Source organism: Andrographis paniculata, unplaced genomic scaffold (assembly GCF_009805555.1).
Source record: "Andrographis paniculata isolate CXL003 unplaced genomic scaffold, ASM980555v1 Contig71END, whole genome shotgun sequence".
NCBI classification, from domain to species: domain Eukaryota; kingdom Viridiplantae; phylum Streptophyta; class Magnoliopsida; order Lamiales; family Acanthaceae; genus Andrographis; species Andrographis paniculata.
The window spans coordinates 5709104-5760973 of NW_026137608.1; the positions used below are offsets into that span (position 1 = coordinate 5709104).

Genomic DNA, 51870 nt, shown 5'->3' on the forward strand with positions numbered 1-51870 from the left:
AATTTGCAAATCAATTGCTTGATGCTTTTAATGATGCTGCCAGAGTTATGAAATCATATATTGCAGCAGCAAATACACCAGCTAAAATAAATATTCCAGAAGGGAAGATGCCGCGTGCTAATGAGTATATTGCCTGCGTAAAACGTGGCAGACAGTTGGATTCCAAGGATAAGAATCCACGAAACAAGAAAATTGTAAATACTTGTGAGGAGATCAACAATGATCATATACCTGAAAATGTCAGTACAACCCCTGAAGATATTGATAATAAAAATTCTGATGAAAGTGAGGATGAAGTTATTGAAACTTCTGTTAACTATACCACAAATGAAAAATATTGGAATAGAAAGAAAAAAATATTGATAATGCATTTGCATATTCTGTAGCACTTGATATAATGAAAGATGACGAGGATTATGAACCAAAATCAGTTGATAAATGTCTGCAAAGAGATGATTGAGCAAAATGGAAAGACACAATTAAGTCTGAATTGGACTCATTGAATAAACGACAAATATTCGGCCCTATAGTCCAAACACCTGTAAATGTAAAACCTGTTGGCTACAAGTGGGTGTTTGTGAGAAAAAAGATGAAAATAATGATATCACAAGATATAAAGCAAGGTTGTAGTCCAGGGTTTTTCCTAGATACCGGGCATTGATTTTGAAAAAACATATTCGCCGGTTATGGATGGAATAACATTCAGGTATTTGGTGAGCCTGAAAATACATAATAATCTTGATACGTGATTAATGAATGTGGTTACTGCCTATCTTTATGACTCCTTAGACAATGACGTCTATATGAAAATACCAAAAGGAATTAACATACCAGAATCATTCAAATCAAAGCCAAAAGAATCATATTCCATCAAATTGCAAAATTTTTTGTATGGACTCAAACAATCAAGCCAAATGTGGTACAATCATCTCAGTGAAAGCTTAACCAAAGAAGGTTACATTAATGACCCAATTTGTCCATATGTTTTCATAAAGAAAAACGGGCCTAAATTTGTAATCATCGCTGTATATGTCGATGATCTCAATTTGATTGGAATTTCTGATGAAATTTAGAAAGTTGTTGAATATCTGAAAAATGAGTTTGAGATCAAAAATTTTGGAAAAATTAAATTTTGTCTTGGTCTGCAAATTGAGCACTTGGAAAGTGAAATCTTCATCCACCAATCAAATTATACCAAAAGGGTACTGAAACAATTCCTGATGGATAAATCACATCCGCTAAGTACCCCAATGATCGTCAGAGCACTCGATCTAGCAAAGGATCATTTTAGACCAAAAGAGGAAAACAAGGAAACACTTGGCCCTGAAGTGCCATATATGAGTGCTATAGGTGCATTGATGTATCTTGCTAACAACACCCGACCTGATATATCATTTGCTGTAAATTTATTGGTAACATTCAGCTCATCGCCTACTCGACGACATTGAAATGAGATTAAGCATATTTTTCGCTATCTCCAAGGAACAATTGATCTCGGGTATTTTACTCGAAAGATTCTCAACATAAATTAATTGGTTTTGCCGATACAGAATATTTATGACCCTCATAAAGCGAAGTCTCAAACTGGCTATATATTCACTTGTGATCTCTTGGAGATTGATGAAACAAACTTTAACTGCCACTTCTTCAAATTATGCTGAAATATTGGCAATACATGAAGCTAGTCGAGAATGCGTTTGGTTAAGGTCAATGACTCAACATATTCTGAAAAATTATGGGTTAATACCTAACGATAAAATTCTCCCAACTACATTGTATGAAGACAATACTACTTGTATAGCCCAATTGAAAGGGGTTACATTAAAAGAGATAGAACGAAACACATTTCACCAAAATTATTTTTCACTCATGATTTACAACAAAATGGTGAAATCAATGTGCAACAAATTCAATAAGATAATAAATTAATGGATATATTAACCAAGACATTACCAACTGCTACATTTGAAAAATTGGTAAAGAAAATTGGAATGTGTCGGTTCAGGGATCTCAAATAATGCTCAGATCATGGGGAGCAAATAAATACAAGAATGGTGTACTCTCTTTCCTTCACTAGAATTTTTTTCTCCACCAGGTTGTTTTCTCTATAGTAAGGTTTAATGAGGCACATTCTCTGTGTAATAGCATCCAAGGGGGAGTGTTATATACATATATGCTTTATACGTAATTATGTGAATGCAACTAAATTAAACACGTACTGTAATTTTATTTGATTTATGTATGGTTAATTTTCAACCATGAAATTGAGTGGTGGAAATGTCTATATATACATTATGCATTGCAATGAAAGAAGAATAAGAAATCTTACCCACTTCTCCGTCTCTCGCCTATCTATTCTCTCCACATTCATACACATATATATATATATATCTATTTAAGCATTAACTTATCATCATCATAAATACATAATATACCTATATACAAGTCCATATATACTACATATTATATTACATTATATTATATCATATATAATATATAAAATAGTGGTTAGCGGTAGAAATAATTAATATTTATATTAGCTAATACTATAATAATATTACAACAAATTCTAATTTAAGCTTCTGAATGCATGATTTGTTCTCTCAAAATTCATTGATTGTCCAATCTTTTATTGTTAAATTTGTTGATTTTAAGGTCTGTGTGTGCTCAAACTAGCGAGGAGCGTGTCGCATTCTATAAGCTTTTCGAAACGATCATTCAACACAAAACAACAACACATTCAATATAATGTTTCCTGTCAAAATAAACGAAAAATTAATTTTATTATAATATATTTTAAAAAAATAAAAATTAAAGAGTGAGGGAAATTTCGAATAAAAGAGTTGCAATAATGGTGGCGAAATGTTCGAAGGGAACTTACAGACATACGCTAGCATTGCCATTGGTAAACTCGATCCTCGGCTGCCAAATAGCTTTAATTCCAAGCTGGGGATTGTCTTCTCGGAAGAACATAGGTTTTTTTATCTAGAACAAACAATGTAAGAATGAATTGATGTTCAAAACAACTCAAAGCATGTAGTAAGTAAGAAGTAAGGATATTACCGAAAGTAACAGATGGTTTACCACGATAATTAAATTGCCAGGCTCACCCTCAAAATTAACATCCAGACGAACAATACTATTCCAGGAAAATTTTATTTTACGCCGATGACGGTCATGGTAAAATTTCCACACAATTGTTCTTTTACCGGAAAGAAACTTTGTCTATTGAAAATTCTATTTTACGACGGTGACAATCATGGTAAAATTTCCACGCAATTATTCTTCTACCGGAAATAAACTTTGTCGTAAGATCGCTTCTATTTACAGAGTCATATTGAAAATTCTATTTTACGCCGGTGACGATCATGATAAAATTTCCACACAATTGTTCTTTTACCAGAAAGAAACTTTATCGTAAGATCGCCTCTATTTACAGAGTCATATTGAAAATTCTATTTTACGCCGGTGACAGTTATGGTAAAATTTTCACACAATTGTTCTTTTACCGGAAAGAAATTTTGTCGTAAGATCGCCTCTATTTATAGAGTCATACTGATATAAACAACGCCTTGGATTATAATACGTTCCTCTTTTCTAACAATTATCAAAACGAATAGTTACCAATCGATATCAAATTTTAAGCGTTTGCTTAAACAAAGACTTTTTATTTTTCTAAAATCAGCAAAGTTTATATGAAATTAAAAGAACATATATATTCAATAAGAAACTACCTTCCACTTGCCGATTCTCAACAGGCTAGGACTGAAATAAAGGGAGCTCGAACTCTTGCTAGAACTTGAAGCAATATAAGCGTCGGCAACAACAACAATAGCAGTAGAGGATGCCGTGGCAGCATCAGAAATATTGTCGGCTTCATTAAATAAATTTAATAGCTGAGGAGAATTATCCAAACAAGGACCGAGAAGAGGATTATATTTGAATGGAGCAGGCCGTGGGGATACCAAATTTGTAATGTTTCTTAAGCTCGACTGCTTAATTAATTACGATCAATCAAAACTACAATATTATTAATCATCTATATATATTACTTGCGAATCATTAGAAATTAAAATTGAAGTTCAAAATCATATAAGAATCATTATTAGATCGATCCACAATTATATCATCAAGATTTGTTTTCTTTGAAAAATTAAAGTAAAATTGATCGATCATCTTCAATAATGGAATTAATTGATTAATCAGACAAATTACCTCACCGGTGTCTTCCAATCAAGGGTTTTTAGGAAGTGTTATGTCATAATCTTTTTCCGGCGGAGAACCATCATCGTCGGAAGATTCCATCGGTTGCAAAACCATCAAACAATGAACCATTAATTAAGAAAAATAAAAAAATATCAAACAATAGAAGATCATTTATTAAAGAAAATGAAAAATTCCAAACGAAATTGAAATTAAAAAACATCCGATCAAAAATGCCGGTGGTGTGTGTTTGTTTGTAGGAGTGGAGCAAGACAAGCACTGCGACGATGTTTGATTTTTCTTCTATGTTTTTTTTTTTTTCCACAGAAGAGACGAAAGCGACAAGGCGGGGGCGTCTGAGACGGTGACGGCGGCGGTGCTACAAGACGAAGAAGGAAACAAAAGAAGAAAAAACGGAAAAGAGGAAGGAGTTTAGAAAGATGGAAAAGAATTTGTGTTGAGGAGATATGTTACAAAAGTACCTTTCCTTGTTTTGGCATATGTTACTAACTTTTCAGGGTATCGGAACTCGAGGACGACCCAAATATGGAATGCAGCAGACTGCTGCTGAAGACCTTTTGTATAGTATGTTTGTGCCCCTTTTGCACAGGTTTTGTCTGGATATGGATTGTCAAACATAGGAGAATGTTCAGGACAAGACAAAACAATGTTGCAAGTTTGTGGTGGCGCATTTAATACCCCAACATTGGTTAATCAAACACTGCATTGAGGCAGTGTGTTTGTTTGTATAAAAATACTGTGAAACAGTCTTGTGTTGAGAGTGAAAAATGGAGTCAAATCTAGTAAGAGAAAGAATGTATTTTCTCTCAATCTTTTCGTTTTCACTGCTTCTTGATCTGAAGAAGAATCTGAACTCTCATGGACATTTGAAGTTCATATAAAAATGAGGAAATGGATTTCCAATAGGAGAAAAAGATCAACCTGTACCCGCTTACTCTAAGTTAGACTGGTAGTATGCTAGGATTAAAACTGCGGTTTAATCTCTAGTTTCTTGTACATTGCGATGTAAAGAAGACTGTAGGAGATGATAGCTTTGGGTCCATGTTTGTTCAGTCACCCTTGTATACCTACTGATAGGTTTAGTGGACATCCCCTGTATTAGAATCCCCAAGATGTAGGTAGTTACACCGCACTGGGTTAACAAATCTTGTGTGCTGTTTGTTTTATGTTTAATTTTAGCCAGCCATAGGCAAATATCTGTGACACACACACAAGAGTTATAACCACGGAATAATACCACGTGTTTCCGAAGTGCAAACCCCTAGTGGTTTTCTATTTCCCCTGCCATTAGACTCGGAGGAGTTGACCTCTTATGTGTACATGTTCCAGTTCAGGTATTTCTTCTTACCCAACATGATATTATATATATATATTATTAGTGTGTATTTTTTTCAATTCGTTTTAAATTTATTTTATTAATTTTGACAAAAATTAAAGGGTAAACTATTTTTTTAGTTCCCTAAATGGACCCCTTATCATTTTAGTCCCGTAAGTGGAGCATGTCGCAACCTAGTTCCATAAATGAAAATTTTTCTCTGTTTTAGTCCTCTGGCGCCGGAGACGCCCGCGTGGCTCACCGGAATCCATGTGTCTGCCAGGTGTCTCGACAGGTCAGCGGCACCTGGCGGACACCTGGATTTTATTTTTTTTTTAATTTTTTTTCAATTGGACCAAATAAAAAAAATTAAAAAAGCAAATAAAATTAAAAATAAATTTAAAAAAAATGAAAATAAAATAAAGTAAAATCCACTTGTCCGCCAAGTGTCGACCCGACGGACACGTGGCCTCCGACGAGCAACGTGGGCGTCTCCGGCGTCGGAGGACTAAAACAACGAAAATTTCACTTATGGGACTAGTTTGCGACATACTCCACTTACGAGACTAAAATGATAAGGGGATCAACTTACGGGATTAAAAAAACAGTTTACCAAAATTTAAAATATTACTCCACCTTCCGGTTACCGTGTCCTTTTACTGTACATATAAGAAATTCGGAGAAATATAATTAGTGAAAATAATTATTATATAACTAATTCAAATTAAAATTAAAATAACTAATTAAAATAACTAATTAATTTAATTAAAATTAAAATTAAAATAAATTATAAATAAAAATTTTAAAATAAGATTGAAATTTTATTATTCTTTTTTTTTAAAAAAATGACATAATTAGTGGGACATATCGAAATAAAAAGATGAACATCGTAAATGAGACGGGAAAAATAATATTTAAATATTATTTTTTATTTAATATTTACTTAGAACAAATATTACTATTATTATTACACATTATTTATATTTTTTCTCTAAGTTTTATTAGAAATTTCAAAAATATCTTTAACTATTTTATATTTTTTCAATAAAATATTTTTATTTCTAAAAGCTAAACAAAATAGACTAAAATTGACATACTGAAAAAATGTTATAAGCTATAAAAGTATTATTAATATTAAATGGTAATACAATTAAAAATATATATATTTTGATTTTAGACGGATCAAAATTAAAAAAAAAAATTATGAATGGAAGGAAAAATAATTTATTAATACTTCGTTTGTGTATTAATTTATTTTTTTTTAAAAATATATACTGCTATATATTTTCATTTAAAACAAAAATTAAGCTCTTAAGCTATGTTCTTTAGTAAATTTTTTATAAAAAGATTTAATTCAAAATATTTTTAAAGCATATTTTGATATGCCTATAATAAAAAAAGTATTCTCGTTTTTATTTTAATAGAAAAATACTTTCTTGCTTTTTTTTTTTTTGGTTATTTAAAAGTTTCTTGTTTATTTTTTTAGTAAAAAATATTATCATTTTTCTATGGAGGAAGTAAATAATTGATATTAAAAAATTACACAAACAAATGAATACCTTATTATATACAAAATATTATTTTTTATACAAAAAATACAATTCCTCATCTAATATAAAAAAAAAATTTATCCATCCAAAAATGTAAAACAAACACACTCAAAATAATAGGTAATTATATTTATCAAAATCAAATTATAGTTAGTTGTGTTGATTTGGAGTTTGAATTTAAATAATAATTTTTTTTATTTCAATAATTATAAAATGCAAACACAGACTATATTTTTGTTTAAATAATTTATTTTAGAGATTTTAAAAAAATAGCAAAAAAATTCCAAAAATACAAATATAAACAAACTTATGATAATATACAAATTAAGTATGTATGCATTGAGTACAAAATTAAATCATCAAATAAAAATATATTGATAATCAAATTAGAAGTCTACATCTTTAGATTCAAATGTCTTTCGATTCTTTTGAAATCTCCAAACCAGAAAATACAGGTTTCGAGTCGAAAACTAATGTAGGATGCCGGCTCAATTGAGCAAGACGAGCGTCACACCGTATAAGCTTTTCAAAATGACTATTCAACACACCGGGGGAACATTCTATATAATGTTTCCTGTTTAAACAAAATAAAAATAAAAAATAAAATAAAATATAATATAATATGATTTTTAGTATAATATATTTCTTTTTTAAAAAAAAATTAAATTTGATGATTATTTGGAAAGAGGGAGAAGGAAATTAGACAGATATTAGAGTTGCAACGATGGTGGAAAAAATTTTGGTGGAAACATTTTCGAGGGACTTACAAATCGACGCTAGCTTGCCCATCGGTAATGTCGGAGCTCGGCTCCCAAACAGTGTGTTTTCGGGGCTGTGGATTATTTTCTCGGAAGAAGTTAGGTACTTTATCGAGCTGAAAAAGATAATGTATAATAAAATTATGTTTCAAACAACTTCAAAGCATATAGTATGTAAGAAATAAGGATATTTCCGAAGGTACAAAATAGTTTACCATGATCGTGAAACGGCCGGGCTTATTCTTAGGAAAATCACCTTTTAGACCAGTAATATTATCCCATAAAATTTCTATTTTACGCTTGAGACCATCTTCGAGAAATTCCCACACAAGTTTACGCTTGGCGAAATATAATTTAACCACCAAATCGCATTGGTATCTTGACTCATACTGTCATAAACAACGATTGTCATGTCAGTATTAAAACACATTTAGAATCAAAAGGAGATATAATTAAGTCGATTCTATCATAAAAATTTGTCATCTCAATTTCCATAGCAAAACCTCATTCTATTTATAACTTTTTTAAAAAGAATTAGCAAAGCTATATATATACCAATAAATAAGAAACTACGTAGATACCTTCCACGTGCCGATTCTCAACAACTTAGCAGAGAAAGTCGAGGCCTTGAGCTTGTCGTTAGCCGTTGAAGTAGTAGCAGAAGCAATTTTAGCCTTTGGCGCAAAAGCAGAAGCATTGTCGTCTTCGTCGAGCTTCAACTGGATTAAGTTTAGCAGCTGAGGAGTAATATCGAGGTTCAATTCCAATGGAAGTTCCCCTTTCGGATCGAACTGATCGCGTCGTGGGAGTACCAAACCATCGCTATTTTGAGACCTCGACTGCTGCAATTCAGCAAGATGACAAGAGCGAAATCTCGAATTAATTGAGCAATCACCAAACAAATAAGTTGACGATCAGCTGTGATTTTAGAAAAAATTTCACATTTATCAATTTAAAAATAAAATAAATTAAAAGATTCTATTTATTAAAAAAATAATAAAATAATATTCAGAGAAAATTATATATTTTAATTTATAATTTTTTAAAATTTTAATTAGACTAATTAGTTGCGTTAATTTCAATATATAATTATTTTCACCAATACAATTTTTAATTATTTACTAATCATACTATTCCTAAATTCCTGTGATTAGGATAAAGTGGATATAACATGAGTAATTTAAATTATCTGGATATAAGTGAAATTTTAAATAATTATTTATTTTTTAGGTAATAATGCGATTTCAAATTTTAAGCCAGCACTCCAAACTATTATCAAATTATGCTATTCATAAAAAAAAAAAATTTCTCCGAAAAACATCAAATCAAACATATATTATTTTATTTTTTATATTACAGTAAAAATTAATTTTAAACTTCAATTCAAAACTTTACTATTCAAATCCCAAATGAATATCCAAACCCCAAACAAACACGCCCTATATGAATCTTAACTGGAGAAAATAAATTTCCACACCGCATTTCACCCCTGATATCTAATTAATTCATGTCCTATCCCCGACGTTGATCTTCATGCATATATATATATATATATATATATACTCAGACAACGATAAAGATCGAAAATCTAGATAAACAACACGTCTAAGATTTGGTCTCCTTAAAAATTAATTAAAAGTAAAATTAAATCGATGATCGAATGTAGGTAGCACTTCAATTCAATAATGCAATGAATTCATCAAATTCAAGCAATCGATGAACAAACACAACAACTAAACTCAGATTCAACATCAATTATTTCTTATAACCCTAAACACATTAAAATACTCAAAAACAATTTAGGGTTTTTGTTTTGTTTGATTAAAATTGCCCGAACCTGAGGCTGAGGCTGAGGCTGAGGCTGAGTTGAATGTGCGTTGTCCAATCGAGGCTGTTTCCGGAGTGTCGCATACTCTTCCTCCATAAAATCATCGAACAAATCGTCGTTGAAAGATGCCATTAATTACCTGCTGCACAACCGTCAAACATTAATTAATTAATTAATTAAGAAAAATAAAATAAAATAAAAGAAGAAGTGTTATTAAGAACGAACAGTGGCAGAGAAGACGACGCTGGAAGACGAAGAAGAGAAAGAAGAAAGGAAGATGAGGGAAGGAGAAAACAAAATAACAGAAAAGGAGAAGAAAGAAGGTGAAGAATGAATGGCTGATCGAGGGGGGAAAAATATATATATATATATATATATAATTATAATTATAATTATGATTAAAATTATTAATATAACAAAATTACATGATTATAGGATATATTGTTGAAAATTTGAATTTTGAATGATAAAATTTTGAATTTAAATAATTATTTGATATTATGATATTTTGAATTTTAAATTATTTTTTTTTCACTACCAGAAAAATCAACATAAGCCTGGAAAATTAGCTTCGGAATTTAAAAAAAATTCGAAACTATTTTCTAAAAGTCTCAGAATTTGTCTCGGATAGCTATCCGAAGACTAAAACTCGTTGCCATTTAAATAGCTTCGGAATTTCCGAGACCCAATCCAAAGCTATATTAAAAATCAACGGCTTCGACGGCGAAGGCGTTGGCAGAATTTCCGAGACCATTTAATAAAATAAAATATATTTTTAATCTAAACCTCCCAAGTGGTGCAGAGTTTTGTTCTTCCAAAATTTGCTAATTGTTCAGTCTTTTATTGCTAATTATTTTTCAGTCTTATACTCTATTGTTGCTTTCAAATGAAGATAGAATATTCCCCAACAAACATAATTTTAAATTCAAGTGTCTTTAGATTCTTTTGAAATATTCGAATCACAAAATTGTGGTTTTGTGGCGAGTCAACGATTAGTCGTCATGGAAAATAAAAAGTTAATTTTTAGTATAATATATTTTAAAAAATTAAATAAATAAATAATATTTTTTAAGGAATGTAAGAATAAAATTATATTTGCAACAATTCGAAGCATGCAGTAAAAAGTGATAATTTTTTTTTTAAGGACTTCACCATCAGATCATTTATGTCTCTTGCCGTATGCTGTTATAAACAACGATGTGGGATTGAACATGTATGTTTAGAAGTGAAAAAAGATTTAATTAAACAGCTCGGCTCACTTGATCGAATACGCTCTTTTTTTCTAACAATTCTCAAAACAAATTCTAGTTAGTGTTAATTATGGGCTTATACATATAAAATATAAAATAGATTTTTATGATTTATATATTTGATGGCTGTTTAAAATGTAGTACTCTTTCCGTTCTATATACAGTGAAAATATTTGATTTTCAGCACCATAATTTATGTGGAAAGTCTTAAATAAAATAAATTAAAAATTATGTGATAAGATAAAAGAAAAGTATTTATATATATTAAACTGTGTGATAAAGTATAATTAATTATTTTTTATTTTGGAACTATTGCATACTATAAGGAACAAACTAAAATTTAAAATATTACAGAATTTGTATAACATATGAAATATCGTGCTTATAAGTACATAGAATTTATATCGAAAATTGTCCAATACTTTTAAGTATCAGTGCAAATTAGTAATCTACTGAAATAATTACACATATTTTATGCATGTTAGTATTTTATCTAAATAACTACACATGTTTTATCCATGCCAATATATATATATATACACACACATATATATATGTTATGCAAGCTCTTGTTTTATTTATTTGCTGATCGTTTTTCAGTATGAAATTCTATTTTCCCTTTCAAATGGAAAAAAAATATTTCTCAAAAGGCAGAATCCTTACGTTCGTTCATGTTCCTTTAGCTTCTTCAGAAATATCCTAATCAGACGATTCCGGTTCTGCGGATGGCTAATCGCGAACTAATTCAGGTTGCAGGCTCAAATGAGCGAGACGGGCATCGCACTTTATAAGCTTTTTGAAATGCTCCTTCAACACACCATGGGAGAATTCTAAGTAATGTTTCCTGTTCAAAGAAAATTAAAAAAAAATTAATTTTTAGTATAATATATATATATATTTTAAAAAAATATCTTGAAGGGACTTACACACGTAAGCTTTCCTGTTCATCGGTGGTAGAGTTGGAGTTCGGCTGCCACTTAGGTTGTTTATCGACCTGGCATAGATAATGTAGAATAAAACTATGTTTAGAACAACTCGAAGCATGTAGTAAGTAGGATGTAAAGATATTTCCGAAAGTAAAAGATAATTTACCACGACTATTAAACTGTCGGGTCCATTCTCAGGAAAATCGCCTTTCAAACCGATAATATCATCCCACAAAACTTCACGTCTATACTTGAGACCATCTTTGAGAAGTTCCCAAAGAATTTTACGCCCCGTGAAATCAAACTTCACCTCCAGATCGTGTTCGTTTCTTGGCACATACTGTTATAAACAACGACGGTCAGCAATACATTGGATGAATTTTGATTAAAACACATTTAGAATACATTCTTTTTTCTATAAAATCTCAAAATGAATTTTCCGTCACAATTTTCACAAGACAAGAATAGTTACCGATCTATGTCAAATTTCGAGCGTTTGGGAAAACAAAACCATAGCAAGACCTCATTCGATCTCCTTTTCTTTTTCTTTTTTCTAAAATTGGCAAAGATATATACAAATAGCAAAAGAACATACTATTAAATAAGAAACTACATTATATACCTTCCAGACGCTGATTTTCAACAGCGTAGCAGGGAAAGTCGAGGCCTCGAGCTTGTTGTTAGCAGTTGAAGTAGAAGCAGAAACAGAAGCAGTGCTAGTGTTGTCAACAGTAGCAGCAGTAGAGGATGGTGCAGCAGAAGCATTGCCTTGTTCTACGAGAAACTTAACTAAGTCCTAAATGAAACAGCAAACCACAGAAACTTAATATGAAATTGCAATGAATTGATCAAGAAAACAGAGTCGAATCTTGAATTAATTGAACAATCACAAACCAAAGAATCTAGCTGATGATGAAAGGGAATCATTGATCGTTATCTAAATCTCATTAGTTAATTGATTAAGTATACATATCTAGGAGAAAAGAACACACAAGATTTGTTTTCTTTGAAAAGTAAATTAAAATTCATCATCGAATTGAACTTCAATGCAATTAATTCCTTCCTTCCTTGTGCGTCGAATCAAATTCAAGCAATCGATGAACGAACGCAACAACTCAAACAATTGATTAAAACCATCGATCGATCGATCTTGTAGAGAGAGGTTTTTGTTAATCGAATAATTACCTCAAGGGATTGTGCGTCGTTCAATCGAGATCGTTTCAGAAGTCGCCCAAACTCTTCCTCGGAAGAATCGCCAGCGTCGGAAGATGCCATCAGCTGCAGAACCGTCAAACAACTAACCATTCGGTAATTAATTAAGAAAAATAAAATAAAATAGAAGAGGTGTTATTAAGATTAACGAACCAGCGACGAACACGAACACGGGCAGAAGAAGGTGGAGGAGGCGGCACGGCGACGGCGACGGCGCTGGAAGACGAAGAAAGAAATGAAGGAAGAAAAGGCGGGAAGGAGGAAAGAGAAGACAAGGAATGAAGACGGAGAAGATTAGAAGAAATGGGTGATCTAACTGGTGTGGGTATATATTATTAGACCTGAATATTTTAAAATTGCGTAAAAATAATAATTATTTATAATTAAAAAATACAAAAAATAATAAAAGTTTTTGTGAAAATAATTTTTTTTTATAAAAAAAAATATATAAATTTAAACGATGGAAAAATGATATATAAATACCATTATTTATTAATATTAAATTTAAATAAATAATGATTGATATAGATTATAAAACGAAAATAACTCAATATTTTCAATATACTAGTTTTCATCACGTGAAAAATTTTCATATTACTTTATATACTAGAGTTTAAAAAAATATAATTAGTGAATAATTAATAAATATATGAGTAAAAATAATTATTATATAATATAAAAAATTATAAAATATTAAATAATTTAATTAAAATTAAATTTTTTTATAAATAATAAAATTTAAAATATAATTAAAATTTATAATAATTTTTTAAAAAAAGAACATAAGATGAACAAAAATATAAATAATAAAAATTTTATGCCAGACAAATAAGGTAATATTTATTTAGTTATTTTTTACTGATAAAATCTGTTCTAATATTTTGGTTATATTTATTAAAAAATATGCTCACTATATCTTATAAAACTTCTATTTTTTAACTATGCATTCAAATGATATTTTACTTTCTGTATCAAAACAAAAATGCATAAAATTTTTATTTTAATAGAATTTTGATATAATCTTTTTATGAAAAAATAAAATATTTTTTATTAAAAATAATAAATATTATGTTTGTATGTCCAATTTTTTAAAAATTATTAAAGAAAGCAAATCTTTTGTGCGTGTTGTTTATATATGTAGATTTTGGATCTTTATATTGATGTAAATCTGCATGAAGGTGAATGTAGGAGGAGGATATTTGTACATAATTAACTGTTAATACTTATATTTGTATAAAATAATCATATGTTATATGCATGCAAAATATTTATGCTAGACAACATATAATACTTTTTTTTTATTATTAATTCGAATTGAATTCTAATATAAGCCTCTCATGTTATGCACTGTTTTGTTCAAAAATTTGTTGATTATTGTTCAGTCTTTTATTGCTGATTGTTTTTCAGTACTATATCCTATTGTTGGTTTCAAATGAAAAGAAAAAATTTCTCACCAGACAAAATCTTTAGATTTAGGCTCCTTTAGAATCTTCCGGAATATCCGAATCAGCAGATTCTCGATGGCGAGTCGAGAACTATTCAAGTTGCTGACTCAAAAGAGCGAGGCGCCTGTCGCACTGCTTAAGCTTTTCGAAATGCTCGTTCAACACACCAGAAGAGCATTCTACATAATGTTTCCTGTTCAAATAAAACAAAAAAAATTAATCTTTAGTATAATATATATATATTTGAAGAAATTTTTTTCTTTTTTTTTGAGAAGACTTACAAAGGTAAGCGTTCCTCCTGCCGAGCAGTAAAGTCGAAGCTCGGCTGACAGTTAGGTTGTTTATCAAGCTAGAAAAATGATGTAGATTAAAATTATGTTAAAATAGCTCGAAGCATATAGTAAGTAAGAAGTAAAATATTTTTCTGAAGTAAAAGATAATTTACCATGATTGTTAAACTTTCGGACCCATTCTCCGGAAAATCGCCTTTCAAACTAGTAATATCATCCCACGAAAATTCTACCTTATGCTTGAGATCATCTTTGAGAAATTCCCAATGAATTTTACGCTCGGAGAAATCAAACTTCACCTCCAGATCGATTTCATTTCTCGGCACATACTGTCATAGACAAAGACTCTCAAAACAAATTCGCCATCACAATTTCCACAAGACAAGAATAGTTACTAATCAATATTAAGTTTCAAGCATTTGCGAATGCAAAACCATGGCAAGACCTCATTCGATTTACTTTTCTTTTCTAAAATTAGCAAAGCTATATACATATATATATATATATATACAAACAGCAAAATAACATATTAAATAAGAAACTAGGTACCTCCCAGGTGCCAATTTTCAACAGAGTAGCAGGGAAAGTCGAGGCCTCAAACTTCTCATTAGCAGTTGAAGTAGAAGCTGAAGCAGTATTAGTAGCAGAAGAGGATGCCCCTGCAGCAGAAGCATTGGCGGCATCTTCATCGATCTTCGCCTGGATTTGGTTTTGTAGCTCAGGAGTAATATCAAGCTTCAATCCCAAAGGAGGTTTGTCATGGGGATTGAACTGATCATGTGTTGAGAATACCAAACCAGCATAATTGGTAGAGTTCGCCTGCTTAATTAAGATCAAAACGAAACAACATTCATCATATACATATACATTACTTACAAATGAGTGAGAAAAAGGTTGGAGTAGAAATTAAAAATAAAGTGCAGAACCAAATAGAAATTAAATATAATCTGCAATAGCTAGCTCATTTGATCGAAGCTTTTAATTCTTAAATGAAACAGTAAACCACAGAAACTTACTTAAAATGTTGCTATGGAATTAATGGTGCATAGTTATTCGATCAAATTACATGTAAGGAATATACTTAATCTTCGATCAAACCACAGATATGGTAAAGCATATAAATCACATGGTTAATTATTCGATCAAACCAGAGAAACAAACTTAATTGATCAGAAAAACAAAGTCAAATCTCCAATTAATCGAGCAATCAGGAAACGAAGAAGCTAGCTGCTATATGAAAGGGAATCATTGATGCATGGTTATTCACTTATTCGATCCACGTTTATATCGATTGAGATCTAAAATCTCATTAATTAATTATACGAATCCTGGAGAAAAGAGAGAAAAGAAGACGGAAGGTCTGTTTTCTTCAAAAGTAAAGTAAAATTAATGGTCGAATGTAGCGTAACTTCAATAAATTATTTCATCAAATTCAAGCAATCGATGAACGAACGCAACAAGTCAAAACCTCAGGCTCAACAATGAAATTAATTCATCAAATTCAAGCAATCGATGAACGAACGCAACAAGCCAAACTCAGTCTCAACAATGCCTGCCACATAATCTTAAAACCTAAAAAACAAATTCACAAACAATTAAAAACATCTTGTAGAAGATATTTGTTAATTTCATCAGACGTGTTACCTCACTGGAATGTTCGTCGTCGGAAGATGCCATCAGCTGCAGAACCGTCAAACAATTAACCATTAATTAATTAATTAAGAAAAATTAAATAAAATAGAAGAAGAGCTGTTATTAAGATTAACAAACCAGCGACGAACACGGGAAGAAGAAGGCGGAGGAGGCGGTACGGCGACGGCGGCGGCGCTGGAAGACGAAGAAAGAAAAGGCGGGAAAAAGGAAAGAGAAAATAAGGAATGAAGAATGCGTGACTTGTGAGGGGATATTTTATATATATATATATATAAATAAAATTATTATTATTTATTAATATTAAAGATGTTCTAAAATTTTGATTGTTCTGCCTTTAATCACACAAATCTTTCGATAAATTAATAATTGATTCACTTTTTAGTTTGACCCACTCAAATTCTTTAACCCAATCCATTGATTCAAATCCAAATCCAAACCCAAACCCAAACCCAAACCCAAACCCTAACCATAAGCCAGATGCTTAGTTAGAAAAGAAATAATTTTAAAATACCCAGAATCTTGATATACACGTATAATTTGAATTTAACAAAATAACAACCCACTTGATTAATAATCTTTTTCCTTAACTGAATTTAGTTATATAAACACGCAATTTGCGTATGTATATATCTCTATCCATCAATCCCCATGGCTTAACAAAAACCCTAAACCCTAAGCCCTTAATTACATAGATAGTTATAAGTTACAACCTAACGTACCAATTCATCGATTCTTTCCCGGCTCTCTAAATTCTCTATTCTATTGAATTTCAGATCGATCCTAATTATGATGTATTTGCCTGACGATCTAATCTTTGAGATACTGTCATGGCTTCCGCCGGAGACTCTTATCCGCCTGAGGATCGTCTGCAAGCTGTGGTACTCGACAATCGGCGATTCCAAATTCATAAGTAAGCATCAATCCAATTTCCGGCGCAGCAAAAACAACATCGGCCGCATTGTAATCCCCGGCAGGGAATCAATCAGGTTTGGTTTCATTAATATACACGAGGCTTTGGCGTCACCTGATGAACACAATTTAAGTGCAATCTTTGGAAATTGGGATGCTTTTGAAGGAGAAGAAGAAGTTTTACGTTGGGATATTCACGGTTTTTGCAATGGCGTCTTTTGCTGTAGTAAATCCGGAGTATCCGATCATAATCGTCGTCTGTTTGTATGCAATCCTTGCATCCGGCGTTGGATCTCGTTTCCAGACACTTATAATTCACCAGATTATTATGTGCATTACGGCGTCGGCTATGATTCAGAAATAAATGATCACAAGATTGTGAAGATTATCGGACATGGTAGATCTGCTCAAGTTTTTTCGTTAAAGTTGAATTCATGGAGAGAAATAGAACCTCCGGCTCGAACTGCGATGATCTATGGTGAGTCGATTTATATGTCCGGATTTATCCACTGGCTTTGTGAGCCATATTCATCGAGGAGATATGTAATATTGCTTTTCGACGTTGTAAAGGAAGTTTTTGGTGAGATGGAATTGGCAATAGAGAGTGACCTGTGTAGCTCTAATGTTGGCGCTCGGATTGCCGATGCCGATGGTTTGCTTAGCGTCATGACTTTGAAGACTATACCGGACTTGGTCTGTGAGGTGTGGACGATGAATGAATACGGAGGAGTTTGGATTCATCGGCTGAGACAACAGCCCCCTTGTCATAAAATGCTTGTGTCTATAGTGATAACTATTGGATGCAAGATATTTATGTGCCTCAGCAATTTTATTCCTCTTGTATTTATCGACGGCGAACTACGGTATTTGAAAAGGAATGATCTCATAGGTACATTGATTGTGCTCGACCTTGAGACGCCAGATCATATCTATACTTGGGGTCGTCGACTACCTAATTCTGGTGCTCTTGCATATCCCATTGAACCTACTCTCCAACTTCTCGACTGTGTTGCCACTGATGGATAGAGATTCATTGATCGATAATTATATATATATATATATGCATGTCTATTAGATCGACTATTTATCAATTAAGTTTCTCCGGTGCTCAGATTAGATTATATTTCATATGATTTACTTATGCTATGCTTTTGATTTCATTTTTTTCTTTGGATAATGTGGAAATTCGCAATTGCTATTCGAAAGTAAACTTTCGGCCGAACTTAATACAGTAATATTATGTAAACTAGATCCGACAAAGCAAGTCACACTAGGTGAACCATGTGTGGCAGGTGGATTTTGATTTGATAAAATATCGTCCATTACATCAGTCTGTCCATTACATCAGTCTACGAGGGTGTGTGTGTTTGTTTTTGATTTGATATCTGTATCGCGATGAGTTCACTTTTCGAATGTGATGTTTTGACCTAATTCTGCCAAGGGTTACACAAATTTCGTATTGGGATAATACAAAGTTTGATCTCGAATTCTGATAGAAAATATCCAGACAAATGAAAGCTGATAATAAAATGTGTGCGGTGGCTATATAATTTCTTGCGAGGATAAAATCTCTATAGATTTTGTTTATTTTCATATTTATGTATCTCGGCAATGAGATAAGTAACCTTTCATTTAAATTGAAAAAACACAATTGTTCAATTTAAATTTTAATTTTAAAATAAATGAATATGTTTTTCAATTTAAAATAAATTGATGTATTGATTTAATTCAAATAAAAGTTTGGATTCATAATATAAATATTATTAGACACATAAATTCATAAATAAACACAACTTTTGAAATTAAAAATCTAGAGATAATTCCAGAATAGTCCGTAGTGTCATGCATATGACTTTGTAATGTTAGGTAGATAGTATAGTTACTAAAAAAAGAAATGAATATTTTGTTATGAGACGGACTAAAATGGAAAATGGATACTTTATTGTGGGACGGAGGGAGTAATATATTCTGTTCCATAAATTGACTAAGACCGTATCAATAATATGTTCCAAAATTTGTGTTACTTGTCAAAATCATGTCAAAACTAGCTTCTTCGAGTGCACATTCCACGCATTCATTTAATCACAACATTAATTAATTTCGAATAAATCTAATTATGCTACAATTATTAACAGTTTTGTGTTTTTGTTTGAAAGAAATTTTTTTTACAAGTGAAAATATAGATAAATGCGAAGGAAGTATAAAAATAATAAGTATGTACTATATTAATTTTTTTTAGAGAAATGTGTTAAATGATAAACAAAGTTGATACCGCTTTTAGCTTTTTGATCCGTCAAAAGCTATTTTAACGGAAAAGCTATTTAAGGGAATGTTTGGATATTAGGTTTCACTTGATTCGATTAGCTATTAGCGAGTTTAACTAGTTAAATATATTAGCTACTTTTACTAAAGTATTTGGTAAAATAGTTGTTTTGTTTTAATTGTTTATACGTTAATGATATATAATTAAGGATATTTTATACTCTCTCCGTCGCATGTACGATATCTACTTTACTGTACATACGGGAATTTATGAGGAATATAATTTAATTAGTAAATAATTAAAAATATATTAATGAAAATAATTATCGTATAATAAAATTTATTATAGATTAATAAAATTAATTATTCTAATTAAATTTAAAAAATTAATTAAAATTTTTAAAATAAGATAAAAGTGCATAATTGTTTTCCAAAAAATAAAAACTACCTATGAAAAATGAAAAGGTTGACATAGTAAGTGAACAGTAGTATTTTATTTTTAAAATATTTAATTGTGTTTATTTTTGTGTAAGAGTTTTAAAATATCTGTTATTAGGTATTGAAAATGTTATTAAAATATGTACTTTTTATTTTTTTTAAAATATTTTGTACAAAATTGAATGATGTTAAAACATCGCCAAACACACATTAAGGGTGTTTAAGTATTGAATTTATTTTATTTAATAACATTTTAACTACTATAAAATGAATATAATTAATTAATTATGTCGTTTTTTATTTTTAGTGCAATCGATGCATGATATACAAGTTTACTTACTTACAAATTGTTTAAACACAACCCCAAAAAAGAATATTTGATACCGAATATTGCAGATTCGAGTGGATTCGGTATCAAAATTCCTAAAATATGTTTTTTTTTTTTTTTTGCCTTATAATTGATTTATATATAAAAACAGTTATTTATTCGATTGTATTCTACAGTTCGATCGGGTACGTTCGTCGATGTCAAGTTTCAAAGGTTTTCGAAAACAAATTAAAGAAGCCATAGAAATAAGTTGTTCGATTTTTTAAATTACTGTTCTATTCAATATATAAGCTAAGAAACTACCTTTCAGCTGCCGATTCTCAACAGCATGGAAAGTCGAGTGACATAATTGTGGATATCACATGAAGCAGTATTAGGCTGCGCAACCGTTCCTATTGTTGGGGATTCTCGTTTGCGGATAAAATTAATAGTTGTTTTTTCTTAACGATTTGAGCTTTTAGGTGATACGGTCTAGGTTTCGAGTTTGAATCCCATTATAATTAGGAAATATTACTTTTTATTTTATCGATATAATTTTTCATATGTCATGTATATAATATATATATATATACACTAAACAAACAAACCCGAATTTCATGTTCAATTTTAGTTCTGCGCATGGCATGCACATGTCTAATTACCTATTTATTTATTTTAATTCGAAACTAGATACAAATTCTTCAAGTCTTATCGTATGTGTAGTATATGTGCAGTTGTTTAGTAACCTCTTTAACCAATTTTCATTTTTATCTTAAAAGAAAATTAATTTTCTTGTGTAGATAGTGTAATCATATGACTGAAATATATATATATATATATATATATGATTTGACCTAGTTGTTTACAAAATTATATATACGACACAAGACTTAGGTAATAACCATTTAAGACGTTTTGCTTGAATAATATTTGAAATGTATATTATCGATCTTATGTTTTAATTTGAAAATAATATTTTTTTGTTAATTCTAAGTGAATTCTTATTTAAGCCTCCCGTGTTGTTCTCCCAAAATTTGTGTTATTGTTCAGTCCTTTATTAATTGTTCATCAGTCATGTTCCATTCAAATGAAAATGTAATATTCTCCGGGAGTTTGCATCTTTAGATTCAGATGCCTTTGGATTCTTCGGGAATCTCCGAATTTCGAAGGTTTTGACTCCGAGGATAGCGGGTTCGGAGCTAAGGCAGGCGATGGGCTCAACTGAGGAAGACTTGGTTCGAACTCCATAAGCGTAGGGTAATGGTTGCCCAATACGCCGGGAGAGCAATGGAGGTCATGTGTCCTGGTTAAAGGAAACGAAAATTCAAGTTTCAGTGTAATATATTTTGCAAAAAAAAGTTGGTTTTTGGGGAGGGGTGAGGGGAACTTCTAGGAATATAGTTGCAATAATGGCGCAGAAATCTTCCAAGGAGACGAGACTTACAAGCATTTGCTAGCTTCTCCCCCAGTAAAGTCAGCACATGATCGCCACGTAGCTCTCTTTCTGGGTTGGGGATTTTCTTCTACGAAGAAATTAGGTTTATTACGGAGCTGAAACAACAATGTAGAATGAAATGAGTAGTGTATAAATAATAAAAAGTAAGGGTATTTCTCCAGGTAAAACTTGTTTACCACGACTGTCAAAGTGTTTTTCCAATGATCGCAGCCGATACCCGTAATATTCTCCAAACCAAATTCTATTTTATGTAAACTGATGTTGTCGATATAACATTCCCAGGCGATCAATCGCCTGGACTTGATGAATTTTCCGGTAAGTTTTCCCGTGCCTGCGGATGTGTACTGTCATAAAAAACAAGATCCACATCAGTCAGCAATACATATGGGATCGGATGGATGGATGGATGGATGGATTAAAAATGTTTCTTTTATTTTTTCTTTCTTTAACAGTTTTGAAAATGAATATGCCGTTACAATTTCCAAAAGACAAGAATAGTTACCGATCAATCAATAAGCATTTGTGAAAACAAAGCCATGGCTAGCCAGAACCCGTTCGATTTACTTTTTGTTTCTAAAATCAGCAAAGTTATAATTTACAAACAGCAAAAGAATATATTCGATAAGAAATAATTTAATTAGTACCTCCCAATTTCCTATCACCAGCTTGGTAGCCGGAAAAACCGGGGACCTCTTGGTAGGACTTGAAGTATTTGCAGTGGTACCAACAGAGGATATCGCATTGTCGATTTCATTGGGTACTTCAAATGTAGCAGGCAGCGGGGGCAAACAAGACACAAAGAAACTACAATATTATTCATCATCTATATATTACTTGCAAACGGTAGAAATGAAATTTGATGTTCAAAATCAGCTCTGCTGCTGATGAAAGGGCTTAAAATCATCGATCGATCCACGTTTATATCATCTTCGAGAAAAAGAACAGGCAGGATTTGTTTTCGTTAAAAATCAAATTGATGATCGAAGCTTAATTCCTAAATGAAACAGGAAACCACAGAAACTTAAAATTAATGTCGTCAAGGAATTAATTAATGGTGCATGGTTTTCCGATCAAACTACATGTTATAAGTAATATACTTAATCTCCGATCAAACCACATAAACGGCAAAGCATAGAAATCACATGGTATAATTAATTATTTTCTATTTTGGAAATGTTGCAGGGTGTTTGGGACATAAAAAAAAAAAATATATTGCACGGTATTTGAGACAGAAGGAATAGTATGTTCTTTTGTTGTTTGTATATATATATATAAATAAAATGAGGTCTCTTGCTATGGAAATTGTGACGGTGAATTTGTTTTGAGATGAACTTAATTAAATCGTTGTTCTCTTCTAAATGTGTTTTAATACATCCATTCGATTCGATTTGTGTTGATGATTGTTGTTGTTTATGTCAGTACGAGCCAAGATACCAATCCGATCTCGTGGTGAAGTTTTATTTCATCAAGCGTAAAATTTTGTGGGAATTTCTCGAAGATGGTCTCAAGTATAAAATAGAATTTCAGTGGGATAGTATTACCGCTTTGAAAGGCGATTTTCCTAAGGATAAATCCGGAAGTTTAACGATCGTGGTAAACCATTTTGTATATTTGAAAATATCTTTACTTTTTACTTACTATATGCTTCTAGTTGTTTCGAACATAATTTTATTTTACATTATCTGTTCCAGCTTGATAAAGTACCTAAATTCTTCCGAGAAAACAATCCACGGCCCCTAAAAAAAACTTTTTGGCAGCCGAGCACCGATGTTACTGACGGGCAGGCTAGTGTCGATTTGTAAGTCCCTCGGAAAATTTTTCCACCATTGTTGCAACTTGAAATTTCCTCTCCCCTCCCAAAAAAAATTAAATCTTGTTTTTTTAAAAAATATATATATATATATATTATACTAAAAACTAATTTTATTTTTTTCTTTTGATCAGGAAACAGAATTGAATGTTCTTGTGGTGTTTTGAACGAGCATTACTATAAGCTTATACAGTGCGACGGGCGCCTTGCTTGTTTGAGCCGACAACCTGCATTAGTTCGATCGGCTCGCCACACTCGAAACCATAATTTTCTAATTCGGAGATTTCCAGAGAATCCAAAGGTATTTGAATCTAAAGATGTTGAATGCTAGAGAATATTTTCTTTCCATTAAAGTTACAATAGAATATAAGATTGAAGAATAAAAAGAGAAATTAGCATTCAATTTTTTATATTAAAAATTCTTTATTTAGCTTCTAATTTTATTGTTTATTATATTTTAAAAAAATCTATATATCCTAATTATAAACATTTTTTATTTAAAAATTCAGTTGTGTACCATCATATTCAATTTTGTATTTTTTATATGCTTGTTTACATTGGAAAATTCTCAGGGCTGCAACTATCACCAACATAGCAGGGTGTGTTTTTTTAATAAAAAAAAATATATATATATATATGTACGTTTAAAAATATTAATATATCATATATATATATATTTATTATTTTTATATTTTTTATATCTCATATTAAAAAATATTTTTTAAAATTATCTCACAAAATAAATTCATCCTAAATATCTTAAATATATGAAATAATAATAAATTCAAGAACATATTGCTGTTGGACATTGAGATAAGAGTTTTGAATTTATTCTTTTTTTTAAGCTTTGAAAATAATAAAAATAAAAATTATTATTATTATTATTATTACTGTTTGATGTGACTTATATGTACATATATATATGGGGTGTGATGTCTTATATGAAAATCAAATAATTTTTTAATATAATATTTAAAATAAAATAAAAAAATAGATGTCTAATATAATGTTCCCTCGTTCACAAATTAATATTCTATTTTTTTTTTATTTGAAACTTTCAACCACAATTATTTTATTTCTTTTTTTAAACACAAATTTTACATTTTTACCATTAATTCATTTATTACTTTTAATCTCTATCGTACACTTAAAAAGACAAATTTGTTCATTCATAACAAAAAGACAATCACCTATAAAATCGTGCAAATATAATTTAGGACAATAAAAATTAGACGAAGAGATATTCTTTTATTAAATAATTTTTAATATAATAAATTTATACATATATATATATATATGTATTTAAATAAAATTTTAAAATAGTGACCATTGTAGTTGAGCTTGAATTCAATTGTAGAGTTTCACCATGTCAGGCCTAGAGGATTTATTGAGCACAAGCTTTATATGAACATTCTTGCAAATAAATGTACATAATTTTATAGATTGTTGGAACAAACTTGGAATTAATAATTGTACCTCTCTTTATTTTCACTTTATTTTTACTAAGTTTCATGATTTTGTTTTTTAAATACATTATTTTCTTTTTTCGTTTACAAGATTAGTAATATTCATAAAATTTATTCTCTCTTCCAAAATATATATCAAATAAAACATTTGATGTTTATTTCTTTTTATGTTATACTAAAAATCAAATTTATAATCAAAATATTATATTAATATATATTTATACCGTATCAAATAACTATTCAAATTTAAAATTTTATTTTAAATTCAAACTCAAAACTCAAAAGTCCAAATAAAAACACTAATGTGGAAAATATATGGTTGATCCCTATATCTATATAATTTCTATTTTTTATACTTCCTGGTCTCATATTTATATATCTATTTGTTTTTTTTTTGCACGAAATTTTAGAAATATTAGTATTATATTGGGATAAAGTAGAAATAAAGATAAAAAACTAAATTAACCATATTAGTATTGTATGATATAAAAGCAATGACATTTGTGTAATATATTGTAAATTGGAAGAGTATTTGTAATGTTAGGGAGATAGTACAATTACTAAAAAAAAAAAAAAAAATGGATACTTTGTTATGGAAAGAACTAAAATAGAAAAATAGATAGATTGTTAAGGGACGGAGAGAGGATTATAATAGTACTAAAATTAGTTATAGATTCAAAATATTACTCCATCCGTCCCAAATCAGTTTTGTAATAAATTAAGAAATAATAGTATTTATTAGTTAGTGGAAGTGTCCAAGAGTTTTTACATTTTTGTTCTTTGACTTTACATATGTAATTGTATGTTTTTAATTTAAATAAAAATTAAAATTATTTTGGTATTAATATATAATTATTATTTTTTTTAAATAAGAAATACATACTTCGAAATAAAACAGTAAAAAAAATATTTTGAATTGAAACGAATAAAGTAAAATAAATAATTATTTAATATAAAATTTTACCTTTTTAAAAATTGAAATTAATAAAACAGCCGAAAATAAAATTTTCCTATAACCTATCTTTGAACCCTTAAACTCTCCCATGAGTCGGATAGCGACTCGAAAGTACCGTTTAGATCGCGCGCTTCGTATGTACTACTATCACTCAATTTCAATCCGACCCAATTCACTAAATCTTTTAAGGATAAAGTGAAATATTTTTATATAAATATAAATATCAAAATTTTATTTTATTTTATTTTTTAAATATTTATAACTTGGTTTTGGCTAAGGTTGTAATATAAATTATCTTGGTAATATTGTTAATTCATTTTTGTCGATTAAAATTGGAAGAGACAAAGTGTTAGCTCTCTATCTAAAAAAGACAGACGTGGCCTAAACATAAGCGCCCAAAATCTATCATCATTTTATCCTGAATTTTCAGCACCACCAAATCTTATCGACACCATTTCTATTTATTTTATTTTTATTATATTTTTTAATATTTATTTTTGGATAGTCGCTGCTGCGGATTTTCAGTTATTAAAAAAATATTAAATTAAATAAAAAACTAACTTTTCAAAAATAAAAAACAAAAATAATATACAAAATTTCTGACAAATTCTCATCTTCTCTGCCCTCAAAATTCCTAAATTGAAATAATAATTATAAATAATTATTTAATTCAATATATATATTTATTTTTATTTTTATTATTTCTCCAATATCTGTAATAACAAAAAATAAACTAAATTTCCAAAAACAATAAAAACAAAAATAATAGTATACAAAATTTCTGACAAATTCTCACCTTCTCTGCCCAAAATCCCCAAATTGAAATAACAATTATAAATAATTATTTAATTCAATATATATATATATTTATTTTATTTTTTTATTTGTCCAATCTCTGTAATAAAAATATATTTTGTCTAGTTTATTCCGTGTATCGAATAGCGGATTTCAATGTCATCAAAAATAAAAATAAAAAAATATACAAAATTTCTGACAAATTCTCATCTTCTCTGACCTAAAATCCCAAATTGAAATAATAATTATAAATAATTATTTAATTCAATATATATAGAAATGAGCGGCCACAATTCCTTACCCCCAAAGAATTCTTTTCTCACCCTGCAGTCTATACATACAGATAATATTGTATGTATATGAGGAGTGAGAAACATCTAGAGTGAGTGAGAGAGAGAGATGAATAAGGGTTTGTGTGTTACATAAAACCTTATGAGCTTATCCTATCCTTCTGCAGTTTTCTGCTCCCCCTCTCTCTCTCTACTCTCTCCTTTCTTTCATTCTCTCTCTCTATACAATTATATATATATATGTAAGTTTTTCTTCATTTCTGGTTTTCTTCATTTCCATCACCAGAAAAACACACATATTGAAATATACATATACATATATATATATTGTGTATGTGTGTGTTCAGATACAGCAGCTATGTGAATATATATTTATATATATACACATTATTATAATTTTACAAATTTATTGTGATATTTATTAATTAATTTTATTTACCAATAATGGCTCCCAAAAATGGAAAGAACAAAACACACAAAGCCAAAGGTGAGAAGAAGAAGAAAGAAGAGAAAGGTAAAATTTAATCATATATATATATATTATATATTCATTTAAATTAATAAATTAATTTTTAATATATTTCATTTCATATAGGAGTATAATATGATAATTTTTGCTAAATCAATACTCAGCATTAATATACGTAAAATTCAAATACTAGTGTATATTATTTGCATTGTTTCATTAATTAAGATTATAGTATATATTATAAAATATATTTACTAAATCAATTTTTTATTTTTTTATTTTTTTATTTTTTTTACAGTGTTACCTACTGTAGTGGAAATAACTGTAGAAACGCCTGAGGACTCACAGGTGACACTCAAGGTATGTACATTATGCATATATATATATATATATATTATTTTTTTTATAATTAATGAAAATTAATAATGATTTTTATAAAATAATAATAATTCTGAAAATGATAATATTAAGTGTTAAGTGCAAGTATTTTTATAATGCAGGGAATATCAACGGACAGGATCTTAGATGTTAGGAAGCTTTTGGCCGTTCATGTTGACACGTGTCACTTGACCAACTACTCTTTCTCCCACGAGGTAAACTTGCCTTTATTAGTAAACTTGCTATGAATATATATATATATATACATAATAATATTTAAAATTACACAATTTAAACTATTTAAATATTATTATATACTGTCATTAATATAATGTCACACGATAATACACGTAAGACACAAGAATTTTAAAAATATATAAATAATTAAGAATATATTAATAAAATTATTAAAATATAATATAAATAATTATAAATTAAAATAGAAGATAATTAATTAATCTAATAAAAATTTAAAAAATTATAAACTATAAAATATAAGATATAGAAATAAAATATTTAACATTATATGTGAAAGGCAAAAATATATTATTTTTTAATCAAATACTATTATATTAAAATATTATTTGAATTCAAATTCAAATTAAATAAATTATACTTGTCCACTTTTATTAGGAATATAAGGATTGAATAGTAAAATTTTTAGTTTGAATCTTAAAAAAAAAAAAAATCCTTTATTTTTAATTTTTATACATTTTACATATTCGATAAATATATAATTTTTATATAAAATATTATATTCATTATTTTATTTAATTAAAGTAATAAAAACCTTCATAATTAAAAAATAAAATAAAATACACATTTTTTGTTTGTCAAATAATTTTTCTAAAATTCAATAAAAGTGTATTTAACATCACTTAATTATATATATAATTCAATTTTATTTACTTTTTAAAAACTATATTATAAATTATAGGCCTTGCCTTTTTCTTTTAAATATATAGACAACTAAAATTTATTTTATTATTATGATCAATAAATTATTTACGAGAATATATACTAAAATGGAATAAGCAAAAGTAAACTTTTAATTATATATAATTAAGAAGTTATATGACAAAAAAGATAAAATATTAGTTATTTTTATTTGACTAAATTATAAAATTAAATCATCATAGTTAATAAGTATATATATTTTTTTTTAAAAAAAAATCACATTAAAAGTACTATTTAAATTAAAATAAAAGATATATTCACCTAACTAAAAATATTAAACACATTTTCAAATAATATTATTAGAAAATAGAGTATATAACTACTCTTATACAATATATAATATATATACTTACAGCCATAAAATATAATAAAATATTATTTTTTATATTATTAGTACATTTTTTTATATTAACATTAGAATAAAAATAAAAATAAAAATGGATACACAAGCAAATAAATAAACTCTCAGTATTTATATAATACTCAGTCCGTCATCACCCATTTCTTTTTTGATACAAAAGATGATCTATTTCTATTTTTGGTATGTTTATCAATCTTAAACATATTTAATAAATATAAATGAATTTAATTAAAATTCTAACATCTTATGTATAGGACCACTCAAAACCCCTTTATTTCTATTTCTTATTTTTTTATAAAACTAATTTATGATAATAGTAAATAAATAAATATATTTATTTATTCATTTGTATTATATAAAATTTTATTGTTTACGAAATGATATCCATATTGTATATATTTTATTGAGATATAATTTTAAAAATATTTAAAATACCAACAACATTACACATATAAAAAATAATAAAATATTATCTAACTTATTATTAATAACTTAATAACATACATTAATATGCTAAGAATAGAGCATTTTGAAAATGTAATATATATATATATATGTAAATTTATTTCACAACTTCATTTATATGCTTTTATAAAATAAATACATTAAGAATTGGTGATGTTTTTATTTATTTAATTTTCGTCAGATTAAAGGGCCAAAATTGAAAGATTCGGTGGAGATAACTTCTCTCAAGCCATGCCATGTCACCATTGTTGAAGGTAAATATAGTCATTCTATGCCAAAATATTATATTTATGTGTATATTTTTTTTTAAAATTATACCGCCCCAAAAAAATTTAAAAAAATTAAATAAAAATTAGAGGACAGATGTAGTACCCCAATGACATATAGTATATAAAATTTGATTTAAAATAATGAATTAAATTTAATATTTTATAATAAATTATAGAGTATTAATAATAAAAATAGTATTACATAATACAATAATAAAACAAATTCAAAATTAAAAAAAAAAACTATATTGAAGCAAAAAATGGAAGGTTTTATTGGAAGATTTGGTTAATAAATTGTTTAAATAAGATTTAATTGAGGCAAAACTTAAATGAAAGTTAACATTGGTTTGAAATTTCTGTATTATCTTTTTCTATGATATAAAAATTATATAAAATTATATTGTATTTTAAAAAATCTTACACAAAATTCTTTTTTTTTAAAGTGTCTATATAATTCTTTAAAAAATACAAAAAATATTCACAAAATTTCTATAAAATTTTATATAATATTTTTTAAAATACAAAAGAATTTGTGCAATTTCTATATCACAAAAGAGATAATACTGCCGAAGTTTCACACTAGGTGAATTATAAGTAAATTTAGCCTAAAAAATTAGGGGTAGAAAATGAATTTTCTCAAATATTTAGGGTGAATTTATAATTTCCTGCAGAGGACTATACGGAAGATCTAGCGGTATCTCACATCCGACGGCTGTTAGACATCGTCGCCAGCACAACGTTCTTCGGCGGTTCGCCCTGTTCTCCTAAAACGGGAGGACGAACCGGGAACAAAGAACCGGGTTCACAAGCGACCGGTTCAACGGAAAAGGAGTCCGGTTCTGAAATAACCGTTCCCGACGCCGTTCCGAAGCCAAAACACGATGGAAAAACCGCCATTCCGCCGAAGGGGAAGCCGGAGGCTCCCGCGGCGGCGGACGGCGGCGCAGACGCCGCCGAGAAAGGCGAAGCGGCGGTGACTATGATGTGCCCCCCGCCGAGGCTCGGGCAGTTCTACGACTTCTTCTCTTTCGCTCATCTCACCTCGCCCTTTCAATGTCAGTTCTCTGTTTCTCTAATTGTTGCAGTTTCGAAGTTTACGAGCTGTATGATGATCGATTTGTTGCATAATCCGCAGACATTCGGAGATCAACGCGGCCTTTTCTTGAGGATAAAACCGATGAGGATTTGTTCCAAATTGATGTTAGTATCTCAATCTCCTTGGCTTCTGGTTTCTTTCTTTCTTTGGTATGAACGTAATTCTGTATATTATCAAACTTGATTTTAGGTACGGATTTGCAGCGGCAAGCCAACAACAGTTGTTGCCTCCCAGAAAGGATTCTATCCCGCCGGAAAACGTGTTCTTATGAATCGCTCCTTAGTTGGCCTTTTGAAGCAGATAAGCAGAATTTTTGAATATGTAAGTGAAGGCTAACTCTCTTGTTTCCTTTTCAAGAACTATAACCAGGAATTCACAATAGTTACTGAATGAGTATTCATGTTCTTTTTATCCATAGATTTTTCTCAGCATAGCACAAGAAAATTGGGCTTGTCGATGTTCATATTGTTTCAAGTTCTTAGCTTTCATTACGATTAGATTGCATGTCTCATATTTTGAAGTTTGAATTTTCTTGGTTTTGTTTCCAGAGAGTATCCCTCAACTTATTGCTGATAGGCGCTTCTTTCGTTGATATTGTGAGCATGTTTTATTTCAAGAAAAATGATGTAGAATGAATATAGAATGATAGAATAAAATAAAAGTGACTTGGTGGGAGAATGATCCTAAAATGTTAATTGGAAACTTTGGAACTTGAAAGTAATTTGAAACATTGCAAAGATTTGAATAAAGCATTGTTTATACAAGCCCACTCCTCCTTAATTCTCTCTCTCTGTATAAGTATATACATTTTACATTTAAGTGTTTGTCCACATTCTATTACATTAATAAAAACTGCAATAATTAGGTAGTCAAATTCAATCCAACAGTTGTTTCTTCCAAATTAAAAACAGAGTTGCATGAATATACAGTTCATTTCTCTAAAGACAAATAAACAGATTCTGATGGACTTAACTCGGGTCTCTAGGAAATCTGTGAGTCTGTGACCCTTTCTGCTTTAGGATAAGCCCCAAGCTGATCAGAAGTAAAAGAAAAAGGAGAATTTGACCCAATACGGAAAGAAAAATCCTTCAATAGCTTTCTAACGACTTGCATGGTTAAAATCAACTATAAGTCAAGAGAACAATGTCCTATATAAATACAATAACTTTCTAAGACTATCAGGGACAGTGGGGGATCATCCATATGCTGATATATTGAGGTTTTTGGGCATATGTGTGGATTACGCCTAACAATGTATTTCCACTACCAAGGCTAAAACCAAATAATACACTGAGCTGAACTTTATTACTTTGTATTTTGTTTCTTGACTCTTTTTGTTAAATAGTGGTGTCAGATTATGATTGCTTATAATATTTGTTCTCTTCTAAAGTTCTGAAGTACTGCTGTTTATAATGTGCAGGCTTATAAGGCTCTGATGAAAGCTTTCACCGAGCACAATAAAGTGAGTACTTTAGTGTTTATGATTTGGAATGAATTAATGAATGCATTAATGATGGGTATCTATGTTCTCATAGTTTGGGAATCTTCCCTATGGTTTCCGAGCAAACACTTGGTTAGTGCCCCCTGTTGTCTCTGAGAACCCATCTGTCTTCTATCCACTTCCAGTGGAGGATGAAACTTGGGGAGGAAATGGAGGTGGACAAGGAAGAGATGGAAAGCATGATTACCGGCCGTGGGCCAAGGAGTTTTCTATTCTGGCAGCAATGCCATGTAAAACAGCTGAAGAGAGGCAACTGCGAGATAGGAAAGCCTTTCTCCTTCACAGTCTATTCGTCGATGTTTCAGTATTTAAAGCAGTAGATGCAATAAAGCTTCTGTTAGAGAAGAATTTCCAATCAGAAAACACACGTGATTCATTAATTTTACATGAAGAAAGAGTTGGGGATCTACTTATTAGCATCATGAAAGACATGCCAGATGCAAGCACAAAGCTGGATAGCAAAAATGATGGAAGCCTGGTTCTTGGAATTTCTGATGAAGAGCTAACTAAGAGAAACTTGCTTAAAGGGATAACTGCAGATGAGAGTGCCACTGTGCATGTTCGTCTAGTAAACTTTTGACATTTTTATCCTTTTTACAAGCCATTTTTGAAATAATTATTACTCAATGATGGGGTTATGTTGTTTTCATACAGGATACACCGACTTTAGGTGTTGTGGTTGTTAGACACTGTGGGTACACTGCAGTTGTGAAAGCATCCGCTGAGGTGAATTGGGAAGGTAATTCCATTCCTCAGGACATTGACATTGAAGACCATCCTGATGGAGGGGCAAATGCTTTGAACATTAATAGGTAGAGATCCGCAAATCAGTGCATTCATGTGTTAGTCTTTGTGATGATGCTAATATCTTATTATTTCTGGGAGAATATGTCACATTGTTCTGTGATCTAAATTTTCAGCTTAAGAATGCTACTACACAAGTCAACTGTGCCTCAGGCATCCAGCCCATGTCAAAGAAGTAGGAGTGCAGATGTCGAAGAATCGTCCACAACTAGTCCTTTAGTAAGACAGGTGCTCAGTGAAAGCTTAAAGAAGCTGCAGGCCGAGGAATCCAACCCAACTAAATTGATAAGATGGGAGCTTGGTGCCTGTTGGGTACAACACCTGCAAAATCAGGCTTCAGGAAAAGGTGACTCCAAGAAAAATGATGAAGCAATAGCTGAGCCAGTAAAGGGCCTCGGAAAGCATGGACTTCTGAAGGATTTTAAAAAGATGTCGAATACTTTAAAAAATAAAAATGATCAGAACAAAGAAGAGCCTAACAGTTCTGAGGCAAAGAAAGAACTTGACAAAGACAAGGAAACGGAAATTGTGTGGAGAAAGTTGCTCCCTGAAGCATCATACTTACGCCTTAGAGAATCAGAAACTGGTCTTCATCTTAAGGTCATCTTCTTGCTCATATGATGAACTATATATTTGCTTCAATGCCTTATTCTTTTATATCTGGTTTCCAACTATGGTAAAACTGATATTAGTTCGTTTCTGGCAATGATATATAGTATGGTTAATAAGGGTTACTAATAGTTAATATAAAAGAAATATTTTGATAGTCATCTTGACAACTAATTTGCCTCATTGTATCTTAATTTACAGTCACCTGATGAGTTGATTGAGATGGTACACAAATATTACGATGAAACCGCACTTCCAAAACTGGTATGTCTTTCGTACACAAAACAATCAGCTAATCTCTGAAACCTTCTGAAGTGAGGACTCAATACTTCTTATCTAATCTTTTTCCAGGTTGCTGATTTTGGGTCCCTTGAACTTTCACCAGTTGATGGAAGGACATTGACAGATTTCATGCATACAAGGGGCTTGCAGATGCGCTCATTGGGCCGTGTGGTAATTTGATTCATTCTGCATTTCTTTGCTACGTATGTCCTGCTTACTTTTTTCATTTTGTTGAAATAGTTATCCATGCTGCCTCAATTCTAATCTAAAAGTCAACATACTAATTAAATTATGGTGAGGTGAGAATGCATTTCCCTATATATTTTATGCACTATATATGATTGATTATTAATTAGGAATAGAGACTATTCAGAAAAACATGGTGTATGGAGAATATCATGCTTGTTCAGCATTGATGGAAGAAATCTGTTGGAGTACAGTAGCTATTCTTTAAATTAATAGAAGTTACCTCATTTCCTTTCATATACAAGTTCAAAGTGCAGAGCACATATTTAATCTCTTTCTGAAGATGCTATTAAAGGGTAAAAATTTACAAGAAGGTAAATAGGGTCAATTTTGCCAGGAATTAGGAAAGCAATGAAGGTCAAAGATAGTGTTTGATGTGGTTTACCAAATGATTGAAGAAAAATATCATGGTCGTACACATTGCAAAAGAATGATGGTAGAATTTTGTGTTTAAGAAGTGTTGACTTTGCAAAAATGGTGTGTTATAGATGGCATTGCATGATTGTTTGACAAAGGAACTTAGGAAATATTGAACCTGTCTACACCCCAAATCAGAGACATTCTTGTTTTGGCTTTTGAGTGAACTAAGGGAGTTATTTATTTAGTTTTTTTCCACTGAGAAGTAGTAGATGTCCATATTTTTTGCAAATAATGGTTATGCTGCTTTTGCAAACTTGCTAGACTTGAACCATTGAAATCTAATTAATTTTGGCACAGTTAACAATGTCGGTTCTTATAATTGATGCTTGGACTGTTGGACCAAACAAAGTATATGATTTTTCCATTTCTAGCAATAATTTTTATCAACTGTCAACAACACACCTAATATCTTGAGGTTGCAAGTCATGAAACTTTGAAGTAATCAGTCTTCATGACCCTCTTCCATTTGAAGGATGTCTTTTTGGTCAGTTCACGAATATGTTACTCCTATATATGGATTAAGACACTTGACAAAACCTATTTCTTTTTGTTGATTCTTTGTTTTTATCAGGTTGAACATGCAGACAAGCTCCCTCATGTGCAATCCCTATGCATTCAAGAGATGGTTGTTCGAGCTTACAAGCACATCCTGCAGGCCGTTATAGCAGCTGTTGATGATGTTTCTAACCTGGCTCCATCAATTGCTTCTTGTCTGAACGTCCTGCTGGGGAAACCACAAACAGAAAGTGCTGACACTGATGATGAATTAAAATGGAAGTGGGTTGAAAAATTCCTCTCAAAGAGGTTTTATTGGCAGTGGAAGGATGAAGTGCGAAACCAGATTAGAAAGTTTGCTATTCTTCGTGGGCTGTGTCACAAGGTAAGCTGATCCATAAAGTTTATGAGATATAAATTTTAGTGGTTAACTTCGTTTACTTGATTTGGCTTCCAGGTTGGACTTGAACTAGTGGTTAACTTCGTTCACTTGATTTGGCTTCCAGGTTGGACTTGAACTAGTGGTTAACTTGGTTCACTTGATTTGGTTTCCAGGTTGGACTTGAACTAGTTCCAAGGGACTATGACATGGATTCTCCTTGCCCTTTCAAGAAATCCGACATAATCAGCATGGTTCCTGTTTATAAGGTATGCTGCTTGATCATTTCAAAAAATTGGAGAAGCTACTTTACAGATTTCTCAAGTAGCTCTAAATCTGCTGCTGATATTATCTTCCACACAGCACGCTGCTTGCTCATCTGCAGATGGACGCACGCTACTAGAATCTTCTAAGACTTCCTTGGATAAGGGCAAACTGGAGGATGCTGTTAATTATGGAACCAAGGTATATTTTTATTCTTGACTGGTTCTACACCCTTCTCGGGGTGGCTTTAAATAATAGCTAGTTGTCTGATGAGCGTCATTTCACTGTTGAAGGCACTCTCGAAACTGATTTCAGTCTGTGGTCCTTATCATCGAATGTCTGCGGGGGCATACAGTCTGTTAGCTGTGGTACTGTACCACACTGGGGATTTTAACCAGGTAGGAGGATTTAATTTTTCATTTCTTCAACGCTGTGTCACTAAATTATTTGATACGGTGGACGAAGTATTGAAAAAAAGAACTGGGGGCAGAGAGATGCTCTTAACATCCCCAAGTGAAATAGGTTAAGTTGGTGCACCAAGATGGCCAAACAATTGCTGTTTATCTGAGAACTAGTATTTAGTTTTTCTTATATTTGAATTGATACTTAACATTTGAGTTTATTCTTTTAGGCTCATATAGCCTGTTATATAGTGTCAGAGGGAAACGTATCCCCGTGATGAACTTCATGGAAAAATAGAATAGTATGTGAATTAAATTTTACATTAGAAAAGCAACCTACCTGCACTTTAACACATTGACAATTAACTTGTGTTTTGGAAATGAACAAGATCATGATATTTGCAACTTCGCATGCTTAGCCTCGAAATTTCAAGGATAAAATTCCTTCAAATAAAAGATGCATGGACATTTTTGTCTCCTAAATATTGTCACTTATGTGAAACATCTTCTTGCATTTTGTGGTTCAGATTTGAACTTGAGTGAACTGATAATTTTTGTTTTACTGAGAGATGCTTTGCCATTAGTCTTTTGATTTGATACTCAATTTTGTTCTTATCTTAATGCTTTCAGGCTACCATATACCAGCAAAAAGCTTTAGATATCAATGAAAGGGAGCTTGGCCTTGACCACCCTGACACAATGAAAAGCTATGGAGACCTAGCTGTATTCTACTACAGACTCCAGCACACTGAGCTGGCTTTGAAGTATGTTCATAGATATTGCCTTACTGGTCTTTCTTGAAATATATGCATGCTCTTGCTTCTGCCGATCATGCTTGTAAACTATTTTAAATTTTAGTTTTTGTTACAAAATAGCTCTGAACTCCTGAATCTTTTATATTTTGATGCCTGCATTCCTTCTCTAAGGTATTGTTGGTCTCTTGTTTAGGTATGTCAACCGAGCATTGTATCTGTTGCATCTGACATGCGGACCCTCTCACCCAAATACTGCTGCCACCTATATTAATGTAGCTATGATGGAAGAAGGATTGGGGAATGTCCATGTAGCTCTTCGATATCTTCATGAGGCTCTCAAGTGTAACCAAAGACTACTGGGAGCTGATCATATACAAGTATCTCCCTTTCTCTATGTTATAGATATGTGGCCAACATAGGAAATATGTTCCTTGTAAATTATGCGTTCTATTCTTCTTCGTAATAGCAAACAAATGTATAAAAACACATGTCTAATAATTTTGAAGAAAATAAATTTCCTAATACATGGATTTAGTCAACCTGTAATATGCATATATTACAGGTTTTGCATATATACATTGCTATAATATGGATCTAGTATCATTGATATGCTCATTTTAGTGGCATTATAGTAAATCTCTATCTAAGTGGAGCATTGATATAATCGTACGACTTATATAGTTGATTTATTCCCAGGAAGCACCTTGATGCCTTGGTGATATGTAGCCTACTTGTTACCTAGGCTTCAGATGCTGTGTGATCATTAATCTTTATAATTCTCCTTGACAATATGTAGCCTACTTGCTATATTGAATACCGCCTTTTTTTCATGTGTTTCCAGACTGCTGCTAGTTATCATGCTATTGCAATTGCTTTGTCATTAATGGAGGCATATTCCTTGAGCGTTCAGCACGAGCAGACTACACTTCAGATTTTGCAGGCTAAATTGGGATCAGACGATCTACGGACTCAGGTAGATCATGCTCTCTTAGATTATGCTTGGATTCAGAGGCGACCTTCTTTTCATCTAAAATGCAAATTTTGTAGGATGCGGCTGCTTGGCTAGAATATTTTGAGTCCAAGGCGCTGGAACAGCAAGAAGCAGCGCGCAATGGCACCCCAAAACCAGATGCCTCCATCTCTAGTAAAGGGCATTTGAGGTATATAGTCTGCGCTGAATTTTGTTACCAAAGTCCAATTTACTTTTTAGTAGCTTAAATGTTTTCTTGGCCATCCATGCATCTAGATGAGTAACAGGTTATGATTATGAAACTCTTTTGTTCTTTCTTTTTCAATGTCAGTGTGTCTGACCTATTGGATTATATAACACCGGATGCGGAAATGAAAGCAAGAGATGCCCAAAAGAAGCAAGCTCGTGCTAAGGTATAAAGATTGATTGCTTTTGAACAAATCATCTGAAAATTTCCTTCTGCTAATGAAATCCCTGACCCAAAATATCATCTGTATTTCTACAGCTCAAGGAAAAAATTGGTCCTAATTGGGAAACAGTGACAGATGAATATCAGAAGGATGAAGTCACATCTGTAACAGAAAGCTCCAGTGATAAAGAGAATAGATCTGAATTGGAGAACAAATCTGAGGTTCAGTTTGTGGAGTCCACCCAAAATTCTGAAATATTTTCAGCGGATAAAAAAACATTTTTGAATTCAAACGATGACACTGCAAAGGATGAATTCTTGGAAGAGGGATGGCAGGAAGCTGTTCCAAAAGGGCGCTCAGCTGTTAGTCGAAAGCCCTCTGCTTCCAGGAGACCGAGTCTTGCTAAACTGAACACCAATTTTTTGAATTCTTCCCATCCTTCTAGATATCGAGGCAAACCAAGTAACTATACCTCTCCAAAAGGAAGTATGAATGACACTGCTGCTTCATCTGTATCAGCTCCACATGCTCCTAAAAAAATGGGAAAAAGTTCTAGCTTTAGCCCGAAGCCAAAGAGTCCTGAATCAGCCGTTGGAAGAGAGAAAATTGTAAATCCAAAATCAGCCCCGGCTAGTCCAGCTTCCAGCGAACAAGTCAAAGCTTTTGTTAGCTCAGTGAGTGTTCAAGCTGCTAAGAAACTTTTCTCATACAAAGAAGTCGCTTTAGCTCGACCAGGTACAATTGTTAAGGCTGTTTCAGAGCATCCAACTGAGGATAGTTCTGGGGAAGAAAAAGTGCAAGTGTGCAAGGAGACTGGCGGCGCAGAAATTGTAGTCGGAACAGAAGCACATCAAAATGAAAAGATGGCGGACAAAGGTCGTGTAGATTCGGACAAAGATGAAATTAGCAAGGAGGATGATCAAAATGCTGTGAATGGAGCTTCTGGGGAGTTGACAGAGGCTGCAACAGTTACAGAATCAGAACCTGCAGTTGAAAGCAAGAAAAGTGAAACTGGAGATGAATCTATTTCAGGAATGGGGGGTTCTGTTTTGTCTGAGGTTTCGAATTCTAGTAATGTAGAAAGTGAAGCATCTGAAACACAACATGTCACTTCACCTCATCTTTCGCCTACTGATGCTGCTGAAAATATTACTCGTCCAGTGGAGAAGGAAGCCTCCGGCTTAAAAAAGGAGGTGGCAGAGGAAGACGGGGATGCTCATTTATGTAATGAAAGTGTAGACGTTGATGGTTCACAAACCGGTGAAGCAGAGAATCAAGTTGATGGAGGTGCCTCTCTTTCACCTACCGAAACAGAAAGGCAAAGTGATCCCGAGGCTGCAAAGGAACCAGCTAAGAAATTGTCGGCAACTGCACCTCCATTTAATCCATCTACTGTTCCAGTGTTTGGCTCGGCAACCATACCTGGCTATAAGGAGCATGGAGGGATTTTGCCGCCTCCAGTTAATATTGCGCCAATGCTTGCTATAACTCCTGCCCGGAGATCACCGCATCAATCAGCTACTGCTAGAGTCCCATATGGTCCACGCCTCTCGGGTGGGTACAACAGATCTAGCCGTCTCCCAAGAAATAAGCCAGTTTTCCATAATGGTGATCACATTGGGGATCAGAGCCACTTCAGTCCTCCGAGGATTATGAACCCACACGCAGCAGAGTTTATACCTGGCCATCCGTGGGTTCCAAACGGCTATGCAGTTGCTCCAAATGGCTATATTGCTGCATGCAACGGATTTGCTTTCTCACCAAATGGTTATCCTATATCACCAAATGGAGATCCTACGCCGTCAAGTGAGATATCCGATGCTCAAAACGGATTTCCCGTCTCTCCAGTGGGATCAACAGAGCCTCTGTCAACTGAGAACAGCGATGTTCCTGTTGAAGCTGGACATGAAGCCCCAGTCGAGGGTATTGCTGAGAAGAAACCAACCGACTCAGTCATCATCACGTCACAAACATTGGAGAATATCCAGGAACAAGTTGAACTTGATGAGAAAACACCTGATCCATCAGAGGACATTGATAATTTATCTCGTGAACCTGAAGAATCTCCCGTTGTTGTTGAATCTGCAGGAGATAATGGCAGTGTCATTACTGTCGAAGAGAAGGCAGTGAAACGATGGGGCGATTACAGTGATGGAGAATCTGAGGCTATTGACAGTTAAAATTTGATCGGTTAACTATTTTTTGGAGACATGGAATTTCTTCCTATAGATGACTCCAACGGAGAGAGGTATCCCCAGAGTTCTTCAAACATGAACTTTACGTAGAAGACCTTGAAATGTCTTGCATCATTCCAATAGTTCGATATCATTAAAGTATGCTTGCTGAGAAAGCTGTCTCGCGTTGCTGCATGTTTTAGATTAGTCGTATGGAGAGCCAAGATCAGACCAGCTTGGAAATTACTTCTCCGGCAATCCTTTCGAGATGATTAAGTGTATTACATTTGTAACATGGTGCAGTAATCGAGTTTTGACATTTGGACTTTCTTTATCTAATATTAGGCATTACATCTTTGCTCGATGAAGTTTTTCATGCAGCGCCTTAATTTCTGTCACGAAAAATGGCTACGAGACAGCCATTCCGGTCATCTTCTAGTTTGATTCTCGAATCTTTCCTTTCCCTTTCGATATGCTTTATTTCTGCTATCTTTTGTTTATCTTCTTTCACTGCAGGTTCTGCACATGACATTGTTTTGTACCATTTGTCAGCATACTTTGATGGCGATTTCTTGTGCTCCCTCCAGGTTAGTTTCCAGCATTCTGGTTCGCTGTCATCGATACTTGCTGCAGTTTTTCAGTTATATCGATCCGTAACTCTAGTTTTTTGTGCTGTTATTTAGCAGATAAAATCATACACAAATGGGGCCTGTCTATTGTGCCGGTTTCGGGACTTCTGTTTGCTGACGTTCTATGGTAACTATTTTTCTTGTCTTTTGTCCAAATAATTCTTATCTTTTGGAGCAGTAAATATCCAGCTTTGTTTTATTGTGTGTCTTTGTTCCAGTGGTGATTCATTGCTTCTGTAATGAAATTACAGCAGTTTTTTATAAGGATTTACCCCTTTTTGATCCATCTCTAATTGCTATGACTAGATTAGATACGAACATTTGGAACCGGCTGGTTTCTTTGTTGCTTCAATAGAGCACGGAGGATTGTAGTTTTCAAATTCTATCTTCGATCAAAATTGTGCAGTTGCCTGTGTAGCAATAGTTGTTTTCTTTCTTATTGTGCATTCTAGGACTTGTTTCTATGGTATCTTCGATGACTCTCCGGCGTGTATTAACATGATATATCTATGGTGTGTTTGGATGAACTATTTTGCGCTCTTAGAACACTTGATTTTATTTCGATACTATTCGAATTTAGTTGACTCGATTGGCTCTAATGTAGTGTTCTTTCAAGAATGAGCTTTTAATTAGAGTGGCATGATAGCAAACTCTTGTTGTTTGGTTATTGACGTTTGTTTGATTTTTTTTTTTTTTTTTTTTTTTTTTTTTTTTTTTTTTTTTTTTTTTTTTTTTCTATAGGTGAAACAGTTCCTTAGAATTGACAATCTTGAAATACACACATAATTACATAATTTATATGGTCTAGGTATTGAAAGTAAGTTATGTGTTAAAATCAATAATAAACTATATGATAGCAATTTTTTTTTTTTTTATTATTAGGGTGCGAGTCCGCAGCCGCTATCGAAAGTGCGTTAGGTAAATTCTCGATCGAATCTAATATCTTACAAATTAGGTCAGACAAAGCTAAAATTGTGTCTTGTTTTTATTAAATGTGATAGATTGTATCCCATCATCACCAATGTTGAGTTTAGTTATGGCATGTGAGCATGCTACTATATTAAGGGGTTATTAGAATTACGTCAAAAATTGTGTAATTTAAATTTTTATTATTTTTAATATATAATTATATTGGGATATGAGTCTTAATATGGACTAGCATAGTTCATTAGTTTTTTTTTTTTTTCTTAAAATAGTCATATTAAGTATTTATTTTTATTTTAAAACATTACATTAAATATTTATTAATATAATTACAAAATTATTCATTCAAAATTTTACCGAATCTCAAACTCACATCCATACAAGGATTTGTTTGTTTGGGTTTTCATTTGGATCTAGTCCTTTTTTTATTGCATGATTTTCCTTTATTAATAATAACATCAATTTTTTTTATTTTTTTATTTTGTATTTAAGATATTGCGTATTCATATTATTATAGCAAAATTGTATATCAATTAAATTTTTTATTAGGATCAAATCACTGATCCAATTCCAAAACCAAGCCATTCTTGCAAACTAATTCAACAATATTTAGCTAATTTTATTTTTTTTAAAAAAAAAAAAAATTCAAAAAAAATTATATTAAATATTTAATTTTTTAATCATTTTTATAACTTTAACACTTCTTAAACCCACATCCAATCAGAATTGTAATGCTTAAAATATAAAATAAAAAATAAAGGAGGGGTGTCTTCATTGTCCCTCCCCGCCCTCACACAAGTCAACTATAAATAGTTAAATTAATAATTTTAATGTGAAATTAAATATATTCCTTTTTGTTATTTTTGATGTGTCCAATATGAGATTATATAAATAAATAAATAAGGCACTAATAAGAAGTTGATCGTTTGGTTTCAATTTGGGGCACATTCAACAAGCAAAAGTAAAGCTCGTCAGTCCGATGCTTTCAGGTCTTATCTGTCATACATAATTCGCCTAGTGTGACTTGTCTCATCGAGTCTAATTTATATAGTAAGTTCGGTCGAAGTTTACCCAGAACGTATTCGACTAGTAATTGTTACAAATTTTCACATTATCAAAATATATATATATATATATACACACAAAGGCTATTTAAACTTTCAAGGATATTTATTTAGATATGTTTAAATATATTTTACAATTTTGGATTGATTTGAAAATAATAAAATTAGATATTTGAAAATATTTTTATATGTAATATGTCAAATAAAAAATAAATTTTGACAAAGATATTCTTTTAAAAGAGAAATTTTGGTGATTAGTAAAAAATAGGTTTGAATATTAGTTTGACATAATTTTTTATACAATAATAATAATAATAATAATAATTTATTAGTTTATTCATCCAATATTTTTTTTAAATAACATAATTCTAGATAAATATTATAAAAATATATATTATTTACACACAATATATATATTATTCAGGTACACATAATCAACATTTAATAAAAAAAAATATATTATTATTTTTATATCACCGATACTATTCTTCGCACCTAATATAAAAAATACAAAATGAACATAGTCATGTAAAAAATTTATTGGAAAAAATCTAAACCAAACACGATTAGAATCTTATCTGTTTGTAACAATCAAGAGCATAAACGTTAGCTAATTATATAATCATAGTTTTATTTAATTCCAGCTATATATAATACTATTAATTTATATATATATATATATATATCTTTCCATTTATTTAATTTTTTTCTTCTTATTGTCACTTTCAAATGAACGAATTAAGTACAATTAAAGGCATAAGCTCTCTGATATCATCAATTAAATAAAAACTTTCACAGCCAAATCAAGATTAGACAAATGAATAAAACCCAAAAGATTTTTTAAATTTGTCATGTTACCCTAAAAAAATATTATTATTATTATTATTATTATTATTATTATTAATTTTTATTTTTTTGGCATAAGATGGTTTATAAAATTTATTAAAAAGACAAACGAGTATCTGTCTTCTGTCTTAATACACAGAATTTATTAGCAGGATTTTTTTTCTTTTTTAATTCCAAACTGTATTATTTAATTAATAGTAATTATATATATTTATCTGAAGTAAAGCAGCTAATAAAACCAATACTGAAGATATTATCAATACTGGCTTTTCTCTTTTAACTCCTTTGCTGTCATAATTTATTATTGTCCTAATTTTTATTTTTTTTTTTAAAAAAAAAATCAATTTAAATTTTTAGACACATTAATCAAAACACAAAGTAAATAAATAAAATTGATGATATGTAGAAAACTTATAAGTTAAACAACAAAAATTATTGAATTATGTGTAACATAAATGTTGGACATATTACATGATATTAGTGACTAAAAAAATTACTAAAATACTTAATAAATTTGTTAAACTTATATCAAACATATATTAGACTATATAATATTCAACGTTGTATCGTAAATTCATTTTTAAATAAATTACGGAAAGCCCCGATCACATTCCTACCAAACTAATTTGCTACAAAAAAAAATTAAATGTTTATTCAGTAAATTGAAAGAATTCACGTAATCATCTTTTCGATCTTCCGAGAGTTTACAACTCTATTTTTGAATGATTTTAAAAATTACACACGAATCGAGAATATATTTTGATAAAACGATATGCTAACCAAAGAAAAAACATTTCTATGATCATATTGATATTTATACTATACTACAATATTTATGTACAATTTTTTTTATTTGTTTATACTTATTTCAATCTACATTGTCAATTTTTATTTGTAATTAATACATATATATACTTATACTTGATAAATATTTTCTTTGAATTTAGTAATGTGAATTGAATTTGTCTTCTTATTCTAATTAAAAATGAGAATGTTATATTTTATCTGAATTATTTAGATGTATTTGGTATGTGTTTAAATAATAGTCCATTCTTCATTGAAGATTATGTTAATTTTGGTTGGGTATATTTATTAATAAAAATGAGTAATAATATTATTTTTTATAGTAAAAAAAAAAAAAAAGTATTTAAGTGTACTAAAAAAATAATTTTTTTTATAACAAAAAAAAACATAAATTTAGATGACACGATAGTAAGTAATTATATTTCATCCGTCCTACTTACCATATCCGGGTTACCGCAAATAAGAAAATTTAGGATTAATATAATTAGTAAATAGGGTAAACTGTTTTTTTTTTTTTAGTCCCGTAACTGGACCCCCTTATCATTTTAGTCCCATAAGTGGAGCCTATCGCAAACTAGTTGCATAAGTGAAAAATTTTCGTTGTTTTAGTCCTCCGACACCGGAGACGCCCGCGTGGCTCCGGAGGTGACGTGTCCCCCAGGTGTCCCGTCAGGTCAGCGACACCTGGCGGACACGTGGATTTATTTTTTTTTTTAATTTTTTTTAAAAAATTAAATCAAATTAGAAATTAAAAATATATAAATAAAATTAAAAATAAGTTTTAAAAAAAAAAATTTTAAAAAAAAAATCCACGTGTCCGCCAGGTCAGCGCCAGGTGTGGCTGACCTGGCGGACACGTCACCTCCGGCGAGCCACGCGGGCGTCTCCGGCGCCGGAGGACTAAAATAACGAAAATTTTTCACTTATGGGACTAGTTTGCGACAGACTCCACTTACGGGACTAAAATGATAAGAGGGTCAAGTTACAGGACTAAAAAAACAGTTTACCCACAAAAAAAAAAAAAACTCTTTCAACAGTATTAGTTAGCTACAAAAGAGTGTACGATGCTACTATAAATTTAAAGAATATAATTGAAATACAATGCAAGAACTAAGAATATATGACATATTCTTAGATAACACACGGGATATTCCTATATAGCATGTGATATAATTCTATAGAACACAACATAAACTCCAATAGAGTATATGATATACTCTATTGCGTATACAATATATTTTTATAAAACACATAATATACTTTATAAAGTACACGACATACTCGTAGAGAGCACGTCAGATACTTTTAACGAGCACACGCTTTAAATATGAATATATATCACGTATTTAATTAAATATGAGTATCTACTATCTGCACTCAATTGGATTTTTGATTTTTGGGAAAAATTAGCATTGTATCCAAACAACTATTTACTCGCTTACAAGAGATTGAATTAATAATTTTTAATTAAACTACGATTATGTCAGTGTTTTTTTGGGGCATTATAATACTAATACAAAGGAAAAATTTGATTAGATTGAATTAAATAATACTTTTTCACTCCGTCAAATTTACTTTTATTATTATTATTTTTTATCTGTGTGTTAAATTCATCCAATTACTAAATAAATTTTCAAACTACCATTAATTACTTTATTTTATTTTATTTTTAATTTTTTTGCGAATTGATGGAGTATTATCTATTATAATCACTCAAAATAAATATGCAAACAAAGATTTATTATTATTATTTATTTAATTTCAGATTAATTATTACAATCACCAGTCACGATTGCGTGCGTAATAATAAGTAACACGTAACACTAATTTTCAAATCAAGGGACTCTCCAATAACAGTTCAATAATAATAATAATAATAATAATAATAATAAAATTCTTCAAAGTTAGTTGGGGAAGTTGGACAGAAAAGAGATCTTCTTCTTCATTATAATATATATATATATATATAATTTATATATAATGATGAGAGATATATAGATCAGATGGAAACATGAGATAACACAAAAGTGCAGATATCGACAAGAAAGAAAGAGGCTGAAGCCGATCCATCAGACAGAAAATTAGCCGGTCCGAGACGGCCAAAATTATTAGCCAGCCGGCTGCATTAATTGAGCTGCTTAGCCTTAATTACCCTCATTAATTCCATCAGACCGTACGCTAATTAATACCCCCAATCATTAATCCTCCTTAATCGCCGCTAATCACATCCCTTTATAAACCCTTCTCTTTGTAGACTCAGTCATATTCATAATCATAATCCTCAAGCATCAATCTCAGTTCATTCTTTAATTTCCTCCTCCTTAAACTAAACTAAACTAAACTAGCTCGTAATTAATTATTTATATTATTATTTCGATGGGAAAGTTTTCGTCGCACCACGTGACCGCCACCATCCCTACCAATAATGTCGCCCCCGTCGCCGTGAAGGCCAAGCGCACGAGGAAAACCATTCCTCGCGACTCCCCGCCTCAACGGAGCTCAATTTATCGCGGCGTTACAAGGTTCTTTTTTTCTTTTTATTCTTTTCTAAACCTTAAAATTTTGGGAATTTTAAGAAATGGTAAAGATTAAGTATTTAATGTAATATTTTGTAAATATATATGTATATATATATATATATATTTTTTATGTGGGTTCTTGTGAAAACAAAAATATTTGATGTGAGTTTTGTGAAAATATATATATACTACAAAAAATATAGTATATTTGTAATGAGATTTCGTCCTTAAAATTCACGTAGTTAAAGTAATTTTATTTCTGATTCCGTCTCTAATATCATTAGTAACAGAAAAATAAATTTAAAAACTAAAAACCTCGTTACAAAATTGATATTTTCTTGTAGTGATATATATATATATATTTGATAAATAATGTCAAATTTTCAAAAAGCATCCATGTAAATATGGAATTTTTTTGGTTTATATAACTATGTTTGGTTTTTTATCTTGCAAAATTTAAATTTTATCCTTTGGAGAACAAATGAAGTAATTTTTTACATAGATAAATTCAGAAGCCGAAGGATTAAAAATAAAATAAAAAATTGTAATATGTCGAACAAAATATAACCGATCAGACATTCAAGACAAAAGTGTTAATTGATCATAATATTGTAAGTACACAACTAAATTTAAATTTTCCTGACATTTAAATATGCGGTCATACATTAATTGAACTAACGTAAGGGGTTTTATGTGTTTTTTTCCGTCGCATATGATTGGGTTAGACATCGATGGACCGGGCGATATGAAGCACATCTGTGGGACAAGAACTGCTGGAATGAGGCGCAGAACAAGAAAGGGAGACAAGGTTAGTAATAACCAAACATCTTATAATATCATCGATAAAACCCTAATCAATGTATATATATTTTTTTTAATTTTTCCGGATGTGAAATACTTTTAACTAACTTCATTCTTCGTGCTTGAACATCAACATCGTCATTTGTGGATTCGAACAATATAATGCAGTCTATCTCGGTAAGTATAGACTAACATTGATGTTTTCACACCTTCACAAAAAATGTCTTATTACATTCTTCGAAATAAATTAGCAACCTTACCATTTTTTTTATTTTTTTTCTTATCGATAGGCGCTTATGACGAGGAAGAAGCAGCCGCTCACGCCTACGATTTGGCTGCCCTCAAGTATTGGGGACAAGACACTATTCTTAATTTTCCGGTAGTAACATATGTTTTGTTTATATATATATATTTTAAGATATATATATATCAGATACTTATTTCTTTGACAGAATATCATATCAAATGCATAATTTTTAGTATTTCTAAAATTCTTTGAAATTTCTACACTTTTCAAACTCTTATCTAAACAAAACCCCCCAAAATTTCATTAATTTGTTTTTGCATTATATATTTGTGTATATATTATGAGTTCATTGGAAGATTAATGAGAAGATGGGATGATCTTGACCGTTGATCTGTTTAATGCAATGGCAGTTGTCAATGTACCAGAAAGAGATCATAGAAATGGAAGGGCAGTCGAGAGAAGAATACATTGGATCATTAAGAAGGCAAGATATATATATATATATATAAAATAATAATAATAATAATAATAATAATAATAATAATAATAATAATAATAATAATAATAATAATAATAATACAAATTTAGTTCTGCATCCATAAATTTTACTTTTACTATGTTTATTTCATAGATTGTGTGTTTTGGTCCTATATTTTGTAAATAAAAATTATTCTTTTGTTTTTCCTTCAAAATATAATACTTATGTCACAATATATTTGTTATTACTTTTAATTTTGAGTGTTTAAAATTTTTGTAATTTTTATTTATTTACACACCTTTTTTTTTTCCTTTTATCATTTTAAAAATAATTTACAAAAATATAACCAACAAAAGGGTTTGAAAAAAAAAAACTATTACAAATAATATCACCTAAAAAAATTATGCCAAAAGTAAACAAGGTAAAATAAATAAATAAATAAAAATGAGATGGAATAGTGTATATATATATATTGCAGGCTAATTCTGACGGCCGGAGGACACAAAACTGATTTTTTTGATAGATATGGAACGAAAATGCAATATTGAGTTAATTTTTATTTTTCATATATATATATATATGTAGTTATATTAAGTGAAATATTTTTTTTTTTAACCATTTATTAAAAATATGAATGATTGGAATTACAGGAAAAGCAGTGGATTTTCACGAGGAGTATCCAAGTACAGAGGAGTTGCAAGGTATATATAATCAATGCTTAATTTAATTTAATTAATTTATTTATTTATTAAGATGGAACTAATCATTTCATTATTTTATTTCACTCATGTATATATATATATATATATATATGCCAATAAATAAGACAACATGGGGTTATTTTGGAGTATCATTATTAAGTCAACAAAGAATAATATATATATATATTAAATACTAGTATTTCTTAATATAAATTATTTATTTATTTTTATGAATTGCAGACATCATCACAACGGGAGATGGGAAGCTCGAATTGGGAGAGTTTTTGGAAATAAATATCTCTACCTTGGAACTTATGGTAAAAATTTTCTACTCAAATTCTCAAATTAATAATATTTTTATTTATTACTATTTTTATAAAATTAATTAAGAATGGTCAAAAGAAAAATAATGTAATTTATAATGTCTTCATTTTGGTAGTTCCCATTTGGTAAGATTGGTTAAAATTTTCATTTCAAATATATATATATATATATATATTGCAAATTAGTTGGGCAACTTCACCAAACTAAACCTTCCACAAATTAGCCTCACTATTCCTTATTCATTTTTGTTATTCTTTTCAACTTTTATGATTTATATTATTGTAGAATTGAAAATAAAATAAAATAAAATAAAAAATACTCTTTTTTCAGCCAAAATTTAATTGTTTTCTTCTTTTGGACTATCCACTAAATTTCTATATAATCTAATTATAATACAAAACCATTCTTTTGTAATTTTATAACACTTAGTTTAACTAATAATAATCATTCACTATAATTAAATTTAAATCACAATCTTACTCTTAATAAATCTATTTCATAAATTTTTTATTGTATGTTACTTTATTTGTTACTTCCTTTATTTTTACATTAAAATATTGTTATTATTTTTCACTTTATTTTTCACTTGTTAGAGTACTTAGATAATAAATTCAATCTTTGGTTACATTGAATTTGGAGGTCAGGCCATAATATCTATGATGTAAAGCTTAAACATACTTATATAATTAGATTGTTCAATCATTAATCATTAATTTTAATTTTAATCTAATAATAAAAAAAAAACATATATTTAAGTTCATATTATAGTTTTTATTATTTTCTAAGTAAAATAGTAGCTAGATCTGATATTTTAAATAAACAAGATAAAATAATTTTATCCATTTTTTCGATCGTTGTTACAGCTACGCAAGAAGAGGCCGCCATAGCCTACGACATGGCGGCCATAGAATACCGCGGCCTAAACGCCGTCACCAACTTCGATCTAAGCCGATACATAAAATGGCTAAGACCTAACAACAACAATAATTCTACGAACATTAACACAACTCCGGCGACCTCAAACCCCCGGGGGCCCGGAAGCTCAGCCCCCCTCCACCTCCCCAATCACGCCCCCGCTGCCTCATCATCTCAGGCGCGGGCCCCCACAACTGCCACGTCAGCCCTAGGGCTTCTTCTACAGTCTTCCAAGTTCAAAGAAATGATGGAAATGACACTGGCTGCAGAGTGCCCGCCGGAGTCGAAAATGGCTGCAGACCCGCCGCCGCCGCCACCGAGCAGCATCCCGGAGGATGTGAAGACATACTTCGAGTCGAATGAATTCTGCGCGTATAATGAGCACGGCGACGATTTCTTCGGGGAGCTTAACTCGTTCATGGGGCAGCCTATGGGTCATGATGATCAGTTTGGTGATGTGATTTAATTTGATCTGTTGTTTTTTTAGGTTTTTCTTGATTCAAAAGGGTTCATTCTTTCGAGTATCTCCATATTTTTTGTAGATACTAAGATTGTAATAAGAGCTAGAGGAAGAACATGAATTAATTTGTTTATCTATGTATTCATCAATAAAGGTTCCCTTTTTTCTTGTTTCCATTCAATGGGGTCTATACATTTTCATTGAAGTTTTAGGCTCTATTTTATTCGTATTCAAAATTTGGTGTTTTAAATTCAAAATGCTGATATTCAATTCGATTTAATTCTTAATCAAATACAAATATAAAAAAAATTTAT

General features: G+C 30.6%; 7 protein-coding genes across 12 annotated transcripts; 4 read left to right on the plus strand and 3 right to left on the minus strand.

Annotated features, from left to right (window-relative positions):
• Positions 1 to 2065: 2065 nt before the first annotated feature.
• Positions 2066 to 11707, minus strand: LOC127264850 (uncharacterized). The gene is made up of 9 exons (XM_051294392.1): positions 11589 to 11707; positions 9685 to 9817; positions 8429 to 8689; positions 8063 to 8236; positions 7857 to 7963; positions 7543 to 7663; positions 3735 to 3992; positions 2882 to 2985; positions 2066 to 2134 (listed from the first exon to the last, which is right to left on the minus strand). Exons 2-9 carry the CDS (start codon positions 9805 to 9807, stop codon positions 2074 to 2076), a joined length of 1209 nt encoding a protein of 402 aa, XP_051150349.1. The 5' UTR covers positions 9808 to 9817; positions 11589 to 11707; the 3' UTR covers positions 2066 to 2073.
• On the minus strand, positions 11350 to 13335 carry LOC127264979 (uncharacterized). Its single transcript, XM_051294598.1, has 6 exons — positions 13217 to 13335; positions 13037 to 13129; positions 12474 to 12647; positions 12018 to 12191; positions 11852 to 11919; positions 11350 to 11769 (listed from the first exon to the last, which is right to left on the minus strand). Exons 2-6 carry the CDS (start codon positions 13124 to 13126, stop codon positions 11655 to 11657), a joined length of 621 nt encoding a protein of 206 aa, XP_051150555.1. The 5' UTR covers positions 13127 to 13129; positions 13217 to 13335; the 3' UTR covers positions 11350 to 11654.
• On the minus strand, positions 13234 to 16674 carry LOC127264978 (uncharacterized). The gene is made up of 7 exons (XM_051294597.1): positions 16569 to 16674; positions 16443 to 16478; positions 15348 to 15617; positions 14954 to 15127; positions 14790 to 14857; positions 14518 to 14701; positions 13234 to 13279 (listed from the first exon to the last, which is right to left on the minus strand). The coding sequence occupies exons 2-6, from the start codon at positions 16473 to 16475 to the stop codon at positions 14599 to 14601; spliced, it is 648 nt and encodes a 215-aa protein (XP_051150554.1). The 5' UTR covers positions 16476 to 16478; positions 16569 to 16674; the 3' UTR covers positions 13234 to 13279; positions 14518 to 14598.
• Positions 16675 to 17240: 566 nt separating this feature from the next.
• LOC127264851 (F-box/kelch-repeat protein At3g06240-like) lies at positions 17241 to 18386 on the plus strand. Its single transcript, XM_051294393.1, has one exon. The coding sequence runs from the start codon at positions 17241 to 17243 to the stop codon at positions 18384 to 18386; it is 1146 nt and encodes a 381-aa protein (XP_051150350.1).
• An 8838-nt stretch (positions 18387 to 27224) lies between these two features.
• Positions 27225 to 41183, plus strand: LOC127264766 (protein REDUCED CHLOROPLAST COVERAGE 2). Its single transcript, XM_051294280.1, has 23 exons — positions 27225 to 27653; positions 27907 to 27968; positions 28109 to 28201; positions 29951 to 30023; positions 30710 to 31093; positions 31174 to 31238; positions 31324 to 31455; positions 32555 to 32596; positions 32670 to 33194; positions 33290 to 33447; positions 33556 to 34039; positions 34250 to 34312; positions 34400 to 34501; positions 35568 to 35876; positions 36047 to 36139; positions 36234 to 36335; positions 36428 to 36532; positions 37166 to 37299; positions 37484 to 37667; positions 38132 to 38263; positions 38338 to 38450; positions 38592 to 38673; positions 38766 to 41183. The coding sequence occupies exons 1-23, from the start codon at positions 27584 to 27586 to the stop codon at positions 40848 to 40850; spliced, it is 5592 nt and encodes a 1863-aa protein (XP_051150237.1). The 5' UTR covers positions 27225 to 27583; the 3' UTR covers positions 40851 to 41183.
• Positions 41180 to 42612, plus strand: LOC127264767 (uncharacterized). 6 transcript variants are annotated; one of them, XM_051294282.1, is made up of 4 exons: positions 41180 to 41271; positions 41361 to 41431; positions 41528 to 41600; positions 42356 to 42612. In XM_051294282.1, exons 1-4 carry the CDS (start codon positions 41208 to 41210, stop codon positions 42463 to 42465), a joined length of 318 nt encoding a protein of 105 aa, XP_051150239.1. In that variant the 5' UTR covers positions 41180 to 41207; the 3' UTR covers positions 42466 to 42612. The 6 variants fall into 6 exon arrangements, with proteins under 6 accessions (XP_051150239.1, XP_051150240.1, XP_051150243.1 ...); XM_051294283.1 differs by having other exon boundaries at positions 41531 to 41600; XM_051294286.1 differs by lacking the exon at positions 42356 to 42612 and adding an exon at positions 41780 to 42165 and having other exon boundaries at positions 41249 to 41431.
• A 4875-nt stretch (positions 42613 to 47487) lies between these two features.
• LOC127264853 (AP2-like ethylene-responsive transcription factor At1g16060) lies at positions 47488 to 51659 on the plus strand. Its single transcript, XM_051294394.1, has 8 exons — positions 47488 to 47633; positions 48356 to 48438; positions 48600 to 48608; positions 48722 to 48810; positions 49089 to 49162; positions 49807 to 49857; positions 50098 to 50174; positions 51045 to 51659. The coding sequence occupies exons 1-8, from the start codon at positions 47488 to 47490 to the stop codon at positions 51560 to 51562; spliced, it is 1047 nt and encodes a 348-aa protein (XP_051150351.1). The 3' UTR covers positions 51563 to 51659.
• Positions 51660 to 51870: the final 211 nt, after the last annotated feature.

What these genes read in the sequence shown, in the direction of transcription:
- LOC127264850 (XM_051294392.1), bottom strand. Translation starts at nt 9,807, where the DNA reads ATGGCATCTTTCAACGACGATTTGTTCGATGATTTTATGGAGGAAGAG. An exon ending in TAGTTTTCGACTCGAAACCT is followed by an intron (nt 3,993 to 7,542) that starts GTATTTTCTGGT and finishes TTAATTAAGCAG; the next exon opens with TCGAGCTTAAGAAACATTAC. An exon ending in GGCAATGCTAGCGTATGTCT is followed by an intron (nt 2,135 to 2,881) that starts GTAAGTTCCCTT and finishes GCTATTACACAG; the next exon opens with AGAATGTGCCTCATTAAACC.
- LOC127264979 (XM_051294598.1), bottom strand. Translation starts at nt 13,126, where the DNA reads ATGGCATCTTCCGACGCTGGCGATTCTTCCGAGGAAGAGTTTGGGCGA. An exon ending in ACGACGCACAATCCCTTGAG is followed by an intron (nt 12,648 to 13,036) that starts GTAATTATTCGA and finishes TGTTTCATTTAG; the next exon opens with GACTTAGTTAAGTTTCTCGT. An exon ending in GAACAGGAAAGCTTACGTGT is followed by an intron (nt 11,770 to 11,851) that starts GTAAGTCCCTTC and finishes TTCTTTGAACAG; the next exon opens with GAAACATTACTTAGAATTCT.
- LOC127264978 (XM_051294597.1), bottom strand. Translation starts at nt 16,475, where the DNA reads ATGGCATCTTCCGACGACGAACATTCCAGTGAG. An exon ending in TGAAAATTGGCACCTGGGAG is followed by an intron (nt 15,128 to 15,347) that starts GTACCTAGTTTC and finishes TGTCTATGACAG; the next exon opens with TATGTGCCGAGAAATGAAAT. An exon ending in CCGAAAGTTTAACAATCATG is followed by an intron (nt 14,858 to 14,953) that starts GTAAATTATCTT and finishes TCATTTTTCTAG; the next exon opens with CTTGATAAACAACCTAACTG.
- LOC127264851 (XM_051294393.1), top strand. Translation starts at nt 17,241, where the DNA reads ATGTATTTGCCTGACGATCTAATCTTTGAGATACTGTCATGGCTTCCG.
- LOC127264766 (XM_051294280.1), top strand. Translation starts at nt 27,584, where the DNA reads ATGGCTCCCAAAAATGGAAAGAACAAAACACACAAAGCCAAAGGTGAG. An exon ending in TTCGTGGGCTGTGTCACAAG is followed by an intron (nt 35,877 to 36,046) that starts GTAAGCTGATCC and finishes TTTGGTTTCCAG; the next exon opens with GTTGGACTTGAACTAGTTCC. An exon ending in AGAAGCAAGCTCGTGCTAAG is followed by an intron (nt 38,674 to 38,765) that starts GTATAAAGATTG and finishes GTATTTCTACAG; the next exon opens with CTCAAGGAAAAAATTGGTCC.
- LOC127264767 (XM_051294282.1), top strand. Translation starts at nt 41,208, where the DNA reads ATGAAGTTTTTCATGCAGCGCCTTAATTTCTGTCACGAAAAATGGCTA. An exon ending in GCTACGAGACAGCCATTCCG is followed by an intron (nt 41,272 to 41,360) that starts GTCATCTTCTAG and finishes CTTTCACTGCAG; the next exon opens with GTTCTGCACATGACATTGTT. An exon ending in CTGTTTGCTGACGTTCTATG is followed by an intron (nt 41,601 to 42,355) that starts GTAACTATTTTT and finishes TTTTATTATTAG; the next exon opens with GGTGCGAGTCCGCAGCCGCT.
- LOC127264853 (XM_051294394.1), top strand. Translation starts at nt 47,488, where the DNA reads ATGGGAAAGTTTTCGTCGCACCACGTGACCGCCACCATCCCTACCAAT. An exon ending in ACACTATTCTTAATTTTCCG is followed by an intron (nt 48,811 to 49,088) that starts GTAGTAACATAT and finishes ATGCAATGGCAG; the next exon opens with TTGTCAATGTACCAGAAAGA. An exon ending in TCTCTACCTTGGAACTTATG is followed by an intron (nt 50,175 to 51,044) that starts GTAAAAATTTTC and finishes TCGTTGTTACAG; the next exon opens with CTACGCAAGAAGAGGCCGCC.